Genomic DNA, 72,089 nt, shown 5'->3' with positions numbered 1-72,089 from the left:
AAATGATCTGGTTGGAAACCTGGCTGCCCTCCGCAAGGATTTCTTCAAAATCCCTTTGATCCTCCGGAGGACGTTTATCAGTGAAGCGTTGTAGAAAATCCCACAGGGATCTTTCGTAGCGGCTCAGGAGCGCCTCCACGTTGGATACTTTTAGCAGGGAGGCCGAAGTGCCACACACCCTCCGTCCTCAGGAATCTTGTGTCTTGCTCTCCTTGTCCGGAGGTACAGTGGAGAAAGATGCGACTGCATGGGTCTTTCTCGCCGCCGGAATTATTACTGAATCCGGGGGAGGGTCAGCTGAGGAAGAGTAGATCATCCTCTGGCGAATGATATTTTTTCAGAATCCTCGCTGGAGCAGATTTAACAATCGCTGGCGTGAGGAAGACTTCCAAGACCGGTTCTATGATGCCCGGAACCAAGGGAAGCAGAGGTTTAGCTGCTGTCTTGTGATGCAGGGTTTCAAATATCACGGAAGACTTGTTTTGGAGAGCTGGCATAGGAATACACAGCTTAAGTGCCCCTCTGCCCAGAATGTCCTGAAATGTGTAGATGTCATCCACTGGAGAGGTTCTCGACAGTGGACTGTCCGTCAGAGTTGGAGAATAGTCTCTATGTGAAGTGTGAGTCGAAGACGAGGAGGGAGTAAGAGATCTGTGCACTCTCCTCCTGCTCCTTGATCTGGATCTGGACCTCTGTCTGCGTGAACGCACCGGGGTTCGGGTCCGTTCTCTGGCTCATGAAATCCGCTGCCTGGATCAAACAAGCCAATGGAGACCTGTGTTGGGGACTGGAGTACTCCTGCGCTGTTGTGTCCTTCTCAGTAGCCCAGTGATGCAATGGTCTGTACCATCTAGGTGACAACCTGATGGAAGGCGACTTCTGCCCTTCTCTCCTCGGAGGAGATTGTGCCGGAGGAGATGGGTTCACCTCTTCATGCAATGACACTGGGCTTTCAGAAGACGAGATCACCACCTCCGGGGATCTGGATGTTGACCCTCGGTGTGAATCATGAGAGCCTGAAGGCGATGAAGAGAGGCCTCTCCGGAAGGGCACTTAGACGGAGATCTGGAGTGTCTATGTGCTGCCTGGGATCCAGACGGAGACATCTGCCTCGATGAAGACCTACTCTTCTTAGAAGGTGGGCTTGAACGTACCGTAGAACGACCCCTGGACTTCGAACGCCTCTCCGACGCTGATTCCGCCTCCTTACTGTTTCAGCAGATTTCTGTCTCTACGTCGACCGGTGACGGAGTTCTCAATCTTGACATCGTTGTTGTAGGCGTCTTCTGCCTCAACGTCGAGGTATGTAGGATCGACATTGAGGAACCATGCTGATGCTGCCTCGACACCGAAGACCAGAGAACTGATCTCGGCAGAGACCTGTGACTATGTCGAACGCCGGTGAGACGGCGACGACGGAGTAACCTGCTTAGACATTGAAAGCCGGTGATGAGGCGACGACGGAGCACTGTGCCTCGACGATGGCCGTGATCGGTCTCGACGTCATATACCCACCTGACTGCGACAGACCTGCCTCTCAACCTTGAACGCCACCTGGTTGACATCAAATGAGGAACCGATCCTTCGCCGTCGAGTGATGATGCGCGGTCATCAAAAATCTAATAATTTTTGCATTGTTATACTTTAAAAACTGGCAGTTCCCTATAGTATAAGGAAAAATAGTCCCTTAGACCAACCTAATGGTATTCCGTTAAGAGTAGCAATGTCTTACCGTTTGGCACTCTACATTAAAGTAAAATACCAATAAAAGGTGTAAGTAAAAAAAAAAGTATATACATCGATGTCATCGTAGGCACCTTTGACGCCGATCCAGACACCGACAGAGAACAGGTCGGGACTTCTCTCGACGTCGACTGGGTTTTTTCTTCTGCTGCCTTTTAGGTGACCTACCTCTTTCAGAGAGACCATAAATACGAATTCTCTCTGTCCTTAAGGGATCTCCTTGACAAGTTCTTGCAATGATGACAGCTGTCTGAAGAATGTCTCTCAGGAAGACAGAGGATACACACAGGGTGCGTATCAGTCCTGGCCTTCTTGCCACAGGAAGGGCAGGGGTCGAAAAAGGAAGGAATATTTGACAAAAATAAACCTTTTCTGTAACACAAAAGGCAGCAACTACACTCTGAAGTCAAAAGACGTCGAGTGAAAGTGAAAAACTTGAATATTATAAAGATATTTTTGACAGAAAGTCAAAAAAGGTAGGAGCAGAAAATCCAGGGTCCTGACTGAAGTAGCCGGAAAGAACTGAGCTATCACCCCTGAGGCATGATGGGAAGCCCAGGGTCATGGCTGCCTTAAAGGCACCGTGCCAGTTTTGTTGAACATGCTTTCATGGTCTATGCTTTTGGTTTGCAATGCAGCCTGTAGGCTAACCATGTCTACTTTATTTGCAGTTTTCATGATATACGAGAGTTTGGCTCATTAAAAAACAGTTCAAGTGTTACTTGCCCTCATGTGTTTTTGATATGTTTGCAAATAATCTTTATATGGGTAATTCCATTGTTGAGCCTCCCATGGGGAGCTGCATTGTTATGAGAAATAATGATATATGTACATACATATATGTAGAGCTGTATATATGTGATTTCCATATATAATTTTTATATTATTTCTGGGGTCCCTGCACATGGGCAGGAATATTCAGAGATTATGACTATTGAGGAGGATCCTCTGGAAGAGAACCCATTATAAATTAATGTTGAAATAAGGGGGTAGGCAGACAATGTGGTGCCAGTGGTATGGGTCCGTCCCAGAGTTAATGGTCAATCCTTGGCATTTGGGGGCAAGATATTGTTCATACATATGAGGGGTGGTACTAGAACCCCCCTCCTGCGGAAGGGTTGGGAATGTTTATGCTATGTCAAGAAAAATTTCTATCAGCTTATGTATATTTGTAAATTGATGAATAGTAGTGTGTGTAATAAATCTACTCTTCCTTTTTATAAAGAAAAGCACACACTGGACAATCAATTGTAGTGATTACTATCACACACCACTTCCCTTGAGTAATCCTTGGACTGATCTGCAATACTAACCCCAGAGTCAAGCGCTTCCATGGGGTGTTTGGTTCCCAGTGAAGGACACATGTAGACCCATTATTTGCGCATGCCGCACAACTAATTCCTCATTCTCCAACATTGGTCTCTAGCGGCGGGATACATAGTATACCATGCTGGTACACATGAATTTGAGAAAGTACAGTTTTACCATACATTACCTATATAGTAATGAGCAAATGATGGAGCACAAGGGTCTGAGAAGAGTTCAAATGTTTTGTCAAGTGAACTAAAAGTATGGGAAAGGAAAGCCCTTACACACGTCATGTGAAGATATTATGGTTTAAAGATTAAACTGTATTGATTCGAATGAGTTATGTTTACTATATTGTGAGGGCGGGTGTGGTTTTCTAGGAAATGATTGCATACAGTTGTTCTAGGCCATAATGTACCCATTGAACACTAAGACACACTACACCTGCATGAGGCGGGTGTCTTCTCTAGTGGTATAGGGACACCAACTGATACCCATATCACAGGTTGGGGTGTAGGGGTGGATGAGACTTCAGGAGAATTAGGGGGTCCTGGGAAATTTCTGCATTTTTCAAGAGCAGGGTAGATTTCCACAGGAGGGGCCCCAGCTAGCTTTCTCTTTGCTGAAATTTTTCTTGTTATTGGCGCAGGCCAAAACCACTTGAAGTGTGGGGCAGGACATCTCTTGAGCCCCGGGTAGTGACACTCCAGGGTTTCCCATGGTGGGGGACCCAGAGAAAAGTTTTCTACAGTGAGAGGAGGGTGCGGGACGGTTGTGTCTGGCAGGCCACTCGGGTAAACTGGTGGAGAGGGTGAGCAACCCAGGAGTGGCCCATGGTAGTGGGTGGCCTCAAACCAGGGTAGTTCTAGAGCTAGGAGGTGTAGGGGTAGCCCCAAGGTGGGCTAGGTGAACAATCCGGAGGAGATCCGAGATGGGGCGATTGGCTCCCTAAGTGGAGAGTTAATAGTGAACCCTGAGGTGTCAGGGTAAGGTAGGTACTACCCAAGGAAGCTAAAGGATGTCATCCTGGAGCTAGTGTTGTGAACCAGAGGTGGTGGCTAGGGTGATGCCTGGCCAAGTGACCAGTAAATTAGATCCTGAGGGGGGGCTTGTACCCCAGGACCGGGAACATGGGGGTGTATCCCCCAGTGCGGTGCAGAAGGCAGACTTCTGCAAGGTAGTACTACCCTGAAGGTAGGGGGTGCCCATCTTGGGTGAAAGGACCCTGTGCTTCTGAGGGAGGTGGTGCAGGCTAAGCTGGGGTCTTTGAGGGTCCCAGGCTGATTGTGGTAGTACTACCCTGGACAGGTGGGGCCCATGTGCTTTTGAGGGGGGAGGAGGGGTGCAGGCCAAGCAGGGACCTTGAGGGTCCCAGGCCGACTGTGTTAGTCACACCCGGAGCCCATCTTAAATGAAGGGACTCTGTGCTAAGGAGGGGGGGTGGTGTAAGCCAAGCAAGGATCGGAAGGGTCCCTGGACGGTCCCCCAAAGCGCAGAAAGACCACAAAGGAGTGCTCTGAGGGGGCCTGGGTGAAGTTGACTCAGGGCCCACGTGTCTCTCGGAGTGATGAGTGCATGAGATCATGTTCTTGCAGCAGAGAAAGAGGTGAGGGTCTAGGCTCCCGGGGTAGTTTCTGTAGGGGGCTACCAACAGGGGAAGGAGCTGCAGGATGTCTGACTAGGCACCCTCTGTGTTCCTCCCTGGCATTGCAAGTGTTGTGGGGAGACCAGCCTGAGGTAGTCATGGAGCCAGGCACAAAAGGTGCTTCTTTGCAAGGGAGAAGTGAGAGTGGACTGTGCTTTCTTTAGGGAGGAAAGCAGTCCCGAAAGGGTGGTGGCCACTAAATGACCCCAGCCACAGGCTGTGGGTGAGGGTCCAGTAAGGTGGCATCTTTAGGGTACAGGGACCCCACAAAGAGAGTACTATGTGGAATTATCTCCAGAAGGGGGACCAGCTAGTGCCCCAGGAGATGGGGTTTAGACCTATCCCAGGTGACATCAGTGCTGAGGCACTGTACACTTGGCCAGAGAGGTGGTAGTAGTAGTGTGGCATGACCATGGGCAAGGGTAGGCCAAGTAAGGCTCAGTCCATGTAGACCGTGTGTGACCTAGATGCATCTAACCTAGGTCTCCTGGCTGGGAGAGGTAGGTGGTCTGAGTGGATAACTGGTGAGTAGGGTGCCTGGTTAGAACCCCTTGTCACTTTGTATCGCTAAGAGAATACCCATGCATTGTGGCTATTTCCACCCCATAGGAGTCAGCTGGGCGCAGTGTGAGAAGGCGGTTCTATTTTTCGCACTGGATTGTTGAGCTTTCACTGAGGAAGTGCCTTATAAGCTGTATACATCCTTGGATATAATAGTTAGGGAGACCCAACCTGTTTCCACCCTTGTAAAACCAGCTTCTGACAATGATGTTGTCAGGAGTATGTGCAACCTTACAGGATGCACACTATTTTGACGAGAAAATCAAAAAGGAGGATCAACCACCTTTTTATAAACCTCATTTCCAGAAAAAGAACGTTGCTGCCTTAACAGATAAAAATACCTCATACAAGAACCCCCCTCCTGGACAAGTTGTAGTAACTCCTCAGCAGCATGGCAGAAGTCACCTTAGTGCGCTAGAGGCTGCCAGCTTCTGGAGGTGAAAGTAACTGAAACCTTGGTCACGGTAGGAAGCAATGTGACTCCCATTGCACTGCCAGACAGACTCATTTAGATATTCAAGTTGAAGGAGAAGTCAAATGCCCAGCCATATGCAAATCAGTCTTGACCCTGCACCTAATGGAACAGTCTAGCCCAAACTGCCAGGCCAGGTCCTCCCTGGAATGGAAACAAGCATCCTAGGACCAGTTTCAGGCTTTCAGCCCTAATCAGCCACTCATCCAGATCAAATACTGACTGGGAGAAGAGTGTATGAAAAGTTCCAAGGCTCCGTCTATCCCCTCCTTGTGTTTGCTTTGTCTTGCGTCAATGATATCTACTTAACAGATGATGAATTGAACACTTATTTGGCTAGAGTTACTAAACTCCGTTACAAGTTCAATTTTTCTAAATCTTATATCTCAAGTATTCTTGCCCTTTGTTACGAATTAACTAATGAGCGTCGCCCCTCAGCCTAGGAAAATATGTGCGGATGCAACCTAATCTGCTCAAAAAGCTACAATTTTTGCTTAGCTTTTTAAACTTTATAAGAACTTTAAAATAATTTATATTCCAGACTATGCTCAATATATTCAAGCGCTCTAGGCCTGGCTATGTCCAGGATTTTTTAGCATCCTACCGGATGACTGCATACACAGATTGAGATAGTCCTATATTTGCTTGAAACACAACATTTACATACATTTCTTAACTAATTTAGTCATCCAGATTGTTCTGGATTTTTTTGGTTTTACCCAGGTAACACTTAATGAAGGTGATACTGTTCCCATTGCATACAAGTCGCATTTATATTCCCAGGAGGAAATATGTTTGGCATCAGCTGAAAAAATACTCCCGGAATTCTAGATAGTGATCCTCAAAGAAGTTTCTCCTGTGCCTACATTTGAGGCTGCCACGAAAGCGTTCCAAATTTGAAAGCCTTTCTCGCATGATGGATTCAATGGGCTACATCCTTAAAAGCAGTTGGTGTGGACTTGGTCTTCGACCTTTTACAATTTTTGCAATGAGCACATTTATCTGGTATTTCCCACTTGATGAATATCAGTGTATTATCTACAGTGATTGTTCAGTGCAAACTGCTACAGCAATACTTCTGGCACAGTTGTTTTGGGCTCTATGTAGAATGGCATATTCATCTATTACTCAGTCTCTAGGAAACTGTAGTGGACTCAATTGGCTGATCTGAAAGCACTACTTCCCACGCTTGAAAATAAGAATCTAGAGTTCCCAAGCTTTTTGCATTACATTTTGAGCAACGGTATGACTTCAAGGATTTTAAAGTGAACACAATCAAGCATAAATGGCCTTGTGTTAGGCTGGCAGATGTTAATGATAATTTGTAACTAACACATCATCTATACATTGGGCCCTCAATGTATGGAGCAATCACATTAAGGATCGCTACTGCAGATGTGATTGCCTCATTAGCCATACACACATGTATAATAGCGGCAGTGACACGCTCTAAAACCAATGTTAATATCTTGGCTGCTGTCCATGCTCCTTTGCATATGGCCATGTCTGAACTGGGGTGGTGTGGAGTGCAAAAAAACTATGCATTTAGGCCCAGATCTCTGCAATGGGGTGAATGTATGACATTGTTCTGCATTCTGTCCATCAACACCGGTTTTTGCATGCTCCTCAGGCCAGCACCAATTTACCTCAAGGTTTTCCATCTAAATATTCATATTCCCTGAATGAACAAAGTAACCGGTTACCATTCCTGGAGTTGGCGATCTGCAAGATACCCAATCTTAACCAGTCTTATTGCCATGCATGAAGGTGTAGATTCCACGCATATGGGAGTGGCTGCCACCATCTCCCTTTTGTAAATGTAAATGTATTTATATAGCGCAAATCGCCCACATCGCAGGCATCTATGCTCTTGCTTAGGGAACCAGTCCTGGTATTCCCCTGTGAGATACCCCGGCAGGGTATCCACAAGGGGAAAGCCAGGCATCCCGCCGCGAGGGGCCGTTGTGGAGATTAAGCAAGCTATTGCCCAGAGTCGCAGAGTGTGAACCCGTGAGTCGAGTAGGCACCGGAGCGAGAATTATCGAGTCCGTGGAATTATTGAGCCCAACCCCCGTCGGGGCGGGGAATTGAACCCTGGTCCAGGGCCGATCTCAGCTTCCGGGTCTGCCGCCTCTAACCCCTGAGCCACACTTCCCCTTTTACAACATTGGTGGATCTATTTATACCAGTAAACCCAGAAGTCTGTTTTGTGACTTGTCAGAAAATTAAAAATTGTCACCACATGCGCATTTGTATCCTTTCAGCTGTATTTGGCTTAAACATTGCAGTCCTTTGGTTTCAGATCCAGCTTTTAACCACATGGCTGCTGGCAGTTTTCCCGTCCTGTGCTGGAAATTGCCAGCTCAGCTCGTCATCAGCACCCGACACCAGTGGGTGATGACGAGCTGAGCTAGTCATCAGCATCGAAAGGGTTAAAGTTCTTTTGGTTGCAGTGGATTCTTGCTCCAGGTTTATCTGGATTTTGCCACAGCAGACGCTCAAACTGTCAAAGATTTGAAAGTGTTCATCTGGACGTATGACTGTTGCACATACCACTCAGACCATGGTCCAGCTTTCACCTCCAAACCATACCACGATTCAATGAAGTCCATGGGTGTGCAAGTGCATTTTTCTTTTCCATATAGGTTATGGGCAATTCAGCTGTGGAATTGTTAGAAGGTGGTTCTGACACTAGGGGCCGCTTGGATTTTTCGCTTTTTGAGCACCTAATTGTTGAGCTTTTACTGTGGGGGAGACTCCTAATCTGGGACTCCTCCACAGTGAGCTCAATGAAGCAGACTGCATGGAGATTTTACTGGTGTGCCTGGCTGGACTATGCCGCTGCACAGCAGCTGGAGTAGGGGACACTGTGCTGGTTACATGCAGACAAGGGTGTACATGTGTGTGCACACGTGTAGGAGCTGCGCAGGAGAGATTCCTAGCATGCGCAGTCCAGGAGTAGCTACAGAGTGAATGGTGTGGCAAGACTTATGCAGAATTGGGTGGTGACACGGAATAGGCTTTATACCCTGGGAAGGAACATGCCAGGGAAAGTCAGTGTGTTTTACTGTGTTTTCACTTCATTATTCCCCTATGGGGATGTGGGGCCCATGGCTAAAATGACTTCCACAAGGCCTACAGATTCCATACACGCACTAAAGTCCATTGTAGAGTAGGTGAAAATAAGTATTCTGCAGAGTCCAAAGTCTATGTACTGCTTTTGGGTCATACAGAACTGTCATTTCTGAGCCAGCCATGCCCAGACCCAGGCTGAGGGTTGACCTCAGCTGGATGGATTGATAACCTTTCTTTCACAAGCTAGGGCCTCCTCTCCACAAAGATGGGTGGGGCTACAGGTTCATCCATTGGCAGCTGTCACTGGGTGCCAGGCACCAGGCTGCACCAAGAAGGAAAGAGTTGGGTTTCAGAGGCCATGTGGCCAGAGACACTGGATGACTATTTTGAACAAACCCAGAGGCTGGACAAAGGGAGCAGAGAAGTGATGTGTCGCTCTTTGATAGGTCCCAGAGATTTTCTGCCAACCCCCTACTCCACTTTTAAAAAAGTACTTGCACAGGAAGAGAAGCTCTCTCTGGGGTGTGGTCTGTAGAGGTGAAAGGTGCTGGAGCCTGGTGCAATGGGCAGTTGGAAGGAGGATACCCCTGCCTGTCAAGCGCCAGAAGAAGAGCCCAGGACTGGTGCGCAGAAGAGGCCTCTGCACAGGGAGAAGAGACTCATGAGAGCCAGGCGAAAGGCTGGCGCAGGGAGCCAGTGCAGACCGCTCCTGCAGAATGCACCCTCTTGGAGACCCGGAGGGTGAAGAAGAATGCTCCCAGTGGCATTGGGGGCACCGCCAGGAGCAAGAAGACACGAAAATGGGGCAGATCAGACCCCCAGGGGCTGAGATATGGCCCCGAGAAGGTGAGACCTTTGACTTGTGGCCCCCTGATGGCGAAGCGCGTGAGGCTCCGCCGCCGGTCCAGAAGAGGCCCCATGGGTGGGCCAGGTCCCGGGGACTGCCCTCCAATGTGGAGAGCCTGCGGGGGTCCCGGGTGGGACTGGGCTCCGGACAAGGAGGGAGGATCCAGGGGCCTGGGCCCCCGACCAAAGCGCGGAGCTGCCAGGTGTGGGCTCCCCGTGTTTTATACCCTTTACCGGGGGTCCGGGTGGGACCTAGCCCACCACCGAGACCCCAGAAAGCAGCAGGAGCTTGAAGCACCCCATGATTCCTTGCAAGGCATGAGGAATGGATTGTTTTGGGATTTTTGGTGGCCCCCAGAGGAGAGGGGTCACCCTTAAGAGTGAAAAGATGCTGGGGAGTTGCTGGAGCAGCGCAGTATCGCCCCCAGCACAAAGCGAAGTCCCACCCTAAGTTCTTGAGGATTTTAAAAGAATAACCCCTCAACTCTCAGCGAAGATTGCATCACCTCCTAGGCTGGAACTTTTGTTCTACAGCCGAGGGTTCCTTGAGAAGTGCATCAAAGATTGAAGGGCTGAGTTGGTGATGTCTCGAGAAGGGCATCGCCTGGAGGTGAAATGGCGTAATTGCACTGAAATGCATTTTCATCATGGTTATTTCTTTTAGAGACTGATGTTCGATGTAAGTTGATGTCACAAGCAAAGTGGACCTAACTGGCTAGACACTCCTGCTAGGGTGTCTGACGGCATTTACAACTTAATCCTGTGATCATCTATGATGCCTTTAGGGGCTGCAATTGCAATGCATTTTTAATTATATCCAAATGTGCGGAGTACTGTTATTCTAAAGTGTGCGTAAACATGTAGTCTTGCTGCTGCGCTTAGGGGGAAGACCCCAGACTGTTAGCCCTTAAGATGTAGAGGGGTATACTTTAGGGCAGAGGTCTTCAATCTATGGGGCGCGACCCCCAGGGGGGGCGTGGAGTCATCTGAAGGGGGGTCGCGCATTCACCAGCCTCACGTCTGCCTCATCTCCAAAACGTTTCCTCTTCGTTTTGGATTAGAAATACTGGCATCTCAGGAGGCTCTCTGATTGGAGGACTAGGTAAAATAAGCCAATCATAATGTGGCTACGTCATCAAAACATGTCCTCCAATCAGAGAGACTGCAGCATGCATACCAGGAAATGCCCGCAAACTTTGTCCATAAAGATGGACAAGAACCCTTGCAATGCAGCCTGTACTTCGAGGGAGTTCTGCAATATTCACGCCGTCACTGATGCCTTCCTTGGCCATCCCTGCTTTCACCTCGTGTGCTGCTTTGTGCCTCGTTGCTGCCTCTTCATTAGGATCTTTGCGTTACTTCGGGCTGATTTCCAACCCAAAGCTTCCCAGTTTAATTAGGTAACCTGCCTTTTCCCCGCTGCAGACATGCACTGAAACTGACTTGCGCACACACACAGATTCTTATTTGTTTCCCGATTGAGCCATGAGGGGATTTGGGCAAAGGCTCCGGTTGATCTTTATTTTCTGTGTTCTGTCCGTTTTTATTCTTTCCTGCATGTGTTTTTATTTATGCTGCCTTAACTCCGTGCTCAATTTCATTGATTGCTCCAGAGAAACACAATGGAAGATTGAATTTTTCTATTTAAACACGGCACGTCCCATAGCTGCCAAGGTTTCAGATTACTATGTGTGACATTTTCATAAATTCATTGCAACAACCACGAGTGACACTCTCGAGCAAAATCAAGCAATGAATATCAGTTTACCATGACTGAATATTATAGCATGTATTCAGTATAAATAAGCAATGTTAACTGTATACAATCGGGTGTGGAGCTCATTTCCATACAATAATCTCTCCCTGTGCGTTAGCTTCTACTGTGCACAACATGAAAAGAGCCTTTGGCTCACGCCTGCACTCAGCAAAGTATGCTGTATATGAGGTTGTGTGCATGTGTCTGCACTCAGCACAGGGCATGAATAGTGAAGTAAAGGTCGCAGTGTGCGCGTCTGGCTATCCTAGGTAAGTAATAAGGCACAAAGTGTAAATGTCTGGGATTTCTTCCTCCTCCCTGGCAACCAAACAAGTAGCATCAGTCTACTCCAGGGCTTATGTGTCCCACGTGCACCCGGGCCGAGATTCCTAAGCTGTGAGAGGCCCCATCTCGTCAGCTGCATAATAAATGAATATATCCACAAGACTCAGCTGACTCAAGTCGCCAGAGTCCCCGCAGACTGGCACTGGGCATGTCTCAAGACAGGGAGGTTTAAGCATGCTACATGTACAGTTACCTCGAAACAAAATAAATAGAAAGAGAGGTGGGACGGGTTGTCATGATTGTGCGCTATTAAAATATTATTTTGTGTAATAAAAGCTGCATGTGGCTTTGCAGATTCAGTGAATACGCTAGTTTTGTTTGTTACTCACTGCTCCCTCACACCAGGGCTCCTAATGCTTAATCTTCAATAATTCATGCGCCTCCATAATAACATTGCTGGCAGGCAGAGGCTCAAAATTATGGCAAGCATAATATTTGGAACTGTAAATGAATTGGCTATTTCGAACGTATTGTTAAATGCGACCTAGGCTTGCCTTGCACACACTCACTTTTTGCAGCGTCGGTCAGAGACGAAGGCTCAGTTTTGCCAGTCTGACCGTGCAACATGTTGTCCGGCACCTGCACGAAGTGCATGGGAACACATGTTCACAATGGATGTCATACTCCTTCCAGATACTAAGCCTCCCACTATACTGAACGTATGGCCTGCAAAGAAGGGCACTTCTAGGGGCACTGATGTGAAAGAGGTCATAGGGACAAGAGATGCACCATGAGCATAGGTAGTCTGCTTCAAGATGACCTTTGAGTATAGCCCAAGCACACAAATTACAAGGGCATACCCATTGGCCGTACTTGTACCACGAGAACATAATTATAGTCTAGGTGACTGGACACCCAGGCAGCCAGCCTCTTAGCATTTTCTCGTGGCCTTCAGAATTTATTGTTCACTTGGCCAAGATGGTTACCAAAAACCGAAACAAATAACAAAACCCAAAAGACCACGAACCATAGTCATCTACAAACATTTGGTTTTGCTAAACACTGTTTAATTTCATTTCCCAACTGTAAAATGATTTGCCGTGAGAATTGGGGGCGCTTTTGGTTGTCGATGATGGTGAGTACGAAGTTCTAGACATTTTGGTCAGGAGGGGGTCCTCATGCCTAACATTTTTTGACAGGGGGGTCTCGGCATCAAAAAGTTTGAAGACCTCTGCTTTAGGGTCAGTAGGACCAAGGCAGGTGTATCCCTGTTAAATGCTTGTTATGGTAATGGGAGGGGGGCGCTACTGGGCTGGTGCCAGTGCGCAGGGCCCTCGCTCCAGGATCGGTTCAACTAATTGCATGGGGGCAAGATGTGCATACATGGGAGTGGTGGTACTAGACCCCACCCACCCTGCTGGAGGTTCCATTTTTTAACTCAGACTGAATAGTAACCTCCACTTTTCTGTTTGAGTTAGTCAGGATACTCAAAACCATTTCTTGCCCAACAGTTCTTCAGGGTCTTCGGTTCTGCGCACACCACCACATGTTTTTATTTCTTGGTTTGAGTGCACGATAGTCCCTCCTGGGATATACATTGACTTTTTTTCATGCAGATTGGATTTGAGGCAGTTTCGTCTCCCCATCAGCCATTACCTTCCAGAACATTCAGCTACAAAACTAGTCGATGGGGTGTTGGTTCCACTTTCCCTCGTCAACAGCTCAGCAGTTCCAGTGACTGATGGAAGAATGTGGATAAAGTTCCACTTGATATATATATATATATATATATATATCATCCAAGGGTGCCCCAGATCTTGAGAACGCCCCTCCACAAGGATAGGAAACATTCCTTTTTATTGTTGCACTCAAACACGATCACAGCCCCAGTTCATTTTAAAGCTTCCCAATGCATTTCATTGCTTCGTGCAATTTCTTCAGGGGAAATGGGGAGACATAACCAAAACCCGGCACAGTACTTCAAACAATTTTTTTTGTGCTGTTCCCATAATGCACGATTTTGCAGTTACAAACTGTTTCCTGGATTTCACTCGGGTTTGGTTTTAAAGTCTATAATGTTTTTAACCCATATTTCTTACTGTTCATAGTCCTCCAGTGGATTCCAAGGCTGCTTTCATGTTTATTTTCGGCAATCCTTAGCGCAAGCAGGCTGCCTCCATTAACAGCCTGTTAGACCTGGCTTTTCAGGCGGTGCATTCTCTGTGGCTCGGAGCCTGCCACAAATAAATCATCCAAGGAATGTTTCCTATCCTTGTGGAGTGGCGTTCTCAAGATCTTGGGCACCCTTGGATGATTATATATATATATATATATATATATATTATATATATATATATATGGCCCTACTGAGACCCTGCAGATTGTGTGTAAAGATTCTATGGGTGAAGCAAATGCACCAGGGTTACAATCAGGATAGGGAAGTGGATATATCAATTAATGCTTTCAGAACATGAAACAGTATTCAAATTATAAACCGATTAATACCATCAACTGCATCAAGTACTTTATCCAAATTATCTAGATCAATTTGTCTTAACCACATCGCTGCTGTGGTTATTTTTCCCCTGTGCTGGAAATTGCCATTTTGCTGGTGTCATGACTGAGCTCGTCATCATCACAGCTCAACTGTGCCCTCGTCATGAGCATGGAAGGGGTTAAACAGGTTTAGTTTAAGCCAGTCCCAAACAAGTAGCTTAGACTTATTTAAGAACATTTTTTGACAATTGGGCCGGCTGCAATAGTGTGCCCTGAACTTGCAATGTTTATATACCCCAGATCTATTTAATGTCATTGCTTTTCCAACCCCCAAATTAAGGCCTTTTGAAGCTGATCTTTCTGATTCAACAGTATAATATTGCAGTTATTGTACAGAATATGTACACTGTCTCATTGTCCTGTTCCCCTCAGATCCATTATACGGGCAAGCTGGACGCTTCACTCAAAATGGATGCATTCCTCAGCATTACCTGAACTGTTTCTACCTTTTAATTAAACCCAAATCACGGCTATGGAAGATTCACCATAAGCCATGTCACATTTAGAAAACATGAAGATTCCATTCACTGCAACCAAAACACCCTTAGCAGTATAGTTTATGCACAGCGTTCGTCATCAACATTTCAGTTTGAGTGCATGGAAACATTTATAGGTAGATAGGACCCACTTGGAGCAGCTACATCTATGAGTTAAGGTCACTGCTATTTACCCATCGCTGTGAACGTGCCGATAACACACCACATGTGGCCATCCAGTCCTACTTTATAAGCACATTTCAATAAGCTAAGCATTTAACAAGTTGCTCTCACATCTACCCACGAGATGGGCATTTAGACACCTGCAATTATGTTAGTTAAAGACAAACCAGCTGTTTATGAACGCAAACCTTGCCATATAGGTATGCACAGCAATTTATGGCACTGAGAAAAGTACAGCTTTATCAGATGTATAATTACCCATCTGTAAATGCGAAGGTACAGGGTCTGTACTAAACCCAGATCTTGTACAATCAGTTTGAGGACAAAACAAAGGTCACTGAACTGGAGTACACATGAAAGTGTGCAGATACCTTGAAGTTTTAACAGCAGCTGGGTGATACCCACCCACAGATTGTCAACCCAAAAGTTAAACAAAATGCAATAATTGCAAGTCCTAATACAAAATAAGGAATCTTGTAAAATCAAATGAAATCCAAATTAGAGCAAGACTATCAGATGGCTATTTTTTAAAGTAATAGTTTATTGTTCTATTTACATGGAACAGTATTCATTTGAAAGTCTAAGAAGTTGTGCCAAAAGCTATCACAACCGACATACTTTGACTCACCCACGATAAAGTTGATATTTTATATGTGGTAGCTCCACATTAAGATTCGTAGGACTTTAGTGAGGCGTACTAATTAAACTCAATTTGCAGAAGCCACCAGAAACAAAAATCACTTTCGCTGCTTTTCAAGAAATGTGTACAATACCATCCATTCAGAGCATGCAACATAAGATTTTAAAATAGAAGGTAAGAAAAAGTATTTTTATTGTTTTGATCTTTCAATATCCGAGGACCAGACTGAATACTTTCAAGCAATAAAAAAACATTCAAGTTATGGTACAATAGTTACTGTAGCATTTACAGTGTACTGTAAAAAATAAACGTGCACAATGTGGTAGAACAGAAGTTAAAGCACCAACCTACACAAATATGCAGAATGATAACAGCAATGTACATTTGGAACTCCATAAACTGCAAAGCCATCTATTCGCTAGCCAATGTTCACGTTACAAAATAAAGGTGCTGCCCACAACTGCAACCCTAACTTAGGGCCAAATTGAGGATTCTTCAGAACTGATTCTTCAATAACGACCTGAAAAAAATTAAACACCGGTTAGATATGCAAATAAAATCGTGCATCCTACAATCAGTTTGTTTCCTATGAAGATTGGTAGTGCTTTAAATTTGCTGCTACATAACGACTTTCAATCTACATCGAGAGCTAGCAACACAGATGCATTTGTTCTTGCATTTAGATGAAACTAGCTTACAGTTTGAACAAGATCTAGATAGATTAGCTGCCTAGAATAATCAACTATCTTCCGACAGCATTGTGGTTCTGTTAGCAATATACTCTAACATGCTAGGCTTAAAAATCAAGATTAATTCTATACAGATAGACAATACAATGCACTGCCAATGCTCGCCAGCTTGGGGCCCTAAAGAAGCAGTTCATCGCCAAAAGCAATAAACAAGGCTGTGAAGGATTTGTGTTTTGAACGGGCCATAAAATATGGAGTCAAATGCAAGCTGAAAACATCCAGCACTGTAAGCGGTTTCCTGTATTAGCTAACAGAACGGGCACATTTCAAGCAACCGTTCCCGCAGGTTACATTACAATAAAAGGGTGAGCAAGAACATTCTTACACGAAGACATTGTATTAAGGCTAGTTTCAATTCATAAACCATTCTCTTGAAACAAGTATGTTTACCGGTATGAGATCCCCCAAAACTCAATCTGACCCTAAAGTCTATGAACTGCAAGTCACTACTAGTGGTCGCTGGGGAGTCTGTGTAGGAGAGTAGGGTCTGCAATCCTATGATCACCCAGATTTTTTGCTTTTGTTTCACTGGTTTACGACTTTCTCTGGCTGTGGGCCTGCCAATCAGACCCACAGCCTGGCTGTTCTCTTTCTAAATTACCTCATGTACCCTAGGTGCATCTACCAATTGGTACTGGGCCACCTTATCAGACTCTGTAACTCAGGGCATAGGTGTACCCAGGGCTACCAGGGGCTGCAGCACGTATTGTGCCACCCCTGGCTGGCCTCCTAAATTTGACACAACTGGCTGCATGACAGCTGGGGCAAAGTCGTGTAATCACCCTTTGCTGTAGGTGTAGTATACCTATACCTAACCCTAAAATGGACACACAGATTCCTATCAGTCACTCCTATGGCAGGCCTTGACAATCCTGAAGGCAGAGTGCTTGGAATCGTGTGAGATGGTGCTCTGGCATGAGCTGAGCCTGTCTGCAGCTTGCGGAATCAAGTCCTAATAGCTGCTCCATGATATCGCATACCATATACTCTTAAGTGCATTATAATCCTCGCGGTTAAATGCTATCTTTGGTATTGCTTTATCAAAACATGTCGAGTAAGGTGTCATACGAATTGGAATACTAACCCCTCGCCAATTCTGGCGACGGGGTTAGCATTCCACCCTTCTAGAGGGACACGACATGTATGTAACTGTGAACCCCGGTTAAAGTTAACTGAAGCCTCAGCTCCACAAAATGGATGCTGCCACCACAGACACAAGTCTGACCCCCTACAGCTGGGAGTCCTTCCAGCGAGGGGAGCCTGGACAAAGGGTTTCCTGTCAGGGGCGGTGCTAGCACCGTCCCAGACAGGGTTTTGTGTATCCTGGGTAGGCAGGGCTTTACAGGAAGGTGACTGCTGAGTGGCACCCCGGTGCTCACTACGCATAGGCCGGTCTGAACCAGTTCCAGGGGCACACCAGCCCCTGGCCTGGGGAAGTCCGGCATGGCTGAGGGGTGTAACCACCCCCCACCTAGTCCCACCCATAGGCAGGACCTAGTCACCGGGTCAGCCCCCTTTTTTAGTATAAAGATGGGAGCGGGCCCCCTGTTAAAATTAGATCATCTTTGGAATCAAGATACCACTTTCTTCGAAAGGACTTCACGATTTCTTCTTCAAGATTCTCCCTTGTGGCTAAGGAGTAGTCACCCTGCATCAAGCGGGCACCATCCTAAAGAACACTGCGGTCTGCTGCAAGTCCTTCATCACGAATCCGACGACCCAGCTCGACGAGACCCGGCTTCCCTGGCACCTCTGACCTCTACTCACCTCTACAGCCCAGCTGAGAACCGTGAGTGCGACGAGACCTCAAGGGACCGACGATCGCCAAGACTGCACGACATCTTTACTGCAAGCCCACCGTGTCCTCCACTGGTGAGTGCTTTGGGGTCCGAGAAGCCCCAACCCTGCGCAGCTCCAGCACCCAAGATCAGCCTCCCTGCATCTCCACGATCGGCGTGGGGCCCTTCTGCTGTTTGCTGTGCACCGCGTTGTTTGGCTACTGGCCGGCTGGCTTGTGGCCTTCTGAACGACGCCCGACGACAACTCTTCTGCTGGTCTGGTTGCTCCAGGCTGGCCCTTGCTTCCTTGTTCAAGAGAGGCACCCCGGACCCTCCTGGTCCACTCCAGACGCCATTTTAGGTCCACCGCGTGGGCTTGAATTTGCCAAGGCTTTGTTGCCCAATCCTGGGTCCAGCGACGCCGACAGCTTCTATCTTCGTGGGACAGCTCGATCCTCCATCCTGGTCGCCGACAACGCCTCCTGGTCCGTGAGATCTTCGAGTCAAGCGTCACCCACTCACCTTGTCGAGGTGGCTACCATCCGGTGCCCTCCTGGTGCCCACTGACTACTGGCTAGTAGTCTCGAACTTGGTCCCCTCTGCTTTCAGGTGTCATCTATCTTCGAGATCCAGGCTTGGATCCAACTGAACTTTCTTCACTGGTCACCGGCCAGCATCTTTTCTTCCGGCTCCTGGTCCGTCTACGAGGATTCCCGACGTCTTTTCAGACCTATGCAGCTGCAGCCCCTGGGCTAGGTAACTTCGGCATTTCGGTGCCCCAGCATAGCCTCACTATCCAAGGGTCAGAATCTACTTTCGTTTTCTCCCTACCAGGTCGGGTTCGCCCGAGAACACTAACTTTCTAATTTCTAGCTACCATAGACTTTGTCCCGCATCTCGCGTGAGAGTGCACACACGGCACCCGAGTCCCCTGGGTCTCCTAGAAGTAATCTAACGATTCTATAGTCAAGTCCTAGCGATTCCAAAGCCTATTAGTACTGTACTTACCTGCTAGTAATTTCGCATTCCACTTTCAGAGTATATGGTTTTCCGTGCCCCTCGGGCATTTGTGTATACTGTGCTAACTTAAGTATTTTTGTAAGAGTTTTGGTTTGTGCTTAGTACCCTGTCCTCATAAAGAGTACAGGGCTGTTGTGATTCTTAATAAATATCTGTTTATTTTCATAACACTTGTGTGGTGTCCTTTCACTTGGTATTCAAGGGGTATATGTGTGGTAAACAGCTGGCTTAACACGCCCTCTCGAGTCTTTAGCCTTAGACTGCTCGTATCCACGCTACTAGGATAGCTGGTCTATAAGGTTGACTTACAACCAATCATCAATAAGGGTTGCTGGACTGATACATAGTGTTCACTAGAATAGTGAGCACTGCATATCAGGCCACCTTCTCACATTGGTGAGCAGCGGTTGGGATTTGAGCTTGCTGTTGTTTTACCACACGTATCCTAAGAATATCTTGTTGAAAGATCACATAAGTACTGTTAGGTACACATAACTAAAGCTTAGAATACTCTGAGTTCTACTGAACCAGCTGTTGTAGCTCCTCAAGGCTTAGCACACCTTGGCTGCAACTCTTAGCAAGGGATCAGTAGGTAAACACATAGTGTAGGTAGGTGCATCACTTACACCACACTAGAAACAGTATGTCGGACAAAGGAGGAAACACTGAGGTTCCCCTTGTGTCAGTTGACCCTCCACAGGTCATCCCTTCAAGATATACTGCGCTTAGCTTCCATGAGTTACGACAAGTGTGTACCTCTAGGAAGATTAAGCAGGGGTCTAACCCCACAACTGCCTTTCTGATTGGTCTCTTAGAGACTCATGATGCAAGGAGGGCTGGTAACCCAGACCCTTCTAATTCAGATGGCAACATGCCCTCCTTACAGGGTCCCTTTGATGCCCAGGACCATCCTCTTCAGGAAGCAGATGATGCTGATGATGAGGATGATGATGTGGTATCAGGGGATGAGGCAGAAAAGGAACAGGTAGAAGTCAGCAGACTAACCAGGTCCAACTTAAGCAGACATGAGATGGGCACTAGGGGACCCTTGGGGCCACTCTCAGGTCAGCTTAACATTGGGAATGGACGAGATAGATCTCTATCAAGAGGCTCTATCAGATCCCTTCATACCAATGGCTCTCAACGTTCCTCTCAAAGGGGAATGACATCTCCCCAGAGGAGAATGTATGAAGCTAAGGAAAAGGCAGCCAATCTGAGGATTGAAAGGGAAGAACTTGCCCTGGCCAAAGAGAGGCTTGCCTTTGCTAGAGAGCAACAATTGAGTGGGACAGTCCCCACTGGTGGCAGCATTGTACCTAGCAATAGGGAAAGGAGTTTTGATACAAAACACCTTGGTAAGATAGTGCCCCCCTTTAAACAAGGGGATGACATCCACAAATGGATTACTGCTTTGGAGAGGGCCTGCACTGTGCAAGGTGTTCCCCCAAGTCAGTGGGCAGCTATCTTGTGGCTCTCCTTTGAGGGTAAAGGAAGAGACAAGCTCCTCACCACAAGGGTGGAGGATGCTAATGATTACCAAGTCTTGAAAAATGCACTGGTTGATGGGTTTGGCCTAACCACTGAGCAGTACAGGGTGCTGTTCAGGGATACCCAGAAAACTCAGTCTCAAGATTGGGCTGACTTTGTAGATTGTGCCACTAAGGCTTTTGAGGGCTGGTTGCTGGGCAGTAAGGTTACTGATTATAAAGGATTGTACAATTTGATGATGAGAGAGCAAATTTTAAACAATTGTCAGAACCAGTTGTTGCATCAGCATCTTGTTGACTCAGATCTGACCTCTCCCCAAGAATTGGGAAAGAAGGCAGACAGATGGGTTAGAACAAGAGTTAAACAGAACCAGGGCCAGAATCAAGGTGGTCAGAAGAAAGCAGACCAGAAGGGTAAAGATTCTAAGGGGGAACAAAATGACCAGAAGTCTTCGACAGGTCCCCAACAACCCAAAGAGGGTGGGGGTCAGGCTCCCCAAAAGAAGAAAGAAGGCCAATCTAAAAGGTGGTGCCAATACTGCAAAAGTAAAACTCACTGGTTTAGTGAGTGCACCAAGAAAGGAGGAGGGCAGACTCCTGCCACTGCAGCCCCTAAGGCACCTGTGCCCCCTAGTACAGCCAGCAGTGGTAGTGCACCTCCCAAGGGTTTAGTAGGGTTAACCCTGGGTTCTGAGGGGGGTGACAACTTAGTTGGTACACTCACTCAGGCTGTCCTTGTTTGTACAGGGGATGTGGATATGTCCCCTGATATAAGTCCCAATACTTTGGGCAAATACAGACAGACACCTTTCATTAATGGAAAGATGGCTCAGGCCTATAGGGACACTTGTGCCAGTGTCACAATGGTGACACCTAGCTTTGTGGACCCTGGACAGATCATGCCAGGTACAGAATTCCTGGTGACCAATGCAAGCAATGTCACTACCAATCATAGTATGGCAATTGTAGCTTTCTCCTGGGGAGGGGTAACTGGCCAAAAGAAGGTTGTAGTTAGTTCAGACCTCCCAGTGGATTGTTTGTTGGGCAATGATTTGGAGTCATCACAATGGTCAGAAGTGGAGCAGAGGACTCATCTGGAAATGTTAGGTTTGCCAGCACATGTGTTTGCTGTGACTAGGTCACAGGCCAGAAGATGCCCCACTGAACAGGTGCTGGATCCTGGAACAATGGACCAGACACCTTCCAAGAAAAAGAGCAGTAGGGTTAAGGCTGTGCCTTCCCCCTTGCCCCAGGTTGTGGATCAAGTCTCAGAGGAGGCTGACCTGCAGGAGTTGAGGGAAACTGAGCCTAGAGAGTTTGAACTTGATCAAGTTGAATTCTTGGGTTCAGGGGGACCCTCAAGGGAAGACCTGGGGAAGGACCAGTTAGGCTGCCCTTCTCTTGAACCCCTCAGACAGCAGGCTGCTGCTGAGGCTGCTGGGAACGCCACAGGTACCCACAAGGTATACTGGGAAGATGGACTCCTGTACACTGAGTCAAGAGACCCCAAGCCTGGCATGACCAGGAGGCTGGTTGTACCCTTGTCTCAGAGAGGTTTCCTACTTACCTTGGCCCATGAGATTCCCTTAGCAGGACACTTAGGCCAGACAAAGACTTGGGACAGGCTTGTCTCACACTTTCACTGGCCTCACATGAATGAGGATACCAAGGAGTTTTGTCGCTCCTGTGTCACTTGCCAAGCCAGTGGTAAGTCAGGTGGCACAACAAAGGCCCCCCTTATACCAATGCCTGTGGTGGGGGTGCCCTTTGAAAGAGTGGGGATTGACATTGTTGGTCCAATGGAACCCCAGACAGCATCAGGGCACAAGTTTATACTGGTGGTAGTGGATCATGCCACCAGGTACCCTGAAGCTATTCCACTTAGGACCACCACAGCCCCTGTGGTGGCAAGGGCCCTGGTTGGAGTATTCTCCAGAGTGGGCTTCCCTAAGGAGGTTGTCTCTGACAGAGGTGCAAACTTTATGTCAAGCTATTTAACTGCTATGTGGAAGGAGTGTGGTGTCAATTACAAATTCACTACACCCTATCACCCACAATGCAATGGGCTTGTTGAAAGGTTCAACAGGACCCTAAAAGGGATGATTCATGGACTACCTGAAACACTCAGGCGTAGATGGGATGTCCTGATGCCCTGCCTTCTGTTTGCTTACAGAGAGGTCCCACAAAAGGGGGTTGGCTACAGCCCTTTTGAACTTTTGTATGGGCATCCTGTGAGAGGCCCCTTGTGTTTGGTGAAGGAAGGATGGGAGAGACCTCTCAAAAAGCCTGCAACCAACATAATGGACTATGTACTTGGTCTCCGCTCCAGGATGGCTGAGTATATGGAGAAGGCATCAGAAAACCTTAAGGCCAGTCAAGAACTTCAAAAAGCTTGGCATGACCAAAAGGCTGTCCTGACTGTTTATCAGCCTGGACAGAAGGTGTGGGTGCTGGAGCCAGTGGCCCCAGCAGCACTCAAAGACAAATGGTCTGGGCCCCACACAATCCTTGAGCAAAAGGGAGAGGTCACCTACCTGGTGGACCTTGGAACTCCCAGGAGTCCCCATAGGGTACTCCATGTCAACAGGCTCAAAGCATATGTCGACAGGAAGGACATGAGCTTGCTCATGGCCATAGATGAGGGACAGGAGGAAGAGAGTGACCCTCTCCCAGACCTGCTCACTCAGAATCCTGATGATGGGTCAGTAGATGGTGTTGTCTTTTGTGGCAGCCTCTCTGAACATCAGCAGAAAGACTGTAAACAGGTTCTTCAGTCTTTCAGACATATGTTCTCTCTGACACCCAGTCAGACCAATTGGTGTACCCATGAGGTTGACACTGGTGACAGCCTGCCAGTCAAGAGTAAAATCTACAGGCAGCCTGATCATGTTAGAGACTGCATAAAAACTGAAGTGCAGAAAATGTTGGAATTGGGAGTCATTGAACCCTCAGATAGCCCTTGGGCTAGTCCAGTAGTTCTAGTGCCAAAGCCTCACACCCAAGATGGTAAGAGAGAGATGAGGTTTTGCGTAGACTACAGGGGTCTCAATGCAGTCACTAAGACTGATGCCCATCCAATACCTAGGGCAGATGAACTTATAGATAGATTGGCTTCTGCCAACTACTTAAGTACATTTGACTTAACAGCTGGGTATTGGCAAATCAGGTTAGCTGAGGATGCCAAACCCAAAACAGCATTTTCAACCCCTGGTGGGCATTATCAATTTGTGGTAATGCCCTTTGGTCTGAAAAATGCACCTGCCACCTTCCAAAGGTTGGTGAATCAAGTCCTTACTGGGCTGGATGACTTCTGTGCAGCATATCTAGATGATATTGCTGTCTTTAGCTCCACCTGGGAGGATCACCTGGTCCACCTGAGGAAAGTGTTAGAGGCTCTGCAAGCAGCAGGCCTCACTATCAAGGCCACCAAGTGCCAGATAGGGCAGACACAGGTTGTATACCTGGGCCACCTTGTAGGTGGAGGCCAGGTTCAGCCACTGGAGAGCAAAATACAGTCAATCAGGGACTGGGCTCCTCCAACCACCCAGACTCAGGTTCGAGCTTTCTTGGGCCTGACTGGATACTACAGAAAATTTGTCAGGAACTATGGTTCCATTGTGACACCATTAAATGAACTGACAAGTAAGAAAATGCCAAAAAAGGTTCAGTGGACAGCAGGCTGTCAAAAAGCATTCGATGACCTAAAGCAGGCCATGTGCACAGCACCTATCCTTAAGAGTCCAGACTACTCCAAACCATTCATTGTCCAAACAGATGCTTCTGAGTTGGGTGTGGGAGCTGTTCTTTCTCAACTGAATTTTGATGGTCAGGATCAGCCCATTGCTTTTATAAGCAGAAGGCTGACCCCCAGAGAGAAGAATTGGTCAGCTATTGAGAGGGAGGCCTTTGCTGTGGTTTGGGCCCTGAAGAAGCTGAGGCCATACTTGTTTGGCACTCACTTCAAGATTCAGACCGACCATAAGCCCCTCTTGTGGCTAAATCAGATGAAGGGTGAAAACCCCAAACTGCTTAGGTGGTCCATTTCCCTACAGGGGATGGACTTTACAGTGGAACATAGACCTGGTACTGATCATGGCAATGCCGATGGGCTCTCCAGATATTTCCACTTAGAACAAGAAGACTCACCTGGTCAAGGTTAGCTTATTGTCCCAAAGTTTGGGGGGGGGTCATGTAGGAGAGTAGGGTCTGCAATCCTATGATCACCCAGATTTTTTGCTTTTGTTTCACTGGTTTACGACTTTCTCTGGCTGTGGGCCTGCCAATCAGACCCACAGCCTGGCTGTTCTCTTTCTAAATTACCTCATGTACCCTAGGTGCATCTACCAATTGGTACTGGGCCACCTTATCAGACTCTGTAACTCAGGGCATAGGTGTACCCAGGGCTACCAGGGGCTGCAGCACGTATTGTGCCACCCCTGGCTGGCCTCCTAAATTTGACACAACTGGCTGCATGACAGCTGGGGCAAAGTCGTGTAATCACCCTTTGCTGTAGGTGTAGTATACCTATACCTAACCCTAAAATGGACACACAGATTCCTATCAGTCACTCCTATGGCAGGCCTTGACAATCCTGAAGGCAGAGTGCTTGGAATCGTGTGAGATGGTGCTCTGGCATGAGCTGAGCCTGTCTGCAGCTTGCGGAATCAAGTCCTAATAGCTGCTCCATGATATCGCATACCATATACTCTTAAGTGCATTATAATCCTCGCGGTTAAATGCTATCTTTGGTATTGCTTTATCAAAACATGTCGAGTAAGGTGTCATACGAATTGGAATACTAACCCCTCGCCAATTCTGGCGACGGGGTTAGCATTCCACCCTTCTAGAGGGACACGACATGTATGTAACTGTGAACCCCGGTTAAAGTTAACTGAAGCCTCAGCTCCACAAAATGGATGCTGCCACCACAGACACAAGTCTGACCCCCTACAGCTGGGAGTCCTTCCAGCGAGGGGAGCCTGGACAAAGGGTTTCCTGTCAGGGGCGGTGCTAGCACCGTCCCAGACAGGGTTTTGTGTATCCTGGGTAGGCAGGGCTTTACAGGAAGGTGACTGCTGAGTGGCACCCCGGTGCTCACTACGCATAGGCCGGTCTGAACCAGTTCCAGGGGCACACCAGCCCCTGGCCTGGGGAAGTCCGGCATGGCTGAGGGGTGTAACCACCCCCCACCTAGTCCCACCCATAGGCAGGACCTAGTCACCGGGTCAGCCCCCTTTTTTAGTATAAAGATGGGAGCGGGCCCCCTGTTAAAATTAGATCATCTTTGGAATCAAGATACCACTTTCTTCGAAAGGACTTCACGATTTCTTCTTCAAGATTCTCCCTTGTGGCTAAGGAGTAGTCACCCTGCATCAAGCGGGCACCATCCTAAAGAACACTGCGGTCTGCTGCAAGTCCTTCATCACGAATCCGACGACCCAGCTCGACGAGACCCGGCTTCCCTGGCACCTCTGACCTCTACTCACCTCTACAGCCCAGCTGAGAACCGTGAGTGCGACGAGACCTCAAGGGACCGACGATCGCCAAGACTGCACGACATCTTTACTGCAAGCCCACCGTGTCCTCCACTGGTGAGTGCTTTGGGGTCCGAGAAGCCCCAACCCTGCGCAGCTCCAGCACCCAAGATCAGCCTCCCTGCATCTCCACGATCGGCGTGGGGCCCTTCTGCTGTTTGCTGTGCACCGCGTTGTTTGGCTACTGGCCGGCTGGCTTGTGGCCTTCTGAACGACGCCCGACGACAACTCTTCTGCTGGTCTGGTTGCTCCAGGCTGGCCCTTGCTTCCTTGTTCAAGAGAGGCACCCCGGACCCTCCTGGTCCACTCCAGACGCCATTTTAGGTCCACCGCGTGGGCTTGAATTTGCCAAGGCTTTGTTGCCCAATCCTGGGTCCAGCGACGCCGACAGCTTCTATCTTCGTGGGACAGCTCGATCCTCCATCCTGGTCGCCGACAACGCCTCCTGGTCCGTGAGATCTTCGAGTCAAGCGTCACCCACTCACCTTGTCGAGGTGGCTACCATCCGGTGCCCTCCTGGTGCCCACTGACTACTGGCTAGTAGTCTCGAACTTGGTCCCCTCTGCTTTCAGGTGTCATCTATCTTCGAGATCCAGGCTTGGATCCAACTGAACTTTCTTCACTGGTCACCGGCCAGCATCTTTTCTTCCGGCTCCTGGTCCGTCTACGAGGATTCCCGACGTCTTTTCAGACCTATGCAGCTGCAGCCCCTGGGCTAGGTAACTTCGGCATTTCGGTGCCCCAGCATAGCCTCACTATCCAAGGGTCAGAATCTACTTTCGTTTTCTCCCTACCAGGTCGGGTTCGCCCGAGAACACTAACTTTCTAATTTCTAGCTACCATAGACTTTGTCCCGCATCTCGCGTGAGAGTGCACACACGGCACCCGAGTCCCCTGGGTCTCCTAGAAGTAATCTAACGATTCTATAGTCAAGTCCTAGCGATTCCAAAGCCTATTAGTACTGTACTTACCTGCTAGTAATTTCGCATTCCACTTTCAGAGTATATGGTTTTCCGTGCCCCTCGGGCATTTGTGTATACTGTGCTAACTTAAGTATTTTTGTAAGAGTTTTGGTTTGTGCTTAGTACCCTGTCCTCATAAAGAGTACAGGGCTGTTGTGATTCTTAATAAATATCTGTTTATTTTCATAACACTTGTGTGGTGTCCTTTCACTTGGTATTCAAGGGGTATATGTGTGGTAAACAGCTGGCTTAACACGCCCTCTCGAGTCTTTAGCCTTAGACTGCTCGTATCCACGCTACTAGGATAGCTGGTCTATAAGGTTGACTTACAACCAATCATCAATAAGGGTTGCTGGACTGATACATAGTGTTCACTAGAATAGTGAGCACTGCATATCAGGCCACCTTCTCACAGTCTGTTCAAAGTAATCAAAGTTTAGCGCATTGTATAGCTATGGTGCAACATAATTCAACTTACGAGGAGAATAGGATCGGGACCTGGAACGGGATCTGTAGCCGCCTCGGCTGTAGTAGGGAGAGGGCGATCGCCTTCTGCTAAAAAGGAAAGTAAAGTCATTCCTCAAATAAAAATCTTTAAGTTGAGTAAACTGTCAAAAATCAGCAGCAACACGCTACTTACCCATTGCACATATATTTAAAAATGCATTACAAATAAACCAAGGAGAAAATGTAGGTTTTTAAACAGTAAGTTGCACAAGTTGGCTCTACAGCCTGTCAGGGTACTGAATTGTGGGAAATACAAATGTTAGAGAGGAATAAGTAATGATTTTAAGGCATGATAGCACATTGAAGGACGAATGCAGAAAAAAGGAAGGCATTCTGAGACGTTCAAGATGGGAGGTGTCTTAGTAAAAGCAGGACTTGAGGATAGGTTCACAAACGCGCTAGTATTCATTTCCCGGAGAAGTAGTGAAATCAGGAGAACATGAGGCAAACACACCAGCAGTTAGGCTGAAGGGGAGAATGACTAGGGCAAGGCGTGATGTGATGGAGGTGTTGTGGGCAAGGGAGTGAGGTTTAAAGGGATGGGGACAAGGGGTCAGGAGCCAATTGAAACCAGTTTCATGCTACTTACCTATAGATCAATTCAAAACTATACTAAAGTAGACGAAATTAAAACTCGTGTAAAGTCTACATAGAATGGAGCGTCACTAGACAATACCTTTAAGTCAAGGTGCGTTGCATGGTCTGAAATAAGCTGCAGCATTAACTAGCATAGCAAGAAGAGTTTAGGTATACAATTTGTCGAATGAAAATTGCCCCGAATTAGATTCCCTGCAAGGATAAAAAAAACTAAGGTAGACTAAGTAAAACCATTTGTCAACCTGTACATCTAACAGGGAGTCATTTCCAACAAAGACGGTGAAGGTTTGAATCAGATACTAGATTAATTTAAGATAAACATGCGCTGTTTTTTGCGTTGGCAAAGAACAGTTTGCTTTAGAAACGCAAGCCTTACAAGGATAAACTTAAAGCATGCAGGTGGTTGCTGAAAGTTGTGGATTAATACCCAGACGGAAAACGCTAAATAGTACAAATAAGGCAACAACCACTTATGGTAGATCTGCTTTTGGACTAGTGAACAAGAAATGCTCCTTGCCAACACCAAGTACGCCCCTTCCAGACACCTCAGATCTTCCCACCATGCACTCCTATAGACGCCTAGGTTCAGGCGCAAAAAGCATGGAGGCCTCAGATTCTCTTTCTTGGCCCCCTCACTCTGGAAATCTCTACCGTTGGAACTCAGGCTTTCCTCTTCTTACCCTCACTTGAGGTCACTCCTAAAAACCCACCTTTTCCGCTGTCTATACATAAGCTCCTTCCTTCTCCCCCCTTTGTCTCTTCACGAATTAGTGAACAGCGCCAAGAAACCGCCCGGTGTATGATGCGCTCAATAAATTATTTTTACATTACATTAACAAGTGGGAGCGAAACAAATGCAACTCCGAACTTCAATCCATTACCCTGGGTTGTCACAACACAAGCATTGATTGAAAAGTACAACCTGTTTATACTCTATCAAAAGAATGGAATTCAAAGAGTTGTAAGCCACGCTTGATTCTACATAATTATCCCATGTTTTGTAGCAATACCAAATCAAAAGGACTGCTTGCTATCTTGGCAACCATAAATAGTAAAGCTTGAGATTAAAAAAAGGGACGTGCAGTCCAAGTCTATCAAACGTTTCTGGTTACTTCTTTCTACAAGTATGGTGGGACAAATTAAACTACATCAGCGTCACACCACAATATGGGAATACAACATTTGCAACACTGAAAAGTAGCCAAAAAGCTTTGTCTCTAGTCAAAGTCAAAAAGCTTTATTTCGATAAAAAAGTCATCATAAAAGCAGAACAATGTATATAAAAAATTACAATTTGAGTATACTTTTAAAAAAGAGAAATTCTGTATCTCTAGTCCAAGCAATACAATCAATACAGCAATTCCAGTTAGCAGAGAATTTTTCTAAAAAAGAATTAAACAGATTGTTTTAGCTTTTTGGCTCGAATAGCCCAGGCTCAAGATAGAAATTTGGCTAGGGCACAAGCATAGGGTACATAACTGTCCGAAATAAGTATCCTAATTGCCACATCGTGACTCCTAGTTCCCAGCTGTCGGCATAGGTTTTTCAGCCACGCCCTCATTGGATTAACATATTCGTCACAAACAAACAAAAAATGCGCTAGTGTCTCCGGTTTGACAAGGCACGATGGACATAGATCAGATTTGCCTATACAGGATTTCCATCTTTTAATAAAGGTGTTCAGTTGTAAAGTACCTGTTCTAAATCTCTAGTCATACTTTGCCAGTCTCTAGCCTGACAACCCCCAACCCTCAAGTTAAGGCCAGTTTGTAGACATTACAATTTCGATTGAGTCTGCGTACGATTACCTAGGCAGAGACCTGTCAATTAGCAAGTTGTAAATACTTCGTGTTTTTACTAGTTCGAAAATGTGACTGATACTATATAATCAAGCAATTCTGCTGGAGACAAAGGGTCTACATCTAAAAACAAGAACAATTCATTGCTATTGCGTACAGGAAAAACAAATTGCACAGGTCATCCTAATGAATAATCAAAGTTGAGCAAACTGTTACTGTCCTCAAAGCAGGTAAGTCCAGATGGGGCATAGCAAGGAGTACTACAGCATTGGCCAAGTAATTATTAAGTTAAGTGACTCACTTACAAAAATTACATTTCACCATTACACCAACATTTAATGCACCGCATTCCCAGCCTTTGAATCAGCATAACTGGTCTGCACCCAAGCAAAGCTAGACCCCCCACGCTCCCCAAAGCAAATTAAGGACAAGAACCAAACTTTGCTCATTGGCACAACGAGTTCCAGGTCTTCATCTAAACCATAATCTGGTCCACAACGGAAGATATTTCAAAGTGGGCCCTAGCCAAGCGGACACCCGTTACTATTTTGTTGAAACCACGTTCAATGCTATCTTCGAACCAACACCTTGCCTAGCATACCTGTAATACTGATCTCTGTCTTGGCCACCTCGCCACCCTCCTCCGCCTCCTCTGTAAACACACAAGCAAAGTAAGGTTTAATTTTTACATTGATACTTGAAATATAAGGAAACAATTAAAAACGTAATTCACAGCATCAAATATAAGACTTGCAGTGCCATTTTCCTTCAAAGTGGATGTGAACAAGTTGCAAGAGGCCAGACAAATCAAACTAGATACAGCATCAAAATAAGCCCTCAATACAATAGGCAGAACACATCGCTGAACCAAAAGTATGTGCATCCATGCTAGCTTATACTGCACGATGATGCCCCAACTGGAATATGCCAATACATTATAGTTAATCCTGTAGAAAGCAGAGCTTCTACAAGAAAAAAAATAGCTCAGAAAACGGCAACTTACAAACGTCAGTGGTATACTTAAGCTTTCTGCTCCATTTGGCTCTGAAGCATAAGAGTAGGTCACCCAAACGTACCTATTTGAGGCGAGCTCAACATATGGTTGGGAACAGAGCACGTCACATTTTACTTAAGTCTGGAAATGAACCTAGTCAAGTGAGCAGCCATACGCTCAACGCCATTAATTTATCAAAACGGCGTATCGTGGTTACCGTAAACAACCGAACAGCCTCGAGTTACTACTACAGAATGCACTTTGTAGGACAAATTCCTCCACTGCCAAGTGACATTTAGGACAACGAGACCATGGAAGAACAATTAAATTGCAGTCAAAAGGATCTACTTCCAATCCTCAAAATCCTGCAATGACCATGTTAGCAATTGGACATTTGGAAAATTGAATTTGATGTACTTTCACACATTCGAGCTATTGACTGGGTAAGAGTATTATTTAAATAAAACATGCAACTAGAAAGATCTATTCTGCTCGAAAATAAAAACAGAACATACAGAACTGAAAGATGCTATTAATTCCACATTTAATACGGCGCATGCCAAGCAAACAAGTACATAAATCCTTAATCCTGGAATGCAGCATGTACCGCTTAACTAGAACAGAACCGCCGTAGCAGATCACTTGAAAGACTCAAGAACTTGCTTCTTTCTGAAAAACGGTAGCCAAATCTTGCACCATATGACACCCTGCACACAAGCATTTCACATTCAAAATACACGTATTGTTCTCCTTTATTCCAATAAAAAAATGTACTGATCTAACCAAACGAATCAGAACAGGTTTAGTAAAAGATCAGCTCCCTTTCTGGCGAAAAAGCAACACAACTTCCTGGGGTGTTCGAGCAACCTGAATTCTACAGGAAGCCTACTAAAGCATGGTATGATTTGGAACCGGCAAATGACAGGCGGATATTTGTTCAGAGATCGTGCTACTTAGTGAGAGTGCTTTCGGGCACTGCCAGAGGATGAAAGTATTTTTTTTATTCTGCATCAGACAATTTTCACAAGGAGCAATAAATACATCAGCTAATCTACCATGACGGACTCGGACACGTGCGCCAGTGAGCAAGGTTGAGTTACTAGGGTACTGTAGGGAATTAAGTTGAAGCCCCTCCACTTGTTCAGACCGTTATTGCCAACATTGCTACCGATAATTACAATGCACATGATGAACACTTAAGATAAGGAGCAATCGAAGAGACCTATGGAGCCGTTTTGTAAGAACACTGGTTCTCAGTGGGTGACAGTAGTAACCAGTTTAGTAAAAACATCTGCTTGATAATTTACGCCCAGCTTCTTGATTCTGCAGCCCACTTCCGACTTCACTATAGCACTTGGGCATCCAATTTGGTCAATGTACAGGCCAGGGATGACATCATTGCTAGCTTTAAGCACGTTTGCCACCAAAACAATCCAAAATGTCTTTGCACACCTGTATGATCTGCTGCTGCTGTAATATTCACGGTCATCATATCCTCCTCGGTCATATCCACGGTCGTAGTAATCTCTACGACGATTACTGCCACTGAAATCAAAGAGTCAACAAAGTGCTTTAAAAACATGTTAAACTTTAACGATGCACATCGCGGTTACAGTTGGCACAATCCATTTGGAATTGAACATTAAATACACTTTAATGGTTTCACTTCAGTCACTGGCGACCAGTACAGATAAATTAATTTATATCAATAAAAATTATCGTGCTTACTACAAGTTATGCTAATGAGTTTGGCTGAGGTGCTCTTCAACCTGGGGTCAATATCAGACCAAAAGTGTGTCCGATAGGATGCGGTCACTACACCAGATCGCATAGTGGGATCGCATAGTGGCAGGGAGTTGTGTTTCTAATAAGATTACAGAACTGCATTAGTGTACGGAGTGCATTTTTGGTCCTGAAACCAAGATAAGATACAATTAATGGTTTGATACAAGCCCATTCAACACTATTAGTAGCTCTCAGGGCCAAAAACGGTCAACTCTAGCCGAAAATATACAGCGTGGTAAATTAGCGAGAATAGGCATAGAAATTAGCACATTGATAAATGTATGCGACTAGGTTGTTTTCCGTTAATCGGTCAGACTGGAAGACAACCGACCAACCAGAAAGTTATCCCCTTTTAAAGCACTTACTAGCAAGCCTAGTAGTATCACTTAAAGGGTAGCAGTAACTCGAGCTGCTAAACATTCAGGTAAGTGTAATTTATGCAGTGGATGTACGGCAAATCGAAGTAAGCAGAACTTTCAGCATAATCCCAATGGCCTTGGTTATAGAGCAAAAAGCTAGTCTATAAGCCAGTTTTGAGCAATGAAGCATTTCCCCAGCACGGGCACCCCATGAACCTCCAGAAAAAAAATTAAGGTCGGCGTCAATTTAGTAGCACGTAGGATGAACCTAAAGCGTGTTTTAACACGTTGACAGGGTTACACCCAACAGCATTTGAGTTCGTTAATTGAGCTAGTGTAACTAAACGACTGGCTTAACCGGGATACTAGTGTATTGGTGTAGCAAGCACAATTCTATGGTAAGTGTGGTCCTCGTTAACGTAACCAGAACCAACTTCCTCTCGTTGGAGTAAGTACCAAGCACATATTCACTTTGGTCTGTTCCTAGACTTACAATGGCCGATAAATGAATGTTCTAGCTTGAGGCACAAGCCAGAAGTAGGTGATTCAATTGTACTTCAAGACTGGATTGTGTACAGTGACACTCAATGGCCTCATTAGCTCAAAGTAAATGCTTGCAAAAACCAGACAAACCAAAAATGCAACAAAAAAGCGACATACTACTTTGAGTAAAGCGCAGACATTTCGTTTTACAAATGCAAACTTTGACAAAGAAATGCTTCAATACTTACTAGGTAGGCCTGCCCATGTAGATGCCAGGTGTTGGAGTGTGAGGCCTTTTAGTAATAGAGAAATCTACACGAATTCTGCGCCCATCAAGTTCCATGCCGTTGGCACGCTCTTTTGCCTATAGAAGAGCCAGAGCGTCACTTCACAATCCTCGTGAATAAACTTACATTACTAGTTCTGTAAAAACCTTGCAACATACTAAATCACTAACGTTGATAACGCACATGAAAGTCACTAATATGTAGATGCCAGGCTGGGGCAAACTATTATAAGGTTACTGGGGATTCGTAGCATCAAGTGATTAGCATAGACTTAATGCAATAAACTAGTAAATGCAACCACCTAGAAAATATTCAAGCTTCGAAGGCAGCAAAACGGAAATGGTTATTGAAAATTAATCATACCTCTTTGGCATCTTCGACGTTTTCGAAATACACAAATGAAAATCCTCTTGATCGTCGCGATTGTTGGTCATAAACTATTGACACGTCAGAAAGTGGACCATACTTCGAAAAAACTTCCCTCAGGTCTCTCTCAGTGGTATATAAAGACAAGCCAAACACCCCCAAGCAACAGTTCGGATCGGGATTTGCCTGCAAAATAAATACAAACGATTTGAAAACGACATTAAATGTGTGCCAACTTACTTTAGGGGCGTCCCTACGTCCCCAAGCGTGCATATGGAACTGCAAACTACTCTAAAGACTGGTCTTACTGAGATTTAGCATGCACTTTAAGTGCAAACATTCGCCAAGCTTGATAAATCAAATATTCTGGATATATGGGTGCAAACAGTAGTAAAACGAAGTCGCAATATCCGTTACAAGTAAATGATCAACCACTTTGCTTTTAGATCATATGCAATGGTTAAACTCAAATGAATACAATTATCATTCCCCTTGAGGCTCCTTACCCGATCTACAGAGGAATCGCCACTTCTTTTGTCACCCCTGGAAGCAGATTTTGAAGTCCTTTGTGTCTAAGGAGAGGATTAAATGACATTTAACCAACAAAGAAAGCTTTAAACTACATTATACACTGATGTAAAAAGTTATAAAGGTGATCCACACAATCAATGGAAAGAAAACATTGTTAAAAGGGTAGGCAAAGGGGATAGATGGACATTGCATATGATCTTTTCAAATTAATTTTGCATACAACATTCAGCCTATTATAGGGAGGCAGTACTGAGCAGATAACCAATATACAGTAATGGTAAAGAGGAAGAGTGGAAAAAAGTTATGTACAGTCGGCCTCCACTAGGTGACATGGTGAATACTGTAATTATATTGTTCATACAACACATTCACTCTCAACCTTTGTTCTCTGGGGGCTGGTCTCTTCGGGTGGATTCAGGGCAAAACCTTTTAAAGAGGGACTAGAATGGCTCAAATACACTGCGTTTACTAATTAGGTAGGCTGCTACATGTTTGTCAGGTGCCTGGTTTTTAACAGGGTGGATATGTGGACCTGTTATGCCACAACCAATGTGTGTGAAAAAAGGTTAGCAAAAGCAGCATTAACAGTATGGTACTGGATATTCCGCTCAAGTACGTACACCCCTGACCAGGGCTCTAAGAATCACTAACTGCAAAAGTGGTGGTGTAAAACTGCAATTGGGAATGTGATTAGCTTAAAGGACACTGCGAGAGCTCTTTGCTTCCTTTGTGCAACGAAGCCATGTGATGTGTACCACCTCTAAAACTTTAAGTGGCTTTAGACCTACTATATACCTCTTTAGAATCCGGCATTTGAACTTTACTTCATTTCTTCTGAACGCACCTCCGCTTTCCTTTTATGTCCTGCATGACTCGTGTATAAATCAATCTAAACGCCATATCTATAGCTCTAAGCCCAACAGTAGCTATTAATTCATACAGGCATTTCCTTCTCACAAAGCCCCTACGAAAGTTCACACCCAACTAACTAATAAATGCAAGGCTAACCCCAAATAACCAATGGAGTGGCCACTGGTTAAGTGGCCTGCTACGTGCCATAAGTCAATTCAAAAGCTTTGTCTGGGGTAAGAGCAATATAAATAAAAGTTTTCAAAAGGAGAAATTCACTCTACACACAAGGTCACTGGAATACGAGATTATGCACAATTATGGACTTTCAAGTTTAGAAACGCATCTTAAGACTATATTTGAATTGAATGATAACTGCGCAAGGGGGTCCTCCTTAATACCAGTTAAATATGCGTAAAAAACACATTAAGCCGCCTTCATTTGAGCTTTGGCTGTAGCTAGCGCATATTATGCAAAGAAAACAAACTTAAGGACAGCCTTTAAGTTACAAACCTGAAGGTATGTCACCCCATCCTTTTTTTACTGCATGCGGAGGGTTGGTCCATTCATTAAGGGTGCTAAACAGATTGCTTTGTGCAAAGCAATCACGTCCGGGAACCGGCTGGGAAGGCACAATTTCACGAGGTTCATTTTGAAAACACAAGTAAATCTGATCTTACGTGGAACAGAGTACGTACAGTACACCGTACATAGATCAAGGCTTCAATTAAGATCGGACACTTCCGAAAATAAATATTGGCCCTCGGTCTGCTGAAATCTAGAGCAAAGTTGAACCGGAACCACCATGAACAAGTCTGGTGTATGGCAAGTACCGTAAAGACAATCAGGATAAACATTTTGTATACTTAATCTAGTGCAAACTTACTCTGCTCCCAGCGTGGCGCCTGCGGCTGGACATTGGAGAGTGGCTGTGACTGCTGCGACGTCGCCTATATTCCCGGCTGCTGTAAGATCTGCTTCTGGATCTTCGGTGTGAGCGCGATCGAGTGCGTGATCTTGTGTAGTGTCGGCGCGACCTTGACCTAGATCTAAAGATGGACAGAAACGACTGAACTGATATTCTACGGAAAGCGCACAACTAAGCACACTAACATAGCAAGCCACTCTAGTATATTCCACCACTAGAGCGTGGGTGTATCTGCACTGAATAACAGCTGGTTTTATCAGTGGGTAACAATTTTCGCCTAGCAACTAAATAAAGTCAATTTGAGGAATTCTTCTATAGGAAAAATTACTTACCGCAGGGCATCTGACCATACCATTTTGCCTAGGTACGCTATCCAGCAGTAACGCTGGCTTTTTTCATAACTGGGAAATCAAACTATGCCAAAAGCCCTCAGAGTAACCACATTGCATGTTTAAACGTAAAAACAACCATTCAGCTCAAGACAATACAACAAGCGAACTACTGAAATGTCGAAGATGACCCCAATAAACTTGACTGTTATAGGAGCTAAACTTAAGAGCTTCAGCGCCCACCCATACGGGTGATAGGGCGCGCTTTACACAACTATGGGAGGGCTTTAAGGCCCAACGGAACCGGATCTAAACAGCTATATATCACATCGAAAACTGTTAAAGTAACTTCCTTCACTCAACCCGATACAATAAAAACATAAGCGACCAATATAAACCGTTCTTATTTCCAGCACTTACCTTGAGTCTGATCTTGACCTGGATTTGCTTCTGGAGCGATCCTTAGACCTAGAACGAGCAGGTGAGTGGCTTGCAGATTTACCAGAACGCCGTGCACTTGCGCTCCTAGAAGCGGAACGAGATACCTACGTACGCAGACATTGAAAGTGTAAACGTACATAGCTATACAACAAGAACTATAACTAGGTGCTTAATTTATAGCAAGCTGCAGTGAAATAAATGCCGATTTATTTTGAACTTCATTTATTTATGAGCAGTTTCGATTACAACTGCCTGAATTTATTAAGCCTGTTAAGTTACCCTGTATATAGATTCTCTTAAAAAGATGATGCATGCATATGTTCAGCATAGTATACAGGGACACAGAAACATACTAATAATTACTTAGCGTAGTGCTTTCTGATTCCAGATTACTTCTTATCTTAACTTCATTTCTATTTCTTTTCTTCATTCTTCCGTTTCAAATTCTGACTTCTTTTCATCTTCCCCACTTCACACAAATTTCTTAATATTCTATAAGAGGGACTTCTGGTTTGAAAATTAGCATGCATTCTTTTTTCAAATTTCGGCTTCACTTATTTCTGAGCTTCAAATAATTCTCATTTATAAAACTTGTCAAATGACTTCTTCTGCATTTTCCTTCTTCAATAATAACCTTAATAGAAAAAAACAGGATGAAGAAAGTTTAAAAACTCAGGGATAAAAATAAGCGCCAAGCTCGGAACTAAAACGACTAGTCCATGGCTTCAGGCAGCTCCCCTCCTATTGCACAGTTCCACAGAAAGCGAATGCAATGTCTGTCGCCTTTAACAAACTTCAGAAACAGTCGCCCCAAAAACCCACATCCCCAAAATAACTGAAAACGCCAACAGCCATTCTTAGGGATTATAAACAGCGATTCCATTACACCCTGGTGGCAACTAAGAAAGCGGGCAAGCAGTTAAGACCCCAAATGTCTTCAATCGTATGCTTCCTCTGGAGGAGCGGCGTTGTTAATAAGGCAATGTTCATTTTTCATTGTGCTGAAAATACGCAACCGTGCTTCTCATCCAAACATTCAGAGTAAATTGCGCATGCCCCCATTTCTTTTTTCTGTAACGTTCGTGTGATTATTAGGCAATACTTCAAGTGATTATGTTCTGCAGAGATGATGTTCGGCAACTTAAAAAACAAGCAAATTAAATGAATTCAGTTAGAACAGTTTGAGCAAATCAATTACAACCCATAGCCAGCTATTCGCACTTGAACAGCAGTTTTAGTGTAAACAACCTAAATTACGACAGTTAATAAAATGTTAACATGTCCCACTTAAAATTAAGAGCGAAGACCAACCAGTAATTTTCCCAAAAATTTAGATTCGTGTACGTGGAGTTGGCGGTTGATAATTTTGTATTAGTATGGCAGAAGAGACACTAACGTATTAAGTGTACTCCGCCTTATTACCGTTACCCAGCAACAATGTTAGTGTAACGGGCGCCATTTTAATTACGTTACACTACAGCATAGCCCGTAAGCTAATGCAAATCATACTGAATGATAGTAAATGAACTCTCTAGCTGTCCAAAACGTAACGCTGGTAACAGGTCAATAACGGCAATCACACCACATTCACCAATTGGAATGACCATTCCTTTGTCTCAGCCATAATAAACATGTAGTAAATATTGCAGCCATCTTAATTAGAGGGCTAAGGTCCCTCTTGTGCAAAGCGCATCAGATGCAGGAAAAACCCCTGAGCCCACAAGCACCATTTTGATTATCACGTTGCCCCTTCTAGTCAGACCCCAAGATGGCGGCAAGGAAGTGACGTCTGTCTACTCCCATTTCCTGCTCCCTTGCAGGGCGACCGCCATTTTATTTCTCTAGTCTCAATTCACGGAGGCCCAGAACAATGAGCAGAGGCAACAAGGACCCTTAGGGGACAAAGCCAATGCAACGAAACGTCCCGACAGAAAAACTACCACCCTCTTAATCGATATCCTCACGTAAATCCCAACAGCAAAACCGGCCCCGGCTTTAAAGCACAGCAGACGTTTATAAACTAAGTATACATCACAGTAATAAACGATTAAAGCAAATCACATTTATTAATATGCATTCCATCAGGTAATAATGCACCCACGGCGCCCTTAACTCAGCCCGATACATGCTCTTCAGCCTCCAGACAAAATAGACCTGTTTAATACTGCTGTAGATGGAAATAAATCCTAAATCCTAGTACTCATCAAAAGTCTTAAGTGCCCGCAAAGGGCAGAGATCGAACATTTACCCGCTCGCCGTAAGCTTGTTCGCCGCTGTCGCTCATCTTCCCACACAGAGCACAAAATGGACCTCGTCCACTCTCAACGGCAGTCGCGCGCGCTCTGGTGGGCGGGTTAATCGTGTAAATATATATATAACCTAGTTGTCGTCATAAAAAGAGGACAACGTTACGTCACAAAGAAATACACCCTCTTAGCAGTAGAAAGAGACGAAGGTCTACAATTGTGTGATTTCATGAACGAAAATAATTTTTGTGTTAAACGGCTGTGACTTGTTCTCCAGCATTTCCGTTTACAGCGCAGAAAACAAAGTAATATTGGATACCTGACAAATCGAATTAATAAATACCAGAAAAGACTTGGCCACCGTGAGTCTGTTGAGTTACTGAATGTCTTTGCCTACACTACGGCGTTGAGTGCTTCTTCTCATAAGTCGTCGGCCATCTTAAAGAGACGCTCTTTTTAGTTGCGTAGTATTTATTTAAAGTCCGTGACCTCTAAGGCACGTGAGAAATGAAGTTCCACGAGTGCTGCTCTGTTTAATCAATTCTAGAGAGATTTTAAATCCAAATACTGCCTCAAAATTTCGCAAAAAAGAGGCGTCAGAAGGACATAAATAGATTGCGTGGTGTTGAGAGTACTTCATATTTAGAGTCCCCGAAGTATTAATTTTTATTTTAACAATTTTTTTTTGATTTTACAAATTAGATATTGCAGTGGGAATGTTTTTTGCATCGTTTTTGAGCGTGCACCTGTCACTGAGTTACTCAATTGTAAATATCTAGGGTATATTGTAGTGTTAAAGATCAACTCACAAAAGTGACGGCCAAGGGAGATTTAGACACCTTCAAGGGTTAACTTCCCAATATACCTCTATGAAGCACAACAGACTCCAAGGTCTATAGTGAAGGTATATTAAAGAAGACTAAAAAGAAGATATACCTAGCTCAGATGGAGTCTTCGCCATTGCTGCCAAGGTTTTATATTGCTATGTGTGACATTTTCCTATTTTCAATGTAATTATGAGTGACATTTCAATGAGTATGTGTGAGAAGTTGGCATGATATATGAAGTTTCCAATTCTGGAACCATCTTGTATCAGTCCAAACAATCCCTTATGGTGTCTGGTTGTAAGTCAACCTTATAGGCAAGCTATCTTAATGGTAGCATAGACTAAGCAGCCTTAAAGGCTAAACTCAAGAGGTCGTGTTAAGCGAGCTGTTTTACCAATCACAATCCTGTAATATCAAATGAAAGGACACCACACCAGTATATATTATAAAAATATATGTGTTTATTACTAAAATAATCCCCAGTACTCTTTATGAGCAAAGAGGCACAAGCGTTAAATCAAAAGCACAGTATAACATACAAAGTTGCACAATTATGGATGAGGGCAGGTGGCCACTCAAACCATATATTAAGAAAGTGGTATAAGAGATACCAATCGAACAGTGGTTAGGCTTAGGGCCTAGAGAATCGCTGGGAGCAGTCGGGACAAGCAATGCTGAAGTCGGGGAAAAGCCCGCGGGATTCGGATGCAGCGCTTAAAGCACACGCATGTGATGGAGCAAGGATTCGCACGTAAAGCGACTTGCTCACATTCAAGAACCTCAGTAACCTGTAATAGTATTAACCAATCACGTTTGTCATTAATATCGCACTTTTTCAGTACACGCGGGTGTCCCAGAGATGCTTGCCTATGTATCTATTAATCCTAATGAGGCTTGCATACTACTGAATCTCTGCTTCGCAGAAATCTAGTCTGCGCATGCGTCGGTCATACCCATGTGATGTAACGCACTCGCAGTTCTGGAGGGATTTTTCGCTCATGTGCAGTATTGCTAATATGGCCGCTTTGTCTTTAACATGCTCTCCCCTTGCTGCTGCCGCTTTGCACACCTGTCTATTTCTGCATAACTCCTAACCGCTATAGTTATTATAAAGTAAGGGGTGCAGTGTAGCTTATCATGGTGTACAGTGTATTCATTTTTTCTGTGTCTCTAATTTGTTTTCGCTTACTTTTCAAGTACCGCGTATCCGTGGGCCTGGGAGTGGGGAGCTACTCCATCTTTGAAAACCACATCAACCCAATCACGTGATGAGGGAAAAGCCGAACCGCGCAGAAGCAAACCCAAGCCAGCTGGCTTCCGAAGCTGAGATGCGCCTGAGAAAATCTTACTTGTACTGGGAGAAGATTTCGGCTGGCCTAAAAATTATACAATTGTATAAAGTTATGTGTGTCCTATTGTTTTACACCTTTCTCAAACCATGGGAACTGGAATGTAAGGGGTGGGTACGAAAATTTAATATTCATCATGGGAACACAGAATTTTAGGTGGTGACAATGACCTAACCACCTCTCCTGACCAATCATAAGTTGGGGATCCTGTCACTTGCAACATTTGTGGGTGGTCTAGGGACCCGTAAAGGGTATAACTAGCCTAGTTTTAGCTAGAGAAATTGTCCGACTTGTCTGAGTAGCTGACCTGTCACCGACCCTACGAACTCTATAGGTGATTGATACAGAGGGCTGCGGAGCACTCTGCCCGAAATTTCCACAAACTCCATGGGGTGGAAATAATCTTAAGTGCTGGCGAAGCACTTTACTGGGAGATTCGAGAACCCAATCGGGGTTACTGGCAGATTCCGTGCAGAGAGGGAGTAGCGCAGGCGTTGCATCCGAAGCTGCAGGGGTTGGTCGTGCCCTTTGGTGAGCCCAGTCCTGACCCAAATCCTGAGGGGTATCCTGTCCTGATTGTCCGTGAGCTGTACCTGCTCACCTACTGGTATCCTAAATCCTTGAGGGTCCTTGTCCTCGCCTTTCCCAAAGCTGACCTGTGGCCAGGGTTAGTCCTCATTCCTGTCTTAGGTAAATATATTGTGGGTGTTCGTCTATCTATTCTCCTTCCTCCTACTCTTTTAATAAAGCCTCTATGCCCATGATATTCTCTCTGTCATCTCCAAATGTCGTATATGCAAACTGTTTATTAGTTGTGTTCCATTTTTCCCCGTCCTGTAGGGTATATTGAAACTGTTTTACTTAACTAGTGTGATTAAGATTATTGATGTCTAGGATCTAAGCTTAGTTTAGTAGATAGGCTACGATTAGGATTTTTGATTCACTTGTAGAAACTTTAGCAATTTACTGACTAATGTGTTTAACTCACCTTCCCTAGTATAAGCCTGAATCTGAATAGCATGTTCCCTGTTACCCTTTCCCAGTAGTATTTTTCCACTCGCACTCAATGGTGCTTGCCCTCATCCATAGCTACATTATAGTTGTAATCCTGATTATTGATATTTTGATCTGTATAAGTCTTATACTCTTGTCTCTCTGAATTTTACTTACTATATAAAAATCCTTAAAACCCTTCAGGTGTCTGTGGTCATTAAGAATCATAAAAGTGTTATTGAATGAATAAAGTATTTAGGATTGTCTTATCTCTTGTCCACTGCTAGCTCCTGATTCATCAGGAGAATATGTGCCTGGGGTAAGTCAGGTACTTCAGTAATAGTGTTATAGAAAACACATAGAATTACTGATGGTGGTGTGTAAACTCGCCCGATTCACAAAAATACTGCCATAATCACGTCATGGGCCCAAGTGCGTGAAATCTGGTAAAACTAAGAGTCGGGCGACCTGCGCACTCTATCAGTAATTTTCTGGTAGCAGAGATATGGTTAGGACTAGTTAAGATAGGTAGATAAGATAGTTTCTGATGAACCCTGAAAAATAAAATGTGCTGCTAAAATTTTTATTGCTGCTAAAATAAGGTTGTTATTGCATTTAAATGTTATAAAAGGTTTTGAAATTATATCTCATGAAATGCTGCTATATTATTGCATGTAATTAACAAAATTGTGAGTAAGTGTTCTATGTTGTTTGGAATCCCTGGGGAAATAAAATAGCAGGTGGTGAGTAGAATCCACTTGGCTGTGAGGTCACTGGCTAGGAGGGAGATTAGTGCATGGTTAGGCAGAACTGGAAGCGCTAATTAGGATTTCACGAATTAATTGATGTATAAATGTTAGCTACGAGTACCCTGATGAAACTCCCGTTGTGATATCACCTAGTAAGGGTCACGTGCGGCAGGAGTAATAGGTTCTTCGGAGCTTGAGTGACAGCAAAGGAGTTCGCTGGTGAAAGTTTGACTTAGTATATATCCCGGAAAGAAGTGGATGAGTCAAAGAAGTAGCAGGTTCTCTAATGCTTGTAAGAGAGGATAGGCAGAAGAGATCTATCCGTAGTGAATGAAAAGTAGACGGAAGTGGTTTACTTGCAGTAAAAGAAAACCCCTTTTTCTTTTTAAAACCCTCAAGCACAGTGGCGAATGTTATACGTTGTTAACTAAACTAAGTACTTGCACTTTAAGAAAAATTCAAAGTTTCCGTTACCTTGTGAAGGAGGGAGTCGGTCGCAAGGCTGCACTGACGTCACTCCGTGCCGCGCTAGTATTGGTTGAGCCAGCGGGTGTGTAGCGAAGCCAAAATTGTAAGGGAGGGTGAGCGCCGAGGAGTGAGACCGCGTCTCACGAAGGGGCCGTGCACCCATTGGTCAGAGCTTTTTGCAACCTCAGTGCTGATTGGTTGCCGTGAATTGAAAGACGCGCTAGCATTGGAAGCACATATGTAGACAAAATTAATCAATCCGAGCTCGAAGATAGTTTCAAGAGGTGTATGTGGTATCCTGAATTCTTACCTAATCCGCAAAACCTAGGTTTTCATGAGGAGCAGATGCTAAGAGGTAGACCTTACAATATGTACGGAGGAAAAAGAAAATTGACCCTTACCGAAAAGATCAATAATTATTTCAAGAAAGACAAGCCCATTAGAACTAGGGAGGGTGTGATCATTCCACCTCCTAATACTCCCGCATCCTTTATGATGTTTGATAAAGGGTATCATACCTGTGTGTGGTTGGAAAATTGGGTAAAGTATACTGAAGATGACGGAGTCCTAGCATTTCCCCTCGATGGTACCTTTAATGGTAGAATCCTGTTTAACTTGAGGACCCGAATGAATGAATTACACCCCCGACCCAGATTAACGCAATATGAAGCTTTAGAGGAATGGGAGATTGAGGCTCTAGAGCGAGACAGACCCCGAATGGATAAGGGAGTGAGCAAATGGTATCCAAAATTACAGCGGGAAACAAAAGAGCAAAAGATGAAGCAGTGGAGACAGAATATGATGGTTGAGGGACTATTTCCGATGTTTGGGGTAACTGAACAAGGGGGAGGAAAAAAGGCAGAGAAAACTCGACATCTGATGGCTATGGGGGATTCGGAGGATGAATACCTGGAGGATTTGTTAATGAAAAATCCACCTCCTTATGCTGAAGAATCTGGGCCCCTAAGCTCGAAAAATCCATTGTTCCGACATCCTAGAGGTAGAAGGGCCAGTGAGACAGATGTAACTGGTGCTGGTAGCAAAGCCAGTAGTAGTGACGAGTTTTGCAGACCTGGTACAACGGTCCCAAATTACCGACCTTTTGGTGAGGACAGACCAAGTTTAGTACTCCCTACTGCCCCGAGTATATACCCTCCTTTGGTACCCTAAGTAATGCATGACAACTTTACGGAAAGGCTTTTGCATGAACGGGAAAGAGAAGCACTGATTAAACAACAAAATGAACTAATTCAGACCATAGCTCAGATAAATCCCAGTCCTGATGCCCTGACAATCCCAGTAACTATTGGTCCTGCTATACCTCTTTATGGGGATAGGCAGGCTAGTCCAAGAACTCCAGTTATTACTCTAATTGCAGCACCCCCAAGAAAAGAGCCGCTCATAGTTGATGATCAGGCAAGTGAATGTGAGTCCGTGATCTCCTTAATGGATTTGCCCATAAGGGAACCCGGAACCAGTGTACCACGGGCAGGAAATCAGGCTAAGGCAAAGGAAGTCCTAATTGAAACAACTTCAGAGATCAGGAGTACCACAGTGGTGACTCCAGAAGAACTGGATAGATGGACCAGAGAAATAGAAAAGGAAACTCCCCTGCCCAAACCTTTATATATCTACAGGCTAAGGATAGAAATGGAAGAGCTAATGTCCGGAAATGTGGGATTAGATAGATTGAATACTCTCAGTGAGGAAAAGTTGCTGTTTATCAGCAAAAGCCTTACTCGGAACACTAGAGTGCTCCACGAGAAATTAATGGACACAGCTGCTGATATGGGAATTGATGTTAGCCGATCCAAAGTCTTACAGAAACCCTATAGAGCCGAATTCTCCGACAAGGATTTGGAGAACATGAATGTGTCAGGAAAGAAGATACAGGTAAAAGAATTGCTGAACATACTGCAGAAATGGGGAGATCTAGATAAATGGAAAGCCAGGTGGGCAAAGAAAAAGGAAGATAGTAAGGCCAAACCAAAAACTTCCGAATACGTGTTAAAAGAAGTAGGCCAAGCAGAAAAACTGTATCCCATGATAGAAGTACCAGGTGGGAAATATGTACATGTCCCGTGGTCCCGACAGGATATTGTGTCCTTTACCAATGACTTCCCAAAATTAAGAGAGAAACCAGTGGAGTGGTACAGGCAGGTTGAGCGATTTGTGAAGGTACAAAAGTGTCTCCTGAAGGACCTGGATGGGTTCTTTGACATTGTAGTTCCTGTAGATTTATGGACTGAGTGCAAGATTGCAATTGTGGCGCCGCGGCCAGGGCGACTGACTCCGGAATCTGGGGATCACGGTTCGATCCCCAGGGCCAGCGGCAGATTAGCCCAGTACCATGTGACTCTGGGCAATAGCTTGCTTAATCTTCCCGACGGCCCCCAGCGCCTAGAGACCCTTACGGGTGATTGTGCGCTTTACAAATGTGGATTATTAATTGATTGGCCCAGTGAAGAATATGAGAGAGACTCCCGAACCAGAGCTCCCTCTCCAGACGTAATGAGAAAGTATGGTCAAGTCATACAATACCTAAAAGGAAAAATGCCAGCAAAGGAAACTGATTGGACCCGAATAGATAGAACTACTCAGGATCATAATGAAACCGTGCACTCCTATTACGAAAGATTGCTACAGGTATTCAAAACCTACAGTGGAATCGATAACATTGAAATGAAAGATATGACCCATTTCATTTATCGATTCGTGTTGGGTTTGAGACCTGAAATATCCCAGTGGATTAGGGATAATAAAATCTGTTGGCAGGGAAAGCCCATAGATGAGGTCCTTAAGTACGCCAAATACTGTGAGGATGAGATGGAGAACAAGAAGAAAGCCCTAAAAGAGAAAGTTATGTGGGCACAAGTAAAATTGGCTGAGCAACAATAGAAACTGTTAAGTAAAATGAATAATAATACTCAAAACACTAACTCTGGGGGAGGAGGGAAGCCCTGAGTAAAGATGAGTAAAGAAGAGGCTAAGAAAAAGTTCCCATGTCACGGGTGCGGTCAGATAGGGCACAGGAGAGACAAGTGTCCACATTTGCAGGCTGGTAATGCCCCCATAAATGGTTTAAATCCACAGGTACAGAAAGAGGGGCCACGAAAGAATCAGCAACAGGTAAACCAGCATCCATTGCCTCGAGCTCCTAGACCTAATTGCAAGAATCAGGCTCAGCAGAATGAGGGGGTCGAGGTATGGGAAGGAGGGGATGAGAGAAATGCAGCAACTTCGCAATTCCTGTTAAATGATACATTCCTCTGTGATGAACAATACTGACGGGGCCTGAGGGGGGAGGACGAGGAGTGCGTGCTTGGCGCCTCCTTACCGGTAGACCAGACAGGGCCATACATTGAAGGAAAGGTTGAAGGAAATGACGTCACCTTTCTGTTGGACACTGGTGCTACCCGTTCGACTGTGAGAACAGCGGACGTTCCAAACCTACCCCTCTCAGGAGAAGCTATCCAAGTAGTGGGCGTGTCAAATCAGATAATTAGTACTCCTGTAATTGAACCAATGGAGATTTCTATAGGGAATTTCAAAGAAATGCACAGATTTGTTGTCTGTGACTCTAGTCCAGTGAATCTACTGGGACGTGATTTGTTGTGCAAAATGAACTGTACCATCTTTTGCACACCAAAAGGCGTCGAAATTCAGACCCCAGATGAAGATGGCCTGTACAAACTAATGTTGCTAAGGCCCGGTACAGCCATCAAGACTCTGACAATTCAGGACTTACCGGAAGAGCTACAACAAAAGGTGACACCAGAGGTGTGGGATTTCACCGAGAGAGATTTAGGATAAATGGCAAATGTGGACCCAGTTAAAATAGCCATCAAGACCAATGCTATCTACCCGAAAACCAGACAATATAAAATGAGTGCAGAAGTGAAAGCTGGAGTTGCAATTGAAGTAAACAGGTTGCTAGAGGCAAACATAATACAGGAAGTAATGAGCAGTCCTTGTAATTCACCCATAATTTGAATTTAAAAGCCTAGCGGAAAGTACAGGGTAGCGCAGGACCTGCGAAAGGTAAACCAGATTGTTGTACCTTGCTGTCCCATTGTGCCAAACCCTGCAGTGATCTTGTACCAGATTCCATGGAATGCGGAATGGTTTACTGTCATTGACTTATGTCACGCATTATTTTCCATCCCATTGCATCCAGACAGCAAATTTCTTTTCTCGTTTGAGTTTGACAGTCATGTCTACGTCTGGAATCGTGTCCCCCAGGGGTACACAGAAAGTCCTTCGATTTTCAATCAGATTTTAAAAAGATGCCTTGAATCCCTGGTCCTGCCAAAAGAGTCTGTTTTGGTCCAGTACATAGACGACCTTCTGGTGGTGTCTAAAAGTCGAAACGACTGTGTCACTGATACCATTGCCTTATTGAATCATCTAGGCAAGGGAGGTCATAAGGTATCACCTGACAAATTGCAGTTCTGTAAAAACTCAGTGAAATATCTGGGGCACCAGATAGAAAAAGGTATCAGAAGGGTCACTTCAGAGAGAATTAGAATAATTCGAGATATGGAGTTACCTAGAACCCAGAAGGAAGTCAGAATGTTCCTAGGAGTGGTAGGATACTGCAGACAGTGGATTGTGGGATTTTCTGTTCTAGCCAAACCACTGATAAGAATGACCAAGAAAGGAGTAGATGATCCTGTCAGCTGGGATGACGAAAGCATGACAGCTTGGATAAAATTACGAAATTGCCTGTGCTCAGCTCCTGCATTAGGAATGCCAGATTATTCAAAGAACTTTGAATTGTTCTGTGATACACGAGACAATTGTGCACTCTCAGTTCTAACACAAGAAATGGTCTGACCAGACGTCCAGTGGCTTACTTTTCAGCTACTCTGGACCCAGTGGCTGCTTGGCTGCCCGGGTGTCTGAAAGCAGTAGCTGCCACTTGCACTAGTCTGGAACAAAGTGAAAACATTGTCATGGGACATCCTGTAACAGTATATGTTCCACATTCTGTTGTGATTCTGTTGACCCGAACGAAGACCCAGTATCTCACACCTAGTCGGCTGACTAAGTACGAGAGAATTCTTATTGGTGCAGAGAATGTGATAATTTCCCGATGTAATATTTTGAACCCTGCAACCTTGTTACCCATCACCCAAAATGCAGAAGTGGAGGGTGAAATTGAACATAACTGCATTGACTTAACTAAGTTTAGCACCAAACCACGACCTGATATAAAAGAAACGGCCCTACCTGTAGAGGACCTTGTGATGTTTGTAGATGGCTCCTGCTTGAGACATGAGGATGGAGGGTTGAGTGCTGCCTATGCTGTAGTCACACTGGAAACGACCCTAGAAGCATCCTATTTAAGTGAAATAAAATCTGCCCAAGTAGCCGAATTAATTGCATTGGCAAGAGCTTGCAAGCAAGGGAAAAATAAGAGAGTAACCATATACACTGACAGTCAATATGGTTACGGGGTTGTTCATGACTTCGGCCAGCTATGGTTGCAAAGAGAATTCATGACTTCCTCATGTACCCCTATCAGAAATGGAAAAGTGGTACAAAACCTACTGGAAGCAATCCAGTTGCCCAAAGAATTGGCGGTGGTCAAGTGTGCTGCTCACAAATCTGACCATGACGATGTGACAGCCGGAAATCGATATGCTGACCAAATTGCCCAATACTGTGCCCGATACAAAATGTCCCTAAAAATTAAATTGCGGGGAGGCAGAAACAGCTGCCAACTTATGGTGTTTGAGAATGTATCTTCTTGGAGGGAACTGAAAGAGTTGCAGCAGGCAGCAGAGGAGGAGGAAAAGCAAAGATGGGAGACAGATGAATGTCAACCCAGGGACAGGGATGGTGTTATGGTTGATAAAAAGGGTATGCCTGTATTACCAGACCAATAAGCAACTAAGGGTTGGCTCTAATCAGTATGGCTGAGCCGTCATAGAAAATAACAAAAGGGAATTGCCAGTACTGATAACACAGCAGTAACATCAATTCAGACACAGTACTTGAGAAAACATTCAAGACTGGGGGCTAGTCAATAGCTTTTATTCTTGTTTATGATTTTATCAAGAGAAACTTTTTTCATATTCAAAAAGCAAACATATAAAACACATTTGTCAAAAAGTCAAAAAAGGGGGGAATCATTCATCATATCAAACATATCACAACCATACAACATGCAATCATTCATGGGGAGAAGGGGTGCACTAGATAAGAGAGCTACAAAAGTTACCGAAACATACAATATTTACAATGTAATGCCAAACATAAGACAAGAAAAAGCCATCGTCTGCAAAACACTTAAACAATATTTTCATTAGGTGTTTAGTCAATTATACCGTACATTCCTATGGTCAAATATCAAAAATACTTTATAAATCATTAGAAAAAGGATAATGTACAAGAGTTAATGATAAGCAACAATAATCATGACATTCATGCTTATCACTAAAGCAGACAGTGATATGGCTGGGGCCTACGCGTTTCGAATCCCAATGACTTGTGGGGATTCTCTTCAGGGCCTTTGATGTTCTCTGCATAAATACAGAAGAAGAAAGGGAGAGGGGGAGAAAACAAGAATTAGAAAGGACTCAGTCAGGCATCGTTAGTTTAATTACAAGATCAACATCAGTCACGTCACTCAGTTGCCACCCTTTTCTCCACACACTTACCACTAGGCAAGGGTGCGAAGGGCATGGGGGCCTCAACTGTCTAGTATTGGGTGTTCCTGAATCTGAAAACAGATTGTATATAGAAGTCAGCAGGTGGGGGGGTGATGGTGGACAAGCAGTCAATTAGACGAAGGTAGCAATTTTTACTCACCTTCTCTATTTAGGATGTAATAGTCTCAGGGTAGGGATCAGTTGACACAATTTGATGGAGGTGAACCTGTAGGGGGGAATGAGGAATATATCAAAAAAGGGAATTTTATTGGTTCAGTGCACTACCGGTTTTAGGAGAGAATCTCACCTAGTAGAGTTCAGGCAGAGGAAGCCGTGTGTGTAGAAGCCGCCCGTATTCACTTGCTAGAAACGTCTTAAAAGATGAAAGGAAAAAATGGGCTTTAAAATATAACAGACCATGAAGAACAGGAATGGCCAAAATCAGAATAAATAAAAATCTTTACCGAGATTCGTTTTTTGCAGAAAGATAAGGTTGCACTTATTCATGGGAACCCTATCGGTGGGGAACGTTCGAAACGCCGCTCATCTGGAGAAACAATGCACACAATTAGCCGCTAGCATGCACTCTTATTAGAAAAACAAGTTTTAAATAAAAGCGGCAGCTTACCGCAAGGACAAGTCACATGTGTGTGACCGCGGTCGGCAGGGCACGGAATTGTTTCAATTCAAGGCGCCTTTAGACAAGAGTAAAAAATAGGTGGACGCGTGAGTGTTATTTCAGTTAAGGGCGCCTCTAAACAAAATAAATGGACGCGTGAGAGTTTAGTGCTCGTTCTGAATCACAACGGGGTTAGAAAGGTAGAAAGATACTGAGGGCTTACCGACATATCTATTTCACGCAGTCAGCAGTAATTATTAAACTGGAAAGAAAACGGAAGTATAAGTGAGGAACTCAATTGGACCTTTCTAAAAAGGAGAACAAATGACGTTACTAAGCGGATTTACCGGGTGAAATACTTACAGATTTAAATCCGGGCAAGCTTTGAAATCGATGGCGTCTGGGACAGCACTACACACTGGCTCATGCGCAGTAGCAGGCCAAGGCTAAACTACTCTGCCTATATACCTGGACCCTGAGCAGCAGGGCCGCCCTCTCAGAGGCCTAGGTTGCAAAGGGATTCCGGACCGGATTCTGAATGAAAAAGGAATGAAGATAAACTATGGACCTAACGCCAACCGTCTAAAAAGGGTTATAAAACAGAACTGGCATTTGGTAAAGAACCTTGATGCAAGTCTTGCAAATGAGCCTTTATTAGGCAAAACTAATCAAGAGATCCGCCAACGGATCTCGCAACATAAATTGAGGATTAAAAGGAAAATTGAAAATGCCCCCTTGGTGCAACATTGGACGTGATTGCAGCATACAGTGAGTGACCTCAAGTGGACAGTAATTTCGAAAATAGAAAGAAATCCCAGAGGTGGCGATTTGAACCTGACATTGTCAAAACGTGAAGCTTTCCTTATAGTTAAGTTTGATACAGCTGTATCTGGACTTAATGAATTAAGTGAAATCTTCAAATTGTAATTCCCTGCTGTGAGCCAATTATCAATTCAGCGAGTGACCCCAGTGTCACATCTCCTTCACGCTGGTGACCACCCGTGTTATTCCAATATCTTGTGAGATACATCTCACTCCGGTCCATAGTTTATCTTCATTCCTTTTTCATTCAGAATCCGGTCCGGAATCCCTTTGCAACCTAGGCCTCTGAGAGGGCGGCCCTGCTGCTCAGGGTCCAGGTATATAGGCAGAGTAGTTTAGCCTTGGCCTGCTACTGCGCATGAGCCAGTGTGTAGTGCTGTCCCAGACGCCATCGATTTCAAAGCTTGCCCGGATTTAAATCTGTAAGTATTTCACCCGGTAAATCCGCTTAGTAACGTCATTTGTTCTCCTTTTTAGAAAGGTCCAATTGAGTTCCTCACTTATACTTCCGTTTTCTTTCCAGTTTAATAATTACTGCTGACTGCGTGAAATAGATATGTCGGTAAGCCCTCAGTATCTTTCTACCTTTCTAACCCCGTTGTGATTCAGAACGAGCACTAAACTCTCACGCGTCCATTTATTTTGTTTAGAGGCGCCCTTAACTGAAATAACACTCACGCGTCCACCTATTTTTTACTCTTGTCTAAAGGCGCCTTGAATTGAAACAATTCCGTGCCCTGCCGACCGCGGTCACACACATGTGACTTGTCCTTGCGGTAAGCTGCCGCTTTTATTTAAAACTTGTTTTTCTAATAAGAGTGCATGCTAGCGGCTAATTGTGTGCATTGTTTCTCCAGATGAGCGGCGTTTCGAACGTTCCCCACCGATAGGGTTCCCATGAATAAGTGCAACCTTATCTTTCTGCAAAAAACGAATCTCGGTAAAGATTTTTATTTATTCTGATTTTGGCCATTCCTGTTCTTCATGGTCTGTTATATTTTAAAGCCCATTTTTTCCTTTCATCTTTTAAGACGTTTCTAGCAAGTGAATACGGGCGGCTACTACACACACGGCTTCCTCTACCTGAACTCTACTAGGTGAGATTCTCTCCTAAAACCGGTAGTGCACTGAACCAATAAAATTCCCTTTTTTGATATATTCCTCATTCCCCCCTACAGGTTCACCTCCATCAAATTGTGTCAACTGATCCCTACCCTGAGACTATTACATCCTAAATAGAGAAGGTGAGTAAAAATTGCTACCTTCGTCTAATTGACTGCTTGTCCACCATCACCCCCCCACCTGCTGACTTCTATATACAATCTGTTTTCAGATTCAGGAACACCCAATACTAGACAGTTGAGGCCCCCATGCCCTTCGCACCCTTGCCTAGTGGTAAGTGTGTGGAGAAAAGGGTGGCAACTGAGTGACGTGACTGATGTTGATCTTGTAATTAAACTAACGATGCCTGTCTGAGTCCTTTCTAATTCTTGTTTTCTCCCCCTCTCCCTTTCTTCTTCTGTATTTATGCAGAGAACATCAAAGGCCCTGAAGAGAATCCCCACAAGTCATTGGGATTCGAAACGCGTAGGCCCCAGCCATATCACTGTCTGCTTTAGTGATAAGCATGAATGTCATGATTATTGTTGCTTATCATTAACTCTTGTACATTATCCTTTTTCTAATGATTTATAAAGTATTTTTGATATTTGACCATAGGAATGTACGGTATAATTGACTAAACACCTAATGAAAATATTGTTTAAGTGTTTTGCAGACGATGGCTTTTTCTTGTCTTATGTTTGGCATTACATTGTAAATATTGTATGTTTCGGTAACTTTTGTAGCTCTCTTATCTAGTGCACCCCTTCTCCCCATGAATGATTGCATGTTGTATGGTTGTGATATGTTTGATATGATGAATGATTCCCCCCTTTTTTGACTTTTTGACAAATGTGTTTTATATGTTTGCTTTTTGAATATGAAAAAAAGTTTCTCTTGATAAAATCATAAACAAGAATAAAAGCTATTGACTAGCCCCCAGTCTTGAATGTTTTCTCAAGTACTGTGTCTGAATTGATGTTACTGCTGTGTTATCAGTACTGGCAATTCCCTTTTGTTATTTTTTTGTATTACCAGACAGCATGGTTGCCCCAATGGCCAGAATGATCCATGGAGACACACATATCGGGAGGGATGCAATGTGCCGTATGTTCAATGAAGTATTTTACAACTCAAAGTTCAGAAACATTGCGGAGATGCTTTGCCAGAGGTGTTTGGTTTGTCAGCAATTTAACCCAGGGAAAAGAACAGTAGTAGACCAAAGTACGATTGGAAAGGCAGAAGGTCCCTTCGTCAGACTACAAGCAGACTTTATTCAGTTACCCATGTGCAAAGGATATAGGTATGTCTTGGTTATAGTTTGCCTATTCTCAAGGTGGGTGGAGGCCTACCCCGCAAAGAAAAATGATGCCATTACTGTAGCCAAATAATTACTAAGGGAACTAATACCTAGGTATGGATTTCCAGAAACAATTGAAACAGACAGAGGTGGGCATTTTGCCAACGAAATCCTAGCAGAACTCTATAAAGCATTCAAGATTGAGCCAAAACTACACTGTGCATATCATCTAGAGGCTTCTGGAATTGTTGAACAGGTGAATGGCACTATAAAATCAAGATTGGCAAAAATGTGTAATTCTACGAAATTGAACTGGATAGAAGCATTACCTCTTGTCTTGATGGGATTTAGAAGCATTCCAAACCGAAAGACAGGCCTGAGCCCCCATGAGATACTAATGGGAAGAGTGATGCGACAGGCATGGGTACCAGGACACAAACTGCTAAGTATTTCTGATGATTTGGTAATAGAATACTGCAGGCAGCTGGGTGACCAAGTGCGTTCTATCTCTCACCAGATTGGGGAGGACGCTGTCGAATGGCCAACAACTCCAGCCCATAAACTGAAACCTGGGGATTGGGTTGTGTTAAAGAAACACACCCAGAAGAGTTGCCTTGGACCAAAGTGGGGAAAACCGAGGCAAGTGATCCTTGTGACTACAACTGCTGTAAAGTGCGCAGGCGTGCCGAAGTGGATCCATGCCAGCCATACTAAGCGGGTAACCGGAGAAGAAGCGACTGAAGCTGAAGATGGTGCAGCTGAGGAGACTCCAGACGAGGGTCCGGATCTAGCTGATTTCATACTACCGAGCACCAGTCAAGACGAATGGTTCCCAGCATACGATCTGATTCTTGATCCAATAAGAACCAGAAAGTATTCCTACCTAGACAGAGAGTGGGATAGTGAGGATGAGACAGGACTAGAAGGAGAAGGTCAGGTTATCGAGAATCACATCAGACCTGATCAGGAGGTAAGTCAATTAGGGACAGACCAAGTCATCGACACTCCTCCAAAGACTCCTGAAACTGAAAAGGGACAGATAGTAATTAGGGCTGAAGTTCATGCGGAAGAAAATCAAGGGTTCGAAGTGCATGAACAGGAACAGATAGACATAGACGAACGTGTTCAGGAGGCAGAGCCAGAAACAGTTGAAAATCAAAGACAAATCCAAAGTATACCTGAACAAGGCCAGTTTAGAAACCAGGCAGAAGAAACTGAAGAAAGACCTGGGACTAGTCAGACAGGAAGGGAAAAAAACACTGCCGAAGCAATAGTGCCACAACAAAACGAAAATAAAAGGGCTCGCGAGGAGAGCCAAACTACAGTGACAGCTAAAAGGCTCAAGAATACTCACCGAATTTGCAAATTGTCTACAGTAGTGGATCGGTTATCGACTGACACTGCTGCTGGATTACTGCTGGTCAATACTGAAATGGTTGCGATCAGATCAATGGTTTTACAGAATAGACTTGCTCTTTATACCTTATTGGCAAAAGAGGGTGGAGTCTGCAGAATGCTGAAGGCGCAACATTGTTGCACTTACATTCCTGATAAAAGCTTAGAAATTAAGAAATATGTACGAAACATAACTAATTTGGAAAAAGAACTCAAACCACTGGAGGTTGATAGTGCCTGGAAGAGACTAACTGATGGTCTCTCCTCTGTGGGTAGTTGGTTTTCTAACATAGGTCGAAGTCTTGTTGGGAAAATACTGATGCCAATAGCTGGAATAAGTGTGATTGTGTTTATTATAATAATTTGCTGTAAATGCCAAAAATGCAGAAAGAAGTACACTGTAAATAAAAGAGGAGTAAAAAGGAATATAGATAAGCTTGAATTGGAGGAGCTGAGAAACCAGATTTATAAGAAGGCTAAGGGTTTTCATCCTAATAAGGATGCTGAGAAGAGGCTCAACAACAAATTTATTGAGATTGAGATGAGTGATATGTGAGAAAGGAAGTTGGCATCTGTTTCCATTAATAGTGATGATAGTAAATATCATCAAAGAGGGGATTGAAGGAGCAAGGATTCGCACGTAAAGCGACTTGCTCACATTCAAGAACCTCGTTAACCTGTAATAGTATTAACCAATCCCGTTTGTCATTAATATCGCACTTTTTCAGTACACGCGGGTGTCCCAGAGATGCTTGCCTATGTGTCTATTAATCCTAATGAGGCTTGCATACTACTGAATCGCTGCTTCGCAGAAATCTAGTCTGCGCATGCGTCGGTCATACCCATGTGATGTGACGCACTCGCAGTTCTGGAGGGATTTTTCGCTCATGCGCAGTATTGCTAATATGGCAGCTTTGTCTTTAACATGCTCTCCGCTTGCTGCTGCCGCTTTGCACACCTGTCTATTTCTGCATAACTCCTAACCGCTATAGTTATTATAAAGTAAGGGGTGCAGTGTAGCTTATCATGGTGTACAGTGTATTCATTTTTTCTGTGTCTCTAATTTGTTTTCGCTTACTTTTCATGTACCGCGTATCCGTGGGCCTGGGAGTGGGGAGCTACTCCATCTTTGAAACCCACATCAACCCAATCACGTGATGAGGGAAAATCTGAACCGCGCAGAAGCAAACCCAAGCCAGCTGGCTTCCGAAGCTGAGATGCGCCTGAGAAAATCTTACTTGTACTGGGAGAAGATTTCGGCTGACCTAAAAATGATACAATTGTATAAAGTTATGTGTGTCCTATTGTTTTACACCTTTCTCAAACCATGGGAACTAGAATGTAAGGGGTGGGTACGAAAATTTAATATTCATCATGGGAACACAGAATTTTAGGTGGTGACAATGACCTAACCACCTCTCCTGACCAATCATAAGTTGGGGATCCTGTCACTTGCAACATTTGTGGGTGGTCTAGGGACCCGTAAAGGGTATAACTAGCCAAGTTTTAGCTAGAGAAATTGTCCGACTTGTCCGAGTAGCTGACATGTCACCGACCCTACGAACTCTATAGGTGATTGATACAGAGGGTTGCGGAGCACTCTGTCCGAAATTTCCACAAACTCCAAGGGGTGGAAATAATCTTAAGTGCTGGCGAAGCACTTTACTGGGAGATTCGAGAACCCAAAATCGGGGTTACTGGCAGATTCCGTGCAGAGAGGGAGTAGCGCCTTTTTCCCCCAAAATTTTTCGCTTTTGACCCCCTTACCTAGGATGTCTCCCCCATGGGATTAAACCTGTATAGGCCATGAGTGGTGTGAGACACTTTGTGAAAATGTAAAATTACATGTTGTAAATGGTGTACAGAAAATATCCCCCATTTTAAAACTGCACCTGACTGAAATGTATTGTATTTTAAAATGGATGCCATGGCCTGGGTAGTGCCACCTGACTGCGTTAGGTTGGCGGTCTAGTCATTAATATCCAGCAACCCCTAGCTTTTGGAGGGAAAGCCTGGCACCCAGGGTGCTCACCCCCTCCCCTAGAACCAGTTTAGGCTAGATGTGCCAACATTCTAGAAGGTCCTGGCACTGCCTGGGAGGAGGGTATAAATAGGGGGAAGTGTCACCAGAGGTTCAGTCAGCGCTGGGACAAGGAAGGGAGGGGGGACCTGCTGTGAGGTGCTACCGCCACATGGGCCTGTGAGCTGGGCCCTGTACCCCTAAACTCCCCCCTCTGCTGTCCCCTGGGCCCCTGACAAAGGAGGGCCCCTACCCAGGTCACTGATGCCGTTTTGGACCAGGTACCCCGCCAGCGCTGCAGGAGAGAAGCGCCCAGGAGGTGAGGAGTGGGACTGTCTACCCCCTCATGTAAAGCTGTGGCCCTGTGGAAGTGCTGGGTCGTGAGGAGCTACCCGGGGAGGATTGTGCCCCCGAGGGACTGTGGACGGCTGACTGGCATAAACTGCGATATTGCCCCCTAAGCGCTGTGGGTCCAAAGACTGTTGCTGCCTGTGGAGCTGCCTGGGGAGGATTGTGCCCCCAAGGGACTGTGCCCTGTGATTGATGTGGCCCCCGAAGTGCTGTTGGCCCTGAGGACTGTGTGGGCAGAGGAGGGAGTAGTGCGCTGTGAATAGCGCCATTCTCCTGAGGAGAATCACGCTGGAGGAGCCTACCCTCGTTTCAGCGCGCTGTCTGCCGCATTATTAATTAATTAAGAAGGGAGCCTACCCCTTGTCGCAGCCGGAGATCGCCGTCGTGGCCCGGGCGCTGAGGAAACTGTGAGGGGAGGTGGCGCTGAGGAGCCTACCCTCGTTTCAGTGCACTGTCTGCCCAGTGATTGATTAATTGCGGGGGAGCCTGCCCCTTTTCGCCGCTGGAGATCACCGCCGCGGCCCGGCGCCGCCTTGAGGGGACCCCCGCTGTTGGGTTGTACGTTGCGGCGGCCCCCGGTGCCGGAAGAGGGCCGCCGGAGTGAGGAGAGGGCCACGCTAGGCCCTGAAGCCAGCCCCGACCAACCCACGTGACGGGGGCACCCGGCCGTGTCATTGGCCGCGCCCCCGTCCTTGCCGCGTAGGGATTGGCTGCCAGGCGGGCAGCCGGAAGAGGCCGGGAGAAGCTCCGGCGAAGGCTGCCTTAATGTCCCGGGCCCCCGTGAGGATAGAGGGGCCCGGCTTCCGTGAGAAGAGGAGAGCGGGGACCTCGAGGCACGGGTTCGGTGCCTGCCCTGCCCCCACCCCCGAGATTCCGTGAGGAGCGAAGTGCAGCCCGGAGAGACCGGCAAGCCTCGCGGAGGCTGCCGTCGGAACGCTGTTGGTGCCTGCACCCCCCCCCCCCCGGAAGAGAGCCCCAGCGCCGTGTCGATCGAAGACAGAAGGGAGGGGGCCGCGACGCACACTGTCGGTGCCAGGCCCCTCCCTGGTGGAGATCCACGTGAACAGCAGGGAGGCGCCGAGAAGAGCGCCAGAGTTGCGCAGGCCTCCCCCTGATCGGCCCCCTCCCAAACGAGGGGCCGGAATTGAAGAAACGAGCCCCCCTCAAGGAGCGTGAGACAGGGGGTGGTGTGGAGAGTCCCACGTGTGGAGAGAGCGAGACGGGCAAGGATTGCCCAGGCACAGCGTTGGTGCCACCCAGCCCACGTACCATGAGGAGGGGGAGAAGGAGCGACGAGGCACAGGGACGGTGCCAGCTCATCCCCTGTCCCTAGTGAGGGACCAAGAAGTTAAGTTAAACCCCCCTTCAGCCGCCCTGAAGCCCTGGCCCCAGTGAGGAAGAAGGGCCTGGGCAGCTGGCTTACATCATTGAAGGGCCTCCAGAGGTCGGGAGAGTCCTGCCCCAGAACATCTGGAGCCACGGAGGAGGAGTCGCCAGCATTCGCAGGAATCCCAGTGAGTGGGGTTTTGATTATCCTGTGTGGAAGTCGGGGCACAGGGTCGGTGCTCACCCCAGGACTAGGGCTCGCCCCTGGAAACTGTTCTGAGCCTCGCTGGCCCTTTTGGTCCCCTTTGAGACTTCTAGACTGGGCCGGGACATTACTGAGGCCCCCGTCAGGATTGGTACAGGGACAAGTTAACCCCTAGCTAGGTGTTGGGCCCTGCAGAGTGAAGGGCTGGGTAACTTAGCCTGGTTGTTAGTGGCTTGTTTAGCCCTGGGTCCTGCAATGGTTAATTGCCATGTTTAATCCTAATTAGGATACTGGTTGCCCTAAGGTAACGCAGCATTTCCATGTGACCTACCAAAGTGTGGTGCGCTTCCGTGCCTAGTTTGAATTGTAGGCTGATTATCTTGCTAATATTATGCCTACACTAAAGTGATGCCCAGGTGCAGTGGGATTCAAGTCTGGTATTATATGATGTTTTTCCCTTACAGGGGTGGGTTGGCGTTGCCACGCATGAGGTGTAGTTATGCTAATATGCAACTTACAATTTCAGCCAACCTCCCAAGGATGAAGGCCTGAGTAGGCCCTGCCTGATGTGTAGTTCCCTAGGTGGAGGGGGGAAGAAACCTGATGTTTTATTACAGGTGTTCCTGCCTAATGTTAATGCCTATTTTGGGTTCTTATCCCTAATGTTTGGTTGCATGGTTAATGGGCGAATAAATGCTAACCTTTTTATATTTCAGCTAGACACTTTGGACTACTTCCTATGTAAATAATCCCCCCTTTATTCACTTGGCTCTGGCGCCAATTGGCGTCATGTTGTGACACTACTGTTTTGCATTCTTTTGCCTTGCAGGTTGGAAACACTACTAAACTACATATCTTTTTCCAACTCGAACTGGTGTCCTGCCTCTTTTGTGGTGTGCCTGGTGTGTTGACTGAGGGTACTGCGTGAATGCTTCACATGTCCTCGAAGTTTGGCCTGCCCGCTTGATGCCATGCTACCCCCTTTGAGACTTGGGCAACCCCCATTTCCAACATTTGGTGGCAGAGCGGTGGGATAGGACTTGTGTTTGCGCAGTACCACAGCGGCCACGGGTTACACTGCAAATAGAGCTTTGCATGTAATCCGAGCCTTGTTGTGGGGATTATTGTGTTCTTTTTATTGCTTCCTCCTGAAGAGTGTTCTGAATTGTCCCCTTGTTCCACTGGGAGGGTGTGTCCCTGGTGTACCTCGCCACGATGGGGTTGGTTTACCAGGAATTGGAACTGATGGAGTACAGGAGGTGATAGACTTCCTCCTGGAGAGAGGGATACCCCCAGTAGGGAACATTAGGAGGAACCTGTTTCTCTATGAGGCCCTCAAGAGGGGAGAGCCCTTAGAGATTGATGGGGACTTATCTGACTACCCCCCCGAGGTGTTGAAGGGTCAGTGGGTTAGAGACCAGAGAGAGGGCTCCCCATCCAGAACCCTGGGAGGTAATTACTCCGATGAGGAGGAGGAAGAGTTTAACAGGGCGGAGACGCCAGTAGCTGTGGAGGACACCGAAGATAGGGAGTCTCGCACTGGGTCCAGCCCCGGGGCCACTGCCCCATCCCTTTCCCTGTCCCCAGAAGAATGGGTAGATAGGAGGGAAGAGAGGGAGTATCAGCTGGCGCTGGCAAAGCTCAGGCATGCCGAGGGCTTAGCGCAGCTGAGGGTAGAAGAGCAGCGACTAGAGACTGAAAAAGTCCTAGCGCTGGAGAGGATGGCGGAGGCAGAGAGGGCCTTCGCCAGGGAGAGATCAGCTCAGGTGGGTAGTTTGTCCCCTGAGAGTGGTTTTAGGAGTCTGGATTCACCGAGGTGGGTGGGATCCAGTGGTGGCAGCGAGTGTAGGTCCAGTGCAAGGAGTCCCACTCCCGTAGCTCAGGAGACCGCGCCTGATTCCCCGGAAGAGGAGGACGGGTTAGTGTTCAGGGGCAGGGGAAAGCTGTCCCATCAGTCCTGGGGAGAGTTCGAGGAGGAGTGTTGGACTGTACTGGAGGATTGGGTGGTGAGGAGAGCAGTGGAGGATTGGGAAGGGCTGTGCCATGCCGTTATCCGGGAGCACATGCTGAGGAGTTGTTTCCCAAGACTGCGTCACCATCTGTTGCAGTGCGGGTTCTCAGACCCCAGGGAACTTGCACGGGAGGCAGACCTCTGGGTAAGTGCCAGAGCGTCTGGGAAGGCTGAGGGGAGTGATCCCGAAGGGAGTGAGACGGGGAGGTGTCCCAAGGTACCCCAGCTGCGGCCACCGGGCCTGGAGTGTTCTTTAAGAGAACCCCAGCTTGGGAGGCTAGGCTGCCCCGATGTGTCATCCAGAGGGAGGGATCCCCTTATGTCAGGAGAACCCGGAGCATCAATAATCAGAGCTCCAGTGGTTCGGGGGTCTGACCAGTCACAGGGTCTAGATCTTGGACTGGGGTTCCAGGTTCAGGAGTTGCCTGGCCTGGAGGGTGGGGTTCCTGTAAGGCAGGTCCCTACCAAATTGACTCCCAGGGGTACCACTTCCAGTGGGAGGGTGCGGAACTCTGGGAGGGGGTGCAGAGGGAGGAAGGTCTCCTCTCTGTCACCGGCTCAGCCACAGGGCATAGATCCCGGGTTGGGTGGCCAGGGACAGGAGTTGCCTGCCCTGGTGGGAGGGACATCTGTAATCAGAGTCCCCCCGGAAGTGACTCCCAGGGGTACTTCTCCGGGTAGGAGGGTGCAGAATTCTGGGAGGGGGTGCAGGGAGAGGGAGGACTCGCCCCTGTCACCGGTTCAGCCTGTGAGTTTCGACTCCAGGTTGGGGAGAGAGTTGTGTGAGGGTGTCCCCAGGCGTAGGAGATGGAGGAACCCTAGGAGGAGAAGTAGGGGGAGGGGAGCCTCGCCCCTAAGGGCTGGTCATTCTGAGGGTGTAGACCCCAGATGGGTGGACCAGTGGCAATTTGGAGAGAAGAGAGTGGTTCAAGAGAATTACGAGCCTGAGGCTAGAGCCTCCCACTCTAGGAAAGAGAAACATCCCACTAGGGAACACCAGTGGGGTGGTTTTGTTGGTGAAGGGAGGGTTGCGAAAGAGAACCATTGGGTTCCAGAGTGGAGGAGAGACTGCAGGTGCTCCTGTAGTTGCAGGCCTGCGTCCACCTTTTTCCGCCCCAAGCAGGGAAGCCCATCAAGGCATTGATCGGTCTACCCTGGCTTTTGGCTGGGGGGGGAGTCGTGTTGGACTTGGCCTTTTTCCCCCAAAATTTTTCGCTTTTGACCCCCTTACCTAGGATGTCTCCCCCATGGGATTAAACCTGTATAGGCCATGAGTGGTGTGAGACACTTTGTGAAAATGTAAAATTACATGTTGTAAATGGTGTACAGAAAATATCCCCCATTTTAAAACTGCACCTGACTGAAATGTATTGTATTTTAAAATGGATGCCATGGCCTGGGTAGTGCCACCTGACTGCGTTAGGTTGGCGGTCTAGTCATTAATACCCAGCAACCCCTAGCTTTTGGAGGGAAAGCCTGGCACCCAGGGTGCTCACCCCCTCCCCTAGAACCAGTTTAGGCTAGATGTGCCAACATTCTAGAAGGTCCTGGCACTGCCTGGGAGGAGGGTATAAATAGGGGGAAGTGTCACCAGAGGTTCAGTCAGCGCTGGGACAAGGAAGGGAGGGGGGACCTGCTGTGAGGTGCTACCGCCACATGGGCCTGTGAGCTGGGCCCTGTACCCCTAAACTCCCCCCTCTGCTGTCCCCTGGGCCCCTGACAAAGGAGGGCCCCTACCCAGGTCACTGACGCCGTTTTGGACCAGGTACCACGCCAGCGCTGCAGGAGAGAAGCGCCCAGGAGGTGAGGAGTGGGACTGTCTACCCCCTCTTGTAAAGCTGTGGCCCTGTGGAAGTGCTGGGTCGTGAGGAGCTACCCGGGGAGGATTGTGCCCCCGAGGGACTGTGGACGGCTGACTGGCATAAACTGCGATATTGCCCCCTAAGCGCTGTGGGTCCAAAGACTGTTGCTGCCTGTGGAGCTGCCTGGGGAGGATTGTGCCCCCAAGGGACTGTGCCCTGTGATTGATGTGGCCCCCGAAGTGCTGTTGGCCCTGAGGACTGTGTGGGCAGAGGAGGGAGTAGTGCGCTGTGAATAGCGCCATTCTCCTGAGGAGAATCACGCTGGAGGAGCCTACCCTCGTTTCAGCGCGCTGTCTGCCGCATTATTAATTAATTAAGAAGGGAGCCTACCCCTTGTCGCAGCCGGAGATCGCCGTCGTGGCCCGGGCGCTGAGGAAACTGTGAGGGGAGGTGGCGCTGAGGAGCCTACCCTCGTTTCAGTGCACTGTCTGCCCAGTGATTGATTAATTGCGGGGGAGCCTGCCCCTTTTCGCCGCTGGAGATCACCGCCGCGGCCCGGCGCCGCCTTGAGGGGACCCCCGCTGTTGGGTTGTACGTTGCGGCGGCCCCCGGTGCCAGAAGAGGGCCGCCGGAGTGAGGAGAGGGCCGCGCTAGGCCCTGAAGCCAGCCCCGACCAACCCACGTGACGGGGGCACCCGGCCGTGTCATTGGCCGCGCCCCCGTCCTTGCCGCGTAGGGATTGGCTGCCAGGCGGGCAGCCGGAAGAGGCCGGGAGAAGCTCCGGCGAAGGCTGCCTTAATGTCCCGGGCCCCCGTGAGGATAGAGGGGCCCGGCTTCCGTGAGAAGAGGAGAGCGGGGACCTCGAGGCACGGGTTCGGTGCCTGCCCTGCCCCCACCCCCGAGATTCCGTGAGGAGCGAAGTGCAGCCCGGAGAGACCGGCAAGCCTCGCGGAGGCTGCCGTCGGGACGCTGTTGGTGCCTGCCCCCCCCCCCGGAAGAGAGCCCCAGCGTCGTGTCGATCGAAGACAGAAGGGAGGGGGCCGCGACGCACACTGTCGGTGCCAGGCCCCTCCCTGGTGGAGATCCGCGTGAACAGCAGGGAGGCGCCGAGAAGAGCGCCAGAGTTGCGCAGGCCTCCCCCTGATCGGCCCCCTCCCAAACGAGGGGCCGGAATTGAAGAAACGAGCCCCCCTCAAGGAGCGTGAGACAGGGGGTGGTGTGGAGAGTCCCACGTGTGGAGAGAGCGAGACGGGCAAGGATTGCCCAGGCACAGCGTTGGTGCCACCCAGCCCACGTACCATGAGGAGGGGGAGAAGGAGCGACGAGGCACAGGGACGGTGCCAGCTCATCCCCTGTCCCTAGTGAGGGACCAAGAAGTTAAGTTAAACCCCCCTTCAGCCGCCCTGAAGCCCTGGCCCCAGTGAGGAAGAAGGGCCTGGGCAGCTGGCTTACATCATTGAAGGGCCTCCAGAGGTCGGGAGAGTCCTGCCCCAGAACATCTGGAGCCACGGAGGAGGAGTCGCCAGCATTCGCAGGAATCCCGGTGAGTGGGGTTTTGATTATCCTGTGTGGAAGTCGGGGCACAGGGTCGGTGCTCACCCCAGGACTAGGGCTCGCCCCTGGAAACTGTTCTGAGCCTCGCTGGCCCTTTTGGTCCCCTTTGAGACTTCTAGACTGGGCCGGGACATTACTGAGGCCCCCGTCAGGATTGGTACAGGGACAAGTTAACCCCTAGCTAGGTGTTGGGCCCTGCAGAGTGAAGGGCTGGGTAACTGGGTGGAGAAGTGTGGCTCACGGTGTAGAGCAGGCAGACCCGGAAGCTGAGGTCAGACCCGGGACCAGGGTTCAATTCCCGACGCGGCAGGGTCTTGAGCTCAAATGTCCACGGACTCGATAATTCTCGCTTCGGTGCCTGCTCTAATCATGGGTTCTCACTCTGCAACTCTGGGCATTAAGCTTGCTTAATCTCCACAACGGCCCCTCTGCGGCGGGATGCCTGGCTTTCACCTTGGGGATGCCCTGTAGGGGCTAGCTCACAGGGAAAAGCCAGGACGGGTTCCCAAGGCAAGCGCCGGGAAACCTCCGGGTAGCTGTGCGCTCAATAAATGCAATAATAATAATAATAATAATAATAACTTAGCCTGGTTGTTAGTGGCTTGTTTAGCCCTGGGTCCTGCAATGGTTAATTGCCATGTTTAATCCTAATTAGGATACTGGTTGCCCTAAGGTAACGCAGCATTTCCATGTGACCTACCAAAGTGTGGTGCGCTTCCGTGCCTAGTTTGAATTGTAGGCTGATTATCTTGCTAATATTATGCCTACACTAAAGTGATGCCCAGGTGCAGTGGGATTCAAGTCTGGTATTATATGATGTTTTTCCCTTACAGGGGTTGGGTTGGCGTTGCCACGCATGAGGTGTAGTTATGCTAATATGCAACTTACAATTTCAGCCAACCTCCCAAGGATGAAGGCCTGAGTAGGCCCTGCCTGATGTGTAGTTCCCTAGGTGGAGGGGGGAAGAAACCTGATGTTTTATTACAGGTGTTCCTGCCTAATGTTAATGCCTATTTTGGGTTCTTATCCCTAATGTTTGGTTGCATGGTTAATGGGCGAATACGCTAAGTGCATTTTTCCCTTATATAGGTGTCACTGATGTGCGTGCCAAATGCTAACCTTTTTATATTTCAGCTAGACACTTTGGACTACTTCCTATGTAAATAATCCCCCCTTTATTCACTTGGCTCTGGCGCCAATTGGCGTCATGTTGTGACACTACTGTTTTGCATTCTTTTGCCTTGCAGGTTGGAAACACTACTAAACTACATATCTTTTTCCAACTCGAACTGGTGTCCTGCCTCTTTTGTGGTGTGCCTGGTGTGTTGACTGAGGGTACTGCGTGAATGCTTCACATGTCCTCGAAGTTTGGCCTGCCCGCTTGATGCCATGCTACCCCCTTTGAGACTTGGGCAACCCCCATTTCCAACACTGGCAGATTCAGTGCAGAGAGGGAGTAGCGCAGGCGTTGCATCTGAAGCTGCAGGGGTTGGTCGTGCCCTTTGGTGAGCCCAGTCCTGACCCAAATCCTGAGGGGTATCCTGTCCTGATTGTCCGTGAGCTGTACCTGCTCACCTACTGGCATCCTAAATCCTTGAGGGTCCTTGTCCTCGCCTTTCCCAAAGCTGACCCGTGGCCAGGGTTAGTCCTCATTCCTGTCTTAGGTAAATATATTGTGGGTGTTCGTCTATCTATTCTCCTTCATCCTACTCTTTTAATAAAGCCTCTATGCCCATGATATTCTCTCTGTCATCTCCAAATGTCGTATATGCAAACTGTTTATTAGTTGTGTTCTATTTTTCCCCGTCCTGTAGGGTATATTGAAACTGTTTTACTTAACTAGTGTGATTAAGTTTATTGATGTCTAGGATCTAAGCTTAGTTTATTAGATAGGCTACGATTAGGATTTTTGATTCACTTGTAGAAACTTTAGCAATTTACTGACTAATGTGTTTAACTCACCTTCCCTAGTATAAGCCTGAATCTGAATAGCATGTTCCCTGTTACCCTTTCCCAGTAGTATTTTTCCACTCGCACTCAATGGTGCTTGCCCTCATCCATAGCTACATTATAGTTGTAATCCTGATTATTAATATTTTGATCTGTATAGGTCTTATACTCTTGTCTCTCTGAATTTTACTTACTATATAAAAATCCTTAAAACCCTTCAGGTGTCTGTGGTCATTAAAGAATCATAAAAGTGTTATTGAATGAATAAAGTATTTAGGATTGTCTTATCTCTTGTCCACTGCTAGCTCCTGATTCATCAGGAGAATATGTGCCTGGGGTAAGTCAGGTACTTCGGTAATAGTGTTATAGAAAACACATAGAATTACTGATGGTGGTGTGTAAACTCGCCTGATTCACAAAAATACTGTCATAATCACGTCATGGGCCCAAGTGCGTGAAATCTGGTAAAACTAAGAGTCGGGTGACCTGCGCGCTCTATCACATGCACCAATGTAAAGTCAATGGTGCGTAAAAGTTACACACATATGGGTAGATGCATCAACGTTGTCATTTGCGATTCCTTATTTGCGAAAAATAAGGAATCGCAAATAAGGAATCGCAAATGGCAATGCATCATTTATTTCGCAATTTTATTGAGATTCGGTAAAAATCGCAATTTTTACCAAATCGCAATGAAATTGTGAGTTTCAAATAGCGAATTCGCAATTCCCATTCATTCCTATGGGCAGAAATGCCCATAGGAATGAATGGGAATTGCGAATTCGCAATTTGAAATCGGAATTCAACAAAGCATTTCAAGGGTGGCGAGGGGGGTCCAAATGACCCCCCCCCCTGCACCCATGAAATGCACTTTTACCTGTAAGTCACATGTGTGTCTGTAACTTAACAGTTTAAAAAATGCATTTTTGTGCGTTTTTAAACAATTTTGCAAATTACCACGAGGTTCAACTTCGTGGTAATTTGCACTTGCAATTTGTAAAATCGCAAATGTTTTGAGAATGATGCATTGCATTTAAGGAATCGCAAATTTGCGATTCCTTAAAAGCAATCGCATTTTTAAAATTCGCTAAAAATAGCGATTTTCCAAAAATGCTTGATGCATTCCAGAAACCAATTTAGGAAGTGCAAACGGCCGATTTTTGCGATTCGCACCGTTTGCACTTCCTAAAAAGGTTGATGCATCTAACTAATAGAGTTTAAGGATACTTCCGCTGAACCTAGATGGACAAAACTTTAGACACAGACCCTAGAGGTGTGTACCAGTGTGGGAACACTGGCGTTGCAATGTTACCTCACCCACAGGAAGCGGGTGCATAGGGTCGAAGTGGCGTCGGGTTTTGTCACGCAGGTTCTTGGTGCTTGAAGCTGAAGATGCTGCAGGCGATGTGAAGGAGAAGTGTCCGGTGTGATCCAAGGGTGGATCAGAGAAGAAAAGTACCTGAAAGCAGAGGGGACAGAGTCTGGGTCACTCAGCAGTGACCAGGGTGGAACCAGGACGGAACCAGGCAATGTCGGGCGCAATCAGGTGGTTGTCAAGGAGCTTCTCTCCGCTGCCACGTGGGCTCTGGGGCATCTGCGACGTCCAGGAGCGGGTCACGAGCTGTCCCATGCAGGCTCTCACCGTCGGTGCTGTCGGCTTCAAGATCGAAGTCAACAACACTTGGCAAGAGCAATCCACGCAGGACTGGAAGATTGCTTCTCACTCGGACCAGGAGGGTCAGAGCGGGGGCTCCTTTTCAGAGGAGCTGGAGCAAGTCTGGAGCAAACAGAATCGCAAGTCGGTTTTAAGTTCTCATCGGCACAGGGGCCACAAGCCAGCTGGCAAGTGACCGGGCCAACGCGTCGAGCCAAAGAAAGCAGAAGGGCCCCACGCAGCACTCGTCGAGTGTAGAGGGGTGAGCTTCGGTGCAAGAGTGGCTCAGGGTTGGGGCTTCTCAAACCCCGGTGTACAGCTTCGAGGGTCACTCGTGGGCTGCACAGTCAGTGTCTCGTGGTCTTTTCAAGATGGCGTGCCCCACGCTTCCGGTCGCCTCCACGGGTTTCAGCTCTGCAGGGACTGTGGATCGGGCTGTAAGAAGGCAGGCAAGCTTGATCTCGTCGATCTCTGTCGCTCGAGTCTCGGCGGGAACTGCAACAAAGCAGACGTTGAGGTGCTGGATGGTGCCTGTTTGCACAGGGTGGTCACTCCTTGACCACAAGGGAGATTCTTCAGTCTTCTACGTTGAGCAGGATGTCGAAGGGTCCAGAGTTTTGTTTCAAATGTTTCATCAGGATAATCTGAGTGCGTTGGCACTGCTCCCATTCTTATACCAATTTAGGGGGCTGGATTACCTGCTAGGTCCCCTCCTATGGGTGGTACCCAGGAAGGGGGTGGATACACCCCTTTCCTTTGATCCAGGCCGCGCTGGGACTGGGGCTGGTCTGCCCCAGAACCGGTTTGGTCGGATTATGCAAGGGGAAGCCTTGTGCTCCCCAGGCAGTGTCTGGTTTCTTTCAAACCTCCCTGCTACAATCCACTATCTCCTGTCTGGGGTGGTGTGACACCTCCCTGTGACAGGAAACCCTTTGTCCAGGCCTCCTTGGCTGAGTTTCGGTCAGCTGCAGGAGGTCAGACTCGTGTCTGTGGCAGAAGCATCCATTTTGTGGTGCTGAGGCTCCTTTTAAAATCAACCGCGTTTTAGCAAAGTAACATGCCGTCTCCCTCTAGCGGGGTGGAATGCTACCCCCGTCGCCAGGACTGGTGAGGGGATAGTATTCCAAATCGTATGACACCTTACACGACATGTTTTGATAAAGCCAAACCAAAGTTAACATATAACCGCGAGGATTATAATGCACTTAATAGTATATGGTATGGCATTATCTCGGAACAGCTTAGGGAATTGGTCCCGACAGCTGCAGACAGGCTCAGCTCATGCTAGAGCACCATCTCACATAAAACCAAGCACTCTGCCTCCAGGATTGTTAAGGCCTGCCATAGGAGTGACTGATAGGTATATATGTGTCCAGTTAGGTTTAGATATAGGCATACTATATCTAAGCAAGGGGTGATTACACCACCTTGCCCCAGCTGAGTGATCAGCCAGTTGTGTCAATTTTAGATAGCCAGCCAGGGGTGGCAAAAGATATGCTGCAGCCCCTGGTAGGCCTTGGTTGCACCTATGCCCTGGGCACCTATAGTGCTCTGTACAGGGGCTGATAAGGTGACCCAAGCCAATCTAGTTATGCACCTAGGGTACATGGAATCCATTTTACAGAGAGAGCAGATAGCCTGGGGCCCTGATTAGCAGGGAGCCAGGCCAACTAATCGAAAACCAGCTAAACACAAGGCAAAAAATCTGGGGTAACCATAGTCAGGTAGCCACCTTCCTACACAAATCCCCCCCCCCCCCCCAAACGAAAGGAGATAAAGATATCCTTGGCCAGGTAAGCCTATATTGCCTGAGTGGCCATATAAGGAAGTACCTGCACTAGCATGGGTACCCCCTGTCTCATGGTCCACTAAGCAGTCCCTCACCCTTGGGGTATTAGAGGGTCTCCACCATAGGGAATCACTACCTTGGGTGTGTTTATGCAAGGAAAAAGGCTGGTTTTGATATGGAGTATTGAAGTGAGGCTCCACTAATTTAGGGCTCAGCTTCCTCCAATTATCTTCCACCATGTGTGCCTTTCTTTCTTCAACTGAGTTGCACTGTGCTCTCAGGGTCAACCTCTGGCTACCTAAAGCTGGAGGCTGGTCCCTCTGTTTGGCTTGCTGGAGGGACAGTTCAGGTGTGGGCCCTTTGGGTCCCAGGTTTGGCTGTGCCCAACAGAATCCATCTGTGGGAGGTCCCTAACTATTTTTAAGGGGGCTCCCTCAGGAGTTTTTAAAGTTTTCACCTCACTAGGGCTACTAGTTTTAGTGCCCCTAATCTGTTGATGGGGGTGCTTTATTTGACAGGGGGTCCTCTGGGTCTCACTGTCCTTCTTGTCCTCTGCAGCCCTGGGCTGACTAAGGCAAGATAGAGAGGGGCAGGTTACCTGCTCCAGACTACTGGGTCCCACATGAGAAGGGTCCACTGCCATCAGAGGCTCTGTCAGACCAGGCCTAACAACCTCTGGGGCAGTTCCTTCATCAGGGGTAAGATCAGTTCCCTGAGGAGGCTGATCCTGTCCTAATGTCTGGTGAGGGGGAGATTTCTCTTCCTCCTCCATGCTCTCAGTTTGGGTGGAGTGATCCATCATTTCAGGCTTCACAATACACATATCAGTTTGAGTTTGGGCTGTGGCCATCACAGCCCCACCAACCTTTTCAGGAGGAGACTCAGTTTGGGTATCTGCTGTTATCATAACAGCTTTGCTATTCTGTTCAGGAAGAGCTTCTGCTAAAGATGGGGCTGGGTCTTGCACAGCCCTACCAACCTTTTCAGGAAGGACATCTTGAATTGGGGCTGTAGCCATTACAGCCCCACTAACCTTTCCATTGGAGTTTACCATTCTAGAATGGATTTCCTGTTCAACCTCAGCCCAGGCTGAGATTTCTAAATCATTTACAAGTAGACAGTCTACAGGCAAGTTTGGTGACACTGCCACTCTCTTTTGGCCAGTGACACCTCCCCAGCTGAGACTTACTACTGCCATGGGATTATTTGTTTGGATTCCATCAATGTTTGTTACTTGGTATGTGGCACCAGGTAAAAGTTGCTTAGAGGGGACTATACAGTCAGCCACCATGGTGATGCTAGCCCCTGTGTCTCTAAAAGCTTCAACTTTCAAACCATTGATGGTGGGTTCTTATCTATATTTGCTCAAGGTATTTGGGCAATCAGAGAAGTTTGCAAACCCCATGCCAGTCTCATAAACAAGTTCATTGGGTGATGGGGACCTGGATAGGCCAGGGTCCACCTGTGCTCCAAAAGTAAACCCACCCAGATTCCTTGGTGTGCTCCCACTTCCTGGGGGATTACTGCTGACAGTAACAGGAGGTGTTGGAGCTGGCTTTGGAGGTATATTA

General features: G+C 46.6%; 1 protein-coding gene across 7 annotated transcripts; it reads right to left on the bottom strand.

Moving 5' to 3' along the window:
* Nucleotides 1-15,721: 15,721 nt before the first annotated feature.
* On the bottom strand, nucleotides 15,722-40,024 carry TRA2B (transformer 2 beta homolog). 7 transcript variants are annotated; one of them, XM_086955443.1, is made up of 11 exons: nucleotides 39,580-39,678; nucleotides 37,695-37,965; nucleotides 37,311-37,435; nucleotides 36,520-36,682; nucleotides 34,760-34,825; nucleotides 34,251-34,439; nucleotides 33,849-33,964; nucleotides 32,426-32,518; nucleotides 30,581-30,631; nucleotides 27,555-27,631; nucleotides 15,722-16,066 (listed from the first exon to the last, which is right to left on the bottom strand). In XM_086955443.1, the coding sequence occupies exons 4-11, from the start codon at nucleotides 36,550-36,552 to the stop codon at nucleotides 16,056-16,058; spliced, it is 636 nt and encodes a 211-aa protein (XP_086811569.1). In that variant the 5' UTR covers nucleotides 36,553-36,682; nucleotides 37,311-37,435; nucleotides 37,695-37,965; nucleotides 39,580-39,678; the 3' UTR covers nucleotides 15,722-16,055. The 7 variants fall into 7 exon arrangements, with proteins under 7 accessions (XP_086811569.1, XP_086811570.1, XP_086811571.1 ...); XM_086955444.1 differs by having other exon boundaries at nucleotides 37,695-37,838; XM_086955445.1 differs by lacking the exons at nucleotides 37,695-37,965; nucleotides 39,580-39,678 and adding an exon at nucleotides 39,921-40,024.
* Nucleotides 40,025-72,089: the final 32,065 nt, after the last annotated feature.

The sequence above is a fragment of the Lissotriton vulgaris genome, chromosome 2_1 (assembly GCF_964263255.1).
Source record: "Lissotriton vulgaris chromosome 2_1, aLisVul1.2, whole genome shotgun sequence".
Lineage (NCBI taxonomy): Eukaryota > Metazoa > Chordata > Amphibia > Caudata > Salamandridae > Lissotriton > Lissotriton vulgaris.
This window is presented reverse-complemented; position numbering and strand designations above follow the sequence as displayed.

Coding starts and splice junctions, on each gene's coding strand:
- TRA2B (XM_086955438.1), bottom strand. CDS start 39,615: ATGAGCGACAGCGGCGAACAAGCTTACGGCGAGCGG. Junction 37,436..39,579: donor AACAAGCTTACGGCGAGCGG/GTAAATGTTCGA, acceptor CTGCGTACGTAG/GTATCTCGTTCCGCTTCTAG. Junction 30,632..32,425: donor AGCAGCAGCAGATCATACAG/GTGTGCAAAGAC, acceptor GTGTGTTTACAG/AGGAGGCGGAGGAGGGTGGC.